Here is a 72,089-nt window from a genome sequence, read left to right on the forward strand (position 1 = left end):
AAGCCAATGGTGCCATGGAGTGAGCTGGCACAAGCTCACCAGAATTGGTGATTCATAGCTCCTCCCACCTTCATTTTCAGTGACATAGTGTAGGTAATTTGAACCCAGCCATATGACAACACTGTTTACATCACAGAAATTATAAAACACTATAAATCATTTTTTTACCCTAGGGAAAATGTTTACAACTTGGTAAATATTTACCAGCATATCACTAACTACCACTTGACTTGACAGCCCTTCTCTGAGGAGCCATTAAAAAAGGGAAACATTTTTTAGATGTCTGGTTAAATATATATATACTTTATAATTATTATTTTACTGAATTTTGTTTGGCTAAATAGTCACCTAAAATAACCAGATGTGTTCTGGAGAATTCATAACTGCATTTCCCTCTCAGGCTTTGCAGATGCTCCTGTTGCAAATATCAGCACTACGGACAGCGACAGTGAATCTATTAATATAAAGTGGTCAAGATTAGGAGAACCAAAAATATCTCAAAGTTAAAGGGCTGGACTTGGCAGTGGGTTGGAAATAAGAAGGCAGTGAGGAATCGAGGGTGAAGGAAGAAGTAAACGAATATCTACCCATACTCAAGGCCTTTGCTAAGTGATGGGCGCAGGATTCAATTGTCAGGGTAAAAGCAGAGACCAGAAACCATAGATATAAGCAAAAGAGAAATAATCAACCTTATACAACAATTCATTAAGGAAATTAGTAAGAAATAAGGTGAAAATTGAAGGTTTAATGGTGTGATATATGGCCAAAATATAAAATAGGTGGTCAGGAAATAGCTGAATCATGGGAAGTGGGAGGATCAATTTGAGAAGGTATAATAAATAGGCAATGGTAGCAGACAGGTCTATATATCATGACTGTGCTGTGATGGACAAAGCATGAGATGGGTCTTTCCCTGACTCTGCCACTAACATGCTGAATGACCTTGGTCAGATCAACTGACCTCTATAAGCTCCAGTTTTCCTGTCTGTGAAGTGAGGACATTGAAGTATTTGATCTCTAAAGTTCCCACTAGATCTATGACTTTGTGAAGAATTTTTTCCAAGCCTGCAAGTTTTTTACATACCCTGTAGAAATTGGAATAGAATCTTATTAGTGGAATCCTTTGCTGGAATAGAAATTAAAGAGGTCAATTGAAATTTTGGCTTTTATATTTCATAGAAATAATAAACTGGGGTAAACTTTTGGGGAGAAAAAGAAAAAACACTGTCATCTCAAAGATACTCAGAATTTTGACTCATGGCTATTCATCTAATTAATTAAAGCTGAGATGCAATGTGGTTTTACTTTCTACTCCTTAATGCATTGTCATCATCCATAAATCAGCTCTCTCTTTACAACTATTTGGGATGAGCACCACTTAAGTGCCAATTTTAAACTCTAAAGTCAATCTAGATACACGGAGGAATAAAGGGGATTCTTAAATACCACATGCACCCCACAACGCACACACACACACCCTAGTTAGAAATTCAGAAAATGTCTAAAGAGAAATATAATCAGAGCTGACAATAGAGATTAATGAATCATGAGTCAAGAAATTGGTCAATTATTTATCAGAATTAATGAAAAAAATGAAGCTGAACTTTAGACATCTCCACCTGAGTTTATGTTATTGATGTTCATAAAAAGCATTTAGGTAAGATATGAACCTATACAGAGAGTTCACCTCATTCTTTTAAGAATTGTCACACTGCCTGTGAGTGATAGGTCATAATCAAACACCACATTTTGTCATGTTTGGAATACAGGGACGGGTGCTCTGTCATGAGAAGATCAGGCCTTGGTTTATGGTTTCACTGCTGCTCTGAAACACAGCAGACATTCAAGGAATTCCCGTGAGGGCACCATCCACAGAACAGAGGTCTACAGAAAGGTTGGTTTCAATCCAACTGTTACAAAGGAAAGAGACGCATGTCTGGAGAATATTACCCCAGGTCACTGATGTTGACTATCTGCTTATAGAAACATAATCTTATACAAAACATAGAGGATTTTCTTGAAATGCTTGTATAATTTAAAGTTGACTGCCTTGGGCATACACAAGTCCATGTGTAACATAAAAATCAATGTCATAGCCTATTGCTGGAACCATTGTTCTCCATTCTCCCCTCTCCCCCCCCCCTCCCCCATTAAGGGCTGGAGTAGCTCAGCACCATAAGGTTATATTGGACCCAACTCTTATTACAAAACCACCAATAAGAAATGTTGCTGTTTCAGCCTGGTCAGTGTGGCTCAGTGGTTGAGCATCAACCTATGAACCAGGAGGTCACGGTTTGATTCCCGGGCAGGGCATATGCTTTGGTTGCAGCTTGTTCCCCAGTGGGGGGCATGCAGGAGGCAGAAAGCAGCCAATAAACGATTCTCTCATCCCTGGTGTTTCTATCTCTTTCTCCCTCTCCCTTCCTTTCTGAAATCAATAAAAACATTTTTAAAAGAAAAGTTACTATTTCAAAGATTTCCTTTTTCTCAACATAATCTGATCTTTAAATCACTATAAAACTTCACTTTCTTAGCGCTTGAGGAAACTTAGAGAGAGTATTTGCTCCAGTTGATGGTAAGGTAAATGTCTTTTGGGAGAAATGAGTTTATCTGAACTAGGTGTAAGGATTTGCATGGTAAAAATAATGAAAAACTGGGGATTCTAGTGATTGCAGAGTATGGCCATTCATCCAGATCCTCAGCAAGGGCTGAGGCTTCTCTGTGCCCTCTCTGTGCTAGGCACCAAGAGTGTAGTGGTCACAGAGCCTGGCATGGTACCCATTCTTGGAGACCTCACAGGTTGATGGAGGCACTGGAAAGTAAACAACTCACTGTCGCTTCAGAGGTTATACTTTCACCTATTCTAATTCTTCTATATACGTCTCAGACACAGTCAAACTTTGAGGAAACTTGGGGGTCCTGGAATTGTCATTGAGAAACATATTTCAAAGTTGTCAGACAGTAATCTGGAATAATCAGAGTTGAAATGAAGAAAAACATGCTAAGGTCTTTCCTCGTTTCCAGGATTTTGTAATTTTTTTTTATTCATTTTCAGACCAGGAAGCTATCACTCCCCATAGCTGCTAGTGGAATGCATTTAAGGGCCCTGCTCAACGCCATCTTCCTGAGACAATCCTGATTGATCCAGTCCAGCCACAGCATGGATTCAGCCTCCCTCCATCACTATGGTAAGTCAAGAATTGCCATTTTTGTTTGTCTCCTTTCACCCATTTCCTAGCACCTCATTATTTCCTCAGCCTCTATCCTGCCTCTTCCACTAGTTTATAAAGGCAAAGAACACATGTCCTAATTTTTCTGAATTACCCTGTGCCACTTAGCAGAGTACTTTGTACCCAGGAGATGTTTGATCGATGCGCCTTTCATCCTTAGAGCCGGCACAGCCCAGCACGCACAGCTATTGTAAAATCGGTGCTGGTGATTGTCCCTCTCACTCTTTTTTCTTCAGTATCTTGGGCTCCCTGATCAAACCCAAATGTCCTTCACCTGCAATTCTTCCATTAACCCTTTTGGAGTTAGTTGACTCGTTAACCAAGGTTCAGGTGTCAGTAAGTTACTTTAAAAACTTCTTAAAACTTTGGGAAAGTTCATCTGGTTGGCATGGTTACAAAAAGGAGCTGACAATAAATAGCATGTGACGGGAAGTAATGAATTGTCCGTGACCATGAAATGTGACTTTCTCAAAGGGCTATACTCAGAAGCTGCAGGAGGAGGGGGATGTGGGGAGAGAAAAATTAACAAGACATTGTTGGTGCCAAAGAATAAGCCACTGCATATGGTGACACCATGTTGTTACCATGTCAATGGGGCAGGGGTTTTCAAGACTTGTCTGTTAAAGAGAGAGTCATGAGTCATGGAGAGAAGACCCAATGCTGGGCCAGTAGCACACTCATCACTGCTTTAACAGGCTGCAAGCAACCTGGCCAGGTAGTGGATTCATTGGTGTGAGTCCAGCTGTCATATTCCAGAACAAATAAATTGACTTGTGTTTGTGTTCTAATTTGGTTTCTAATGTGGGTGGAAAATAAACAGGGATGCTTGCCCATTTCTTCTTTCTGAAGGCAGAGCCACTACATTCCAGTTTTCTGGTTACTCTCCAGCACTTCGTGTGAAATGCAGCTGTGCATTGTGGCTGGGGCTAAGATAAAACCCGTGAGGTCAGATAGCCCCAGAAGTCGGTTTCCATTCTGGCTTAAGCAATCTGAGGCCTGTTGCTAAATATTTTACAGCCGGCTCCTTGGGACAAAAGAAAAGCCCAAGTAGTAGCGTTTCCTGATTCCCATAGAGTAAAGACTCTCATCAGTGCAGATTTCAAACTACTAACATGATGCCACTGAACGTGGAGTTGGGAAGCTGTGCACAGTCGACTCTCATGGGCTGGTGCCAGTGGCTCCAGCTCGGCACAGCCAGGACTCCCACTGTGCACCTGTGGCTGGATGTCCTGGTAAAGGGAGGCCGATTCCCTGGTCACCGTGGTGAGAAAGCATGTAGCTGTATACAAGTGTTTTGTGTTTCTTCAGAGACAGGTCTTACATTGCTAGGCAACATGTTGGGGCCAGTGTGGCCCCTTTAAGTAGGCTGACCTTATACTTTATTGTCTTGACAGGGACACTTTTGAGATAAAAGGATGTGATTTTTTAAATTTTTATTTATTTACTTTTTGTTGTTGTTAATCCTCACCTGAGGATATTTCCTCTACTGCTTTTCAGAGAGCCAAAGGGAGGGGAGGAAGAGAGGGAGAGAGACACATCTATTGGTTGCCTCCCACCTGAGCCCTGACTGGGGCCAGGGAGCAAATCCACAACCCAGGCACGTGACCTTGACCAGGAATCAAACCCGAGACCCTTTGGTGCAGGGCCAACACTCTAACCACTGACCTACACTGACTAGGCAAAAGGAATGCTATTTTATTTTTATTTTTTTTTTGGGGGGGGGCGGATGTTATTAATAGCTACAATTATCTATATATATATAAAAGGATAATATGCAAAGTGTCCCCTTGGGAGTTTGACCAATTGCTATAACATGTGCTGACCACCAGGGGGTGACTGAAGGAAGGCCCTGGCCAGCAGCTGGAAAGCCCCAATTGGCAGTGATCACCAGCCAGGCCTAGGGATCCTACTCGTGCACAAATTTAGTGCACTGGGCCTCTAGTTACTAATAATTACCAGGGTAATGGGCACAATGGAAGCATGCAGGGTAATGTGATCACTCTCCTTTAAAGCAAAGCGTGAACTTAGTAAAGAGCACCTAGCCAAGCCTCCTCTCTACTCTCCATTGCCAGGCATGGTGCTCTGCCCGTCTGGAAGAATGGTGCTCACATCCCCACTCAGCCCAGGCTGTAGCCTGCCTGGCAGGGCAGGGCAGGGATGCTTAGCTCACAGCCTGTGTATTCCAGGCTCACAGCTCCCTTCGAGGCATATTTTCAACCACTGCAAATGTTGCTTCCTGTCCAAGCAATCGTACCAGCAGCTAAGTGTTTCTCTAGTTGGTCTAAGTCCAAACTTCCTGTTCTTCTCATTAAAAAAAAAAAAAAAAAAAAAAAAAAAAAAAAGGAAAGTATGTAAGAGTCTATGGGAGTAATGAAAAATGAGTAATCCTCTGCTTTCACTACACTAACTTTACTTCTGGACCTTGCTTACGGTGTGCTGATGTGAATATTGATGGCGCCATAATCAGTGTGTGCAAACTACTGAGTGTTCTGCTTGTTTTTATTTCACACACTCATTTCCATATATTGACACATTCCACATGCTTATCATTTTTTATGGCAACATAGTACTCCATCATGTTGACACACTCTAGTTTTACATCCTGTTCTCCAAAGATAAATGTCCCAGCTTCATGCAAACTGGTTGTCGGGCCGCAGGCTGGCAGGGAGAGCACTGGCTCCCACTGTGGGAGGAACAGGGAGCACGTGGCAGGAATCAGAATTTATCAATAACGGGTGCTTTCAGTTTGGCAATCGAATCTCTAACTGGGCACTTGAGACAATGGTACACTTTTTTTCACGGTAAAGTTAATTTGTGTATGTTTTCCACTTTTATACCCCCAGCTTCTGTAAGGCTCAGACATTTAACCAAGATGCAGCTGACGTCAATGTAGGCATTGGGCAACTTCTAAGTCAGCCCTAAGAATATAGGCAATTTAATTATTAGCAGCAGAATAAAGGCTGGCAACTCTTTGGGGGCTTTCTGAGGGACACCTAGCCGCCCAGTGGTTCCTCCAAGGCCACAGCAGCTGAAGGCAGGGGATTCTTCCCGGGAGGAATAAGCCCTTGGGATGAGGGCTTAGCCGAGGGCCCTGGGTCAAAAGACCCACTTCCTCTGCATTCAGAGCCCAGCCCAGACTGGGCTATTGCTTTGAATGACTGTTGCTTGGATCCTAGGGAGGATCCATAAACAGTATAAGGGAAGACAGTGATTTTTAAGTGCAACCTGTAGCCTTGACCCTTAAAAGTGAGTTAAGTTTGATGATCTTGTTGGGGTTAAAATCTCATCTTCCGTGTAATGAACTTGCTCATTGGAGGGGTCTAGAGGGGAAATCTGACTTAACTCCCATAGTGGGGACAACGTGCCAGCCTCTGGTTTAAGCACCTTAAGTGCCTTAACTCACAAAATCCTCACTGTTGTGTGAGGTATGTACCATGATGATCCCCATTTTGTCAATGGGGAAACTGACAATGGGGAAACTGTGCTAAAATCACCGAGTTAGCATGTAGCAGATCTGGGATTTGAACCCAAGTGGTTTGGCTCCCAGGTGTATGCCTGAAATGGCCACGCCCTTCTGATGAAGTTCCAGGCCTTTCACCCAGGGGTGAGCCTGGCCCTCCTCTGCGCCTGGCCCCCTTCTGCCCCAGCCAGGCCAGGCCAGGCCAGGCCACCTTCGGCCTCAGAGGAAGCACCCCAGACAGGATGGGCAGATTCCATCCATCTAAGTCCTGTGGGCTGGACAATAGAAAACACAGCTAAAACGATTAACCCCAATTTTGCCTCTAATTTCCTTCCTAAATAGATTTCCCCCCCTGCTGATGAGATCTGTCTCAATTTGGGGCTAAGTGGGTAGGTAGGGGATTCTGGGCTTATTTAGTATCAGAAGGTCTCACATGTCTGCAGGGAAAAATATGCAGAGGGCTTATCCTCTTCAAACATGGCAGAGAAACCACAGCCTCAATTATGGTTTATCCATCCATCCATTTTTCTATCTATCTATCTATCTATCTATCTATCTATCTATCTATCATTTTTCTATCCGCCATCATTTTTGCAGAAGTTGGTAACAGCCGTGCGGAGGCCACCGATCAGGATGCAGGGTGTCACCCGCCACAGCCCTTTATGACCGTCATAAAATGCCTCTGGACAGCCCAACAGCTGATTTTCCAGGGTCTTTTTCTACTGTCTGAAGGATCAGAAAAAAATCTATCAGCTGGAGAAATTAAGCCATTTTTCTTCAGGGGAGAGAAATGGACTAGCAGGCTTTCCACATTAAAATGCTACAGTGGATTCCCGATGAATGAAAAATGGGCCTGCATAGTAATGAGACTCGAGAGAGGTTTGGGAGGTTTGTAAGTGGCTCCTGGCAGAGGTGGGGGGATAGCACATCAGCCCGGGGTCAGTCCAACCGAACTCCGGGGCTTCCACTCGGAGGCTGGTGCCAGGACCTCACCCCCTCTTTGTTCCCCTGATGGCTATTACCCCAAAAGGCTAGTCGTCCAGGCAGTTTTATTCGCAAGGTGCAATCGCTCGGCTCCTCTCTGGATTACTGTCCTTTGTTCCCTCTGGTGCCCTGAACCAGGTGTCTGATAACATCCACACTGACCTCACAACTCCCACAGTCAAGCCTATCAGAAAGAGGGGTTCGGCCTTCAGAGGGTGTGGGGCCGTCACAGAGGGGGACGTTAACCCGACTACAGGCAATTAACCCAAATCTGATCCAGGTATAATGTTCTGACTGGCCGGAAACCTAATCATGGCCCATCTAGGGACCTTAACAAATAGGAGCAGCCATTGCGATGACAGTAAGCAGGTTAATGAGAATTCACTCCAGGATGCCCGTCCAGACCCCGCCCTAGCTGGGGATCGGCTTCTAGGAGGCTTCCTATGCCACCCCCTGGTTTGCTCTGGAGTTCCTGGCTCAAAGGGACCATTTCTCACCTGCGGGTTCTTGGGGCTACTTCATCTTGTCACTGCCTTTTCCGGATGAGTCTTCTGCCTCCACTTCCTAGTGGGGCCCCATCGTGGTTAGGGGAGAACAGACCTAGCCCCGTGAATGCAAATCTCAGCTGCGGGGTGGATGGTTCGTGGCATAATGGCTCTGAGGGTCAGTTTCGTCATTGATAAGGTGGGGTGGCCATTCCCACCTGCAGAGTGCTGTGCCACCTGGCAGGTGCCCAGCAGATGGTAGCTGCTATTTCATTATGTGTCTGCCTGGCATGAGTGCAGGGGCCCGAATCCCTGCTATTGCCAAGCACTGCCTGATCTACAATGTCCACAGTCTCACCATTTTAGTTACTTATGTCTAATTTGATTTCGGAGAGCTGTACCTGCTCTTCGCCCTGAGGCCCTCTTAAAAGGCAAGTATTGCCGAAATCGGTTTGACTCAGTGGATAGAGCGTCAGTCTGCGGACTGAAAGGTCCCGGTTCGATTCCGGTCAAGGGCATGTACATTGGCTGCGGGCATATCCCCGGTGGGGGGTGTGCAGGAGGCAGCTGGTCAATGTCTCTCTCTCATCGATGTTTCTAGCTCTCTGTCCCCCTCTCTTCCTCTCTGTAAAAAATCAATAAAATATATATATATATTAAAAAAAAAAAAAAGGTAAGTATTCCTGGGAAAGGAAACACATCAGACCTGCCGTTTTCACGTCTCTCCAACAAGGCACCTGATGTTGGGGGACCCAGCAGGTTTATGGTGCTGGGTGTGTGGATCCAGCCATACAGTATTGCAAGTGTGGCATTTCTTGGAATCTTTTTCCATAGAAGTTCATGCAGAATTTTTTAAAATATATTTTTGTTGATTTCAGAGAAGAAGGGAAAGGGAGAGAGACAGAAACAGAATCATTAATCGGCTGTCTCCTGCACACCCCTTACTGGGGATCAAGCCCGCAAGCCAGGCATGTGCCCTTGAACCGGAATCGAACCTGGGACCCTTCAGTCCGCAGGCCAATGCTCTACCCACTGAGCAAAACTGGCTAGGGCTGTGCAGACTTTGAAGTCTGCTCTGTCACATCAGCATACTCCAAGTAATTTACTTAGAAAAAATACAAATTGGATGCAGCAGGAAGAGGAGCAATGATCGCCCTCCGGTGTGCTTCCCAACACTGCTCCCTAGACCTGCGGCATCAGAACCACGAGAGATCTTGGAACCTACCGCTGCCAGGCCCGGGCTGGACCTGCCGGTGCCACCCAGCCCGGTCCCCTGGAGACCAGGTCCAGTGTAGAGCGATCACAAAAGCTGCCATAGGTCAGAAGGCACTGCAGAGGCTGGGTCTTGCTTCTCTTTGGGGAGGAGGGAGAGGGCTCAGAATCCACTGCCTCTCAGAAGACAGGCTCAGGAAGGTTCTCTAGATCCGAGTCCAGGACAGAGCTTCCTGGTGATCTTAGCCAGGGCTCTCCGGAGGTGCTCCCTCACGTCTGAGGCCCCCGCAGCCCTGTGTGCTTGCTGCCCCTCCCAGGGTCAGACCCAGGGAGACAGCTTCGCGGCTGGCCGAAGCTTCCCACTTCAGGTTTTCCAGTTCACCGCCCCAGCAGCCCCAGGCCGGGTTTCTGCTGAGGCAGGTGAACCCCTGGGACTTGCCCTCTGCCCTCTGTCCCTCCGCAGGGCCAGTTGTCAAGGAGATGACAGGATTGAATTCCGAGTTGAGGGAACCAATCTTGTCTGTCTAATTTTATCTTCACTCTCTCTTCCTTCTGCTCTCCCTTCCTCCCTCTCATCCTGCCTTTTTTTTTAAAAAAAAAAAATCCCATGTAGCCATTAAAAGAATGGAGGTCGTTTGCTAAATGGTGACCAAATCATTATTTTACTAACGCAAAACCTCCTGCTGGCTTTTAGATCTCTCCCGCAGGGTTTATTTTGCATGTAACACACACAGTGCAGCCTTACACTATCGAGAGCTTCCAAGCACCTTGACAAACTCACCTGAAATCACCACCACACCCCGGGAAGACCTCTAGTTACTTGAAGGGAAAAATAGAAATGAAAAGGCAAGCTCCATAGCTAACCAGTGACTGAGCTGGGCCTGCACCCCAGGTCTCTGGCAGTTCAGAGCCGGCTGGGTCTGAGGACGGGATTCTAACCATCCTGAGGCCCCCGAGGTCGGCACCTCTGGGGACAAGGTAATTGTACGGGGTCAGCTGCAGGCACTGGGCTGCAGCTCATTTCCATGCCTGGCTCAGATGATGCTGAAGCCGAGGCAGATGACTCTGAGAGCTCATTTCCATGCCTGGCTCAGATGATGCTGAAGCCGAGGCAGATGACTCTGAGCTGGCGGGATGTGATGTCGCTGTACACTTTGTCAAAGGCTGGCCCCTCTAAGGACAGCTCTGGAACTGGTTCTTGTTTCTCCTTTCCACAGCCAGTGCTTCTGCTCACTTCAGGACAACAGAACATGGGACACATCTACAGCTCCATTCATCCGGGGATCTTAGACGTTAACTCAGATGCTTGCAAAGGAATGAAAAAAATGACATGGGCTGGGCCTACTCTGCCTCTTGGAGGGTGATGAGGGGTCAAGTTCACACAAACAGGGTCCTTTTCCATTCACCTGATACCTACAAAAAGTCTTCTGGCATCAACCCTTTTTATCCGTTATCCTTCCACAACCCAAGGGGTCTTTGCTTGTTCTTATTTTAATTTTTAGTAAAGGACTATTAGGTGGATAGAGCCCTGTGATGCCAGGACTTCGTTCAGCCCTTGCCTGGATGACAGGCCCACCTGGGGGGATGCTGACTTCCTTCTGCTGGGAACTCCCCTCTCTGGCTGCATCCCGGCTGTCTATCCCTGACGACCCTCTCCTGCTGCAGAGATGCTCAGGATCCTCACCCACATGTGAATGGCAACTATGGCTTCCTCCCACCCACGGAGACTTTCCAACTGTATCACCAGTTATTTCCAAAGGCACAAATTCTTTATAGTGTGACCTTCTGTCCCGGCTTGCCCGTGACTATCACAGTCTGATTTCCTCCCATTGATTCTGAGAGAGAGAGAGAGAGAGAGAGAGAGAGAGAGAGAGAGAGAGAGAGAGAGAGATTGGTTGCCTCCCAAACCGGGGCCGGGGAAGAAACTCACAACCTACCCTGTTTCCCCAAAAATAAAACAGTGTCTTATATTAATTTTTTCTCCCAAAGTTGTGCTAAGTCTTATTTTCAGGGGATGTCTTATCTTTCCATGCGCTAGGTCTTATTTTCGGAGGATGCCTTATTTTCGGGGAAACACGGTAGGTACATGCCCTTGATCAGGAATAGAACTTGCTTCCCTTTGGTGGGCAGGTGGAGGCGCTAACCACTGAGAACACCGGCCATGGCAAATGATTTTGACAGCATGTTGAATTGAATGTTCAATAAATTATCCCATTTGGACACTTAATGACTTGATCTCCTAATTATTGGGCTCTTGAGACAGGGCACCTTATTCATGTTACCTAAATGTGAGTGCTCCCCCCCCTCCCCACCCCCCCCACCTTCCCCAGGTACAAAGTCACCGCAGCCATGCAGGGGGAGAGAGCTGTTGTGGGGAGGCCTCTCAGAGGGCTGCCTTACTCAGGAATAGCTTCCTTTGTCTTGGTTCCCTAGAACTCGTCACAGGGCCTGGCACACATCAGAGCAGCGATTCTCAAACTTTTGGTCTCAGAACCTTTCTACAGTCTTAAAAATGTTTGAGGTCTCCAAAGAGCTTTTGTTTATGTATGGCATATCTAACATATTTAACACATTAGAAGTTAAAACTAAGGAAAACTAAAATGCATATTAATTTATTTAAAACAATAATTAGAAACGGAATAAATGTGTGGGAGTGTATAGAGAGGACATCTGCTTTGCCACTTGTGACTGTCTTCCCAGGAATTCCGCAGCTCGGACTCTGGCACATGGGGAATTTACACTCAGACTTCACCCTAGTGTTGGGAGCCTAGTTTCTCAGGGGAGACACTGCTTCCTCGGGTGCCCCAGGCAGGGGACGCAGACTTTTGCCGCATCCCTGAGCCATCGGGAGAGATTTCTCCAGTCCTCCCTTCATGAGGATGCTTCTCTTCCCTGTTTAGAGCAGCGCCTCGGGTCTGTGACGTGGGTGTCGCAAGCACCGCTGTGCAGGAGCCATGTCCGCCTGGGTCTCCAGGGCTTGTTGCCTCAATTTTATAGCCTTTTTAGGTCTCTGGTTTCGGGAGAGTTTCCTTTCTTTTCAACGTGGCTATCAATTTAAAACCATTTTCCATTCTATTTTATTCAGGACTCCTGTGAGTGTGGAGCAGGAAAGGGTCCAGGGCAGCCCCGGTGGCTATGCTGTCAGGAGTTTAAACCTTCTCTTCATGCCTGGCTGTCTCAGCACCTTAATCCTCCCTCTGATTCTGGGAGCACCAGGCTCTCTGGGTTCAAATTCTGGGTCCACCGCTGATTAACTGCGGACCTAGGGAAGGTAACTCACCTGTTTCTCATCTGTACAGTGAGGACAATCATAACACTGACCTCCCTGGCTGATAGAAAGGTTGAACAGTTTGTTCTGGTAAAATCTTAGAATGGTTCTGAAACTGTTACCTGCCCTGTGAGTAGCTGGCTTGAAGTCATTATTGCTAGCTTTCTCCTAATAAAAGATTCAACTCTTAGAAAATATGGCCCATTGAGTTTCCACCATGGACCCGCCCCCCGTGTGTTTAGTTTACTCAATTCTTACCTCGCTGTCATATTGGAGAAGAAGTGCCAGACCTGGAGTCCGAACAGATCAGTTTTGACGGCCCGCTGTCTTGGGAGGATGGTCTGCTGGAAGAAATCTATCTTCCAGCACGAGGGACCATATTTCTTTGATAAAAATTTAAACATTAACAAAGAAAAGGAGGCATTTTTGATTTGGCTTTCTTCTGTGATTTTTATGAGAGTTTTTGTCTGGGTCACTTTTGCATTCATTTTTTACTAAAGAGAATATTACTTCCTGGCAGACTCTCCTAGGAAACATTTTTAAGTATTTCTGAGGGATGCTAAGTAGCTGATGAGTTTCTCCTCCTGACAGAGTGAGGTAAGTGCCCTGTCACCCAGCCTAGACTTCCTGGGCTCCCTGGCACCCGCCGCCTGTGCCAGGCTGCGGAGACATTTGCCACAGATGGGCATCACTCTTAGAGCGTGGGCCCTGGGGCAACTTCAGGGAGTAAGGATCATTGGACACATGAACTTCTATTTCATGCTTGGTGGAAAGCGATTGGGGGTCAGTGAGGATGTTATCCCTCTATCAGGTACTCGTTCAGCACCTACTATGTGCCAGACATCAGCACCCAGAAGGCAATCACTGTTTCCAATTTCCTAGACATTCTCTCAAAGTATTTATACCAGCACACACACACATACACACACACACACACACACACACACACACTGTTGTATACCTGGATTTTTCACTTAACATCATATATCATAGTTCATTTCATATCAGTATATCTGCTGCAGTATAGTTGCCTCATTCTTTGAATAACTGCATAATATTCCACCACATGGACAAACCATATTTTATGTGAAAAGTCCCCTAATGGTTTGGAGTTAGGTTCTTTCCAATTAATAAAAAATGCTGCAGTGTATAGCCTTGTCCACAAGTCTCACAGATGTGGGAATATATCAGGTCCTGTGAGAAGTAGAATCATTGGGGAACCATTTAAAAAAAGTAACTCACCTTTCCTAAAGGTGACAGCATGCCATTAAATGAACTGATGGGAAGTGGGGAAACTGTGTCAGACAGCATGGCCCTGGTGCTTTATTTTAGTCAGATAATTTGCCGGCCGACCTTGGGCAAATCCTTTAACTTCTTTGAAACGTAGTTTCTTCATTTGCAAAATGGATCATTGGGTCATTCAAGGCGGTGAAACCTCTGTGCACCTGTACACCTCTAAAGCAGGTGCTGTCCTGCGATGCAGTGTGGCACCTCCCCTCAACTCCAGGGCTGCTCCTGTTGAGCCCTGTGAGGTGCTGGCTTTAGTTCTGAGAGCTACCAAGGGGGTCAGCACACTCTGTTGCCAGCCTCCATCCTGCAGGTGAAGGTGGTGCCGGGTAAATGGCCCTGAAGAGTCGAGCAACCCACCTGGACCCTACCTAATCCCAGCTGTGTCACAGCGGGACGTCCTCTCCTCCTGTAGAACCTCACTCCATGGTTGCCTAGATGAACCCAGAGTGAGGTTTCAGGATCCCAGAGGGCACCCTTTGCAGGATACACGTGTCTTTACTATGTTTAATTTCCCAACGGGTTTCCTGCCTTCCTGTGGTCAATATTTTCTCAGGAGTGTGGGCCGACTGGGAGCCCTGGGGAGAGAGGGAGGAGAGAGAACTGCCTGTGGGAAAGATTAGGCTAATCCCCATGAGCCAGCATGGCCACTGCTGAATTGCTTCTTAGGATCAGTCTGTGGTGCTCTAGTGAGAGGTAATTATTTATTGCCCTGAGCTTCCCCAAGGGTCTGGTTATTCAGGAAACACTGAAAGAGTGTGGGCGCTAGTGCAAGATCCAAGCAACCTGGAGCGAGTCCACGGACCGAGGCTTTCAATCTCTCCATGATCAGCAGCAGGGACTAGTGGCCAAACAAGACTTGGTTCATGAAAGTCTAGTGCTGGTTGGTTATGTACACATCACCTTAAGTAATAAGCTTTGCTCATAGTTTTTAGCTCAAGTTCAGGGGAGAGGAGGGGACAGGGGAAACAGAGAAAGAGACAGGGTCTTAGCAAGGAGATTTGACTGGCAGAGATTGTGCAGAGTTCAGAAACATGAATGAGTAGAATTAGCTTTTGTATCTGAGCTTCTTACCTCACTAAGAAAAAGTCTCACCTTTCACCTGAGCAGATTGGTCACCATGGCCATGCCCCAATTTTCATTCATCTTCAGATAAAGGGAACTCTCCACACTCACACAATTCTAGCGTGGGGAAGGAATCCCCCATGTCCCCTTCCCAACCCCTCCCAAAACAGGCCTCCCGCCCTCAGCCTTCAGTGGCAGAGGCTTCCTGGAGCTCTGTCCTGGGTGCCTAGTCTGTCTCTTAGCACATACTTGAAATCCCTGGAAAGTTCCTTTACGGAAAGTTGTTCTTCACGTCAGACATTTCCCCTATAGTCACCAAGTGGAACTCAGCTCTTCTCTCTTCCAGAGCTTTCTTCCTTGGCTCTGCCCATTCTTTGCACAGTCTTTGCACATCTTCTCACCTCCTTCTTTGTGACCTGGATTTTCTATGCTCATGGACTCCGTGGCCTCTGGCCCTTGTCCAGATGCCCGACCTGCAGGCTAAACCTTTGGAAGAAGAACCATCAAGGCTCTCCCAAGGGGCTAAGATGTGGACTCTCAAAGGAAGCCTCTGCTGAGCTACAGGTTCCTTGGCACCACAGCCTCCCCTCTGCTGTGCTTGGTAGCTTTCTTCTCCTTGGTTCTTTTCTAGCTCCTGGGACCCTAACCCCATGGCTCCCTCCCTTGGCTCGGCAGTGTCACCTTCTTAGTTGACTTCACTGGTCAGTCGGCAGCATGAATGAGTGGTCTCACTCTGTTTAGCTGGTGTCTAACTTTACAGCTTAGTTCTTCTCACATTGGCTGACCTCCCAGAGGACCCAGCCTGCTCCATAGTCTGCGTGGGAGGGTGGGGAATCTTTACTCCTCTGACCCTGCCTCCCCCCCCCCTGCCCCCCCCCTCCCGGTTTCTCTGTGGTGGAGCAGTTGGCCTCCCTAAACCTGCCTTCTCTCCGCCCACTGCAGCATGCTCCCTCTTCCACTGCTCCAAGCCAAACTTCTTAAAGCCCTCCGTTTGGTCTAATACTTTGATCCTCTTAAGGCAAATTGGGTCTCCTTGCCAACAGGTCAGACCTGGAAGGGAGGATGAGCTAAAGGATGGGATCTCCTCCCTCCTGGCAAGCAGCAAAGTTAAGGTGCCATGGCCTTTTGTCTGCTCTGCTGATGACCTCAGAGTTTTCTTTGTTTAACTCCTCAGTCTGACATCTTCCTGGCTGCAGTCAACAGGAAAATTGTTTCTTTCTGATTTCTAAATCCTGTCTCCTTCCCAGAGAAGCCTCCTGCCCTGCTTCAGGCCCAGGTAGTGGACATCAGAACTGCTCATCTTTCGCAATAACACAAGGGTGACCCTTTCCTCCCTTCCACGTGCCTGTCGTCGCAGGGCACAAAGCACCAGCAAGCCTGGGCCCTCCGGTCATGATAGCCATGCAATGTCATCTTGTCCTGCTGAGCATGCTGTCTGGTGCCTCCTAGGTATGCCGTGCACTTGCAGGAGCAGGTAAATCAACCCGAGAAGTCTTTGACTGCCAGGGTCATCGGGCCACTGCCTGCCCTGGCTTTTCCACTGTTTTTCTGCAGACACAAAGCAGGTGTCCCCAGAGGAAGCTGTCAACCACAGCAGCCTCCACAAAAACCCAGGCTCTGGTTTTCCAGAAGAGATTCGCCTTGCTCGGCCCTGCAGTGGCTCTTCGGAACCAGACTATGCCTTCCTCTTTGTCCCTCTTTCCAGCCCCATCTGTCCACCTTTTCCTGACTTTGCTCTTTTGTTAGAAAGGTCCCGAGTGGATGAGTGGGGGCTGTCATGTGCAAGGGATGTCATTTTGACCCTCTCTGCTCCTAAAAAAATCAATACTCCTTTTGAGTCTCTGTGAAGAGTGTTTATAGGCTCCCTTCTGAACAGCCCCATCTGTAAAAGCTGATGTTATCTGATGACCCTTCTCATACTTACACATTCTTTTTTTCAAAATATTTCCAGAGCCCCACCTTTCTCTATCTCTGAGACTTTGCCACACGTATTTGTGACAGTCCATGTTGTCTGTCCAGTTTGGAAGGAAAAGCTCCTCATTTGCATACCTGGAGTCACTGGGGATGACAAAGGTCATCAGTTGACAGGGCGGCCTTCAGCGGGATGGGAGTGTGAGGGAGGGTGGGCACCTTAACACTAAAGGAAGAGCTGGGCCATGGGCTTGCCACCAATGTAGAGGGATATGGTCACCTGGAGAACTCCTGCCACCTGTCACCTGTGACCAGGCCCTGTCCTCCCATCGTGCCTCAAGACAGAGGCAATTAGGCTTTATTTTTCCTACTCCTCACTTCACAAGGGAGACACAAACAACCTCCACTTATTTGCCCATTTCCAAGCTATAGGGAGCTTCAAATATCACATTGCAAACTGGTGGCCAGAGCTGAATTGTTGTCAATATTGACAAATCAGGAGATCTCAAATAAAAATAAAATTGAGAGATTTTCTTGAAAAATTGTAAGCTTTGACAACTCAAGGTCCCATTCTTGAATGGGAACAAGTGAGAGGGGCTGCCCCTTGTACTTTCAGAGGCCACAGTCCCCACCCAGTTGCCTCGCTCACTCCTGGTGAATCCAGATGCTGACAGTGAGGCTGCTTTCACTTAAAGCTTTCCAGAATCGGTGCTGGGCCTTACTTTGGGGCATCCTGGAACCACCCAAGAAAACCTGTTTCTTTCCTTTGTTATGTCAACACTTCTACCCAAACTATACTTCTCACCTTCCTGAGTTATAATTCTTCATTCTGAATCTATCAACACGAAGGACATCATAATTCTCTGAATCTGTAAAGTGCTCTGTGCATTTACATTGTTATTATCTGGCCAAATAGCCATGGTCAAACTCACCCTCAGGGTTGAAAAGTTGCCACCCTTGAGAATGATCCAGAAGAATATTCAGCAGCAGTGAAAGAAATGCCAGAAGAGATATCAATACATTTTGAACAATGGGGATGTCATTAGAATAAGAAAGTACTTTCAGGGAAAGTCTTTTCATTTAAATGAATGGAAAAACAAATCAATTTTGTTGCTGTATAATGGTAGTTATCCTGTGCCTGAAGGATTGTGGGGGAAAATGGAGAGGGCCAAGGAAGCAACAACACAGTGTTTGAAAATAGTAAGTAAGCCCCAAGGTGACTACTCTTCCCTCATTCTCCCACATCACTGAATCCAGATTTCCTTTACTTGGGGTGGTCTTGCTTTCACTCCAAAATAATTGATGCAAATGCTTCCTCCTACTCGACTCTTCTCAGGGGCTATGGGAAAGGTCATACAGACAAAGCTGAGGTAACAAATATTGCAAATAGGACCCAAGAATGATCTGGCAGTCCAGTTGAAGTGAGGCAGGAGAGAAAAGCATGAGCAGCATTAGGGAGGTGCTCAGGGAGAGAGGTTAATTTCCATTGATGTGTCTCGGGAAGGAGCCATGGAAGGCATGGTGTTTCTGCTGGGCTGTGCCATCCTGGGAGCACCAGGCATGTGGGAAAGGAACAGGGGAGGAGGGGAAGGAGGTCACCAGGATGAGGGAGCAGGCCAATTATTTATTAATTAAATCATTCAACTAAAATATGCACAATAAAGATGTGACTGTGGATTGGTCACTTACCTTGCTTCTCATATTTTCTTCCATGGTGGAAAGATCATGGGGAGTTCTAATCACTGTTAACTATTTTCCATGTAACCTTAGTGTGCCATTAGGTGACTATGTACCTCAGTTTCCACACCTGTTAAAGAGGGGAGGAATATATGACTTTTGTATCTCACTAGGTTGTCCTGAAGATGAAATGATGCAAAAAAGTATTTGTTCATTCATTCATTCAACCATCCATCCATCCATCCATCCATCCAAAGAACCACATATTGAGCCCTTATGGCTTCCATCGAAAGCAGAGCATCACTGGTGTGGATATGCACTCCCATCAGGTCAGTGATTCAACCAGTTCTATCAGGAGAGAGAACTAGACAATAATGACTAGAGAAATTTGCACATTGGCATTGGAAATGCTCTCTTGGCCCCTAAACTGTTGGCAGTCATATCTTTTCTTTCTTTTCATTAACTGTTAAAAAGATAAAATCTTGACACCGACAAAAGCATCTCTGGTGAGAAAGTCTGTCATGATCAGGGGTGCCCACGCCAAAGCTGGCCTTTGCATAATAATGTCCAGGCAGGTCAGCCCTCCTCCTTCCCTGTAAGAGGTCCTGTCTACACTGCCCCTTCCTTATGCAAACCCAGCCCTCTGTTTGAAGCTGGAGGTATGTGGTTTTCACTTCTCTGGGTAAAATGGAAGAACAAAAGCCACAAGCATGTGGGGTGGGGGTACACTTTTTCTTGCATTATGTCATTTCAGCTTCCCTCTTCTTGGTTGACATTGGTCAAAAGACTAATTGCTTTGTCTGAGTTCACACCCCTCTGCTTATTACCTGGTTCTTGGGGCAGGACAGTTGCTAGGAGCCCCTGAAGGAAGATTAGGAAGAGGTGAAAGGTAAGGTCTGGGCAGTATTTACTCTCCCATGGCAGCCTGTGTGACCAGGAAAATGAATGAGGAGACTACAGATAAGGTTAATCAACACGACATGCCAGTTGCTTCATAGAGACATGGTTCCATTTCATTAAACCCTGAGAATGTGTTTTGATAAGGGAAAATCATGTGGTATTTTCACTGCTGAATTCCCTCAGAAAACCGGGCTCTTCCAGAAGATGGCTTGATGTTCTCTGTAAACATAATCAGTCTGGAGTCTCTGCCTCACTGTAGTCAAGATGCCTTCACAAAAGCAGGGACAAGATGAAACGATTGCATTAGTAAAACAAATGTGTGTATGATAAAGTTTTATGAGCTCTTCTTTCAAGAAAGGGGCTTTGCAAAGTCAGTATTTCATTATTCTTATTCCAAGGCACAGGGAGATGGATCCTCCCTTATTCAACTTGGTCTTTTGTGTTCATTTTCATCCATAAATGGATTATCCTTTTTTTTTCATTATTCAAGAAAATTCAGACCAAACATCATCATGTTATTAGTCTTCAATCTTCAAATATTTTGTTTTAGACCATATATTTCTTCTCCTCTAGGTGGTATGCTCAAAAGTTCTCTCATGGTATAGCAAACCTTTTTGTAGCAAAGTGAACACTGCAATATTAATACAATGTGACTTCTTGCTGAGATTATGGGACTTCCATCTTTGTGGGGTTTTTCGGTCATTTCACTGACTCTCAGGAAACTGGATGAAGGCTGATGGGTGGTCTAAATAATGCTCTGGGATTAGCTATCTTCTCCATAAGCACAGTCCATCAGTAAAACAAGAGCTTCTGTCCAGGACAGAGAGACACGCAGACAGACTGACAGACAGATAGACAGAAAGCAGTGTCAGGTAACATCATGCTGTTCTCATTATATAGCTAACTTAATGTAATGCAAGCAAATTTTTTACACCACATAAAAGGATAAGTGTACCGACATCCAGAGGGTGAACATGAAATTGTAGAAATCATACCAATCACCACTGGTCTTCCAGGTAATTGAGGAAAACATCTAGAAGGAAATATTTTTGTTGTTTTATTTTGTTGGATGACAAAACAGTGTTTGAAGGGTTGGGAAGGGGATGATTCTAGGTCTTCCAGACTTTTGTACCTATAATTGGGAGGGAAGCATAACCAGGAGAATGCCATTGCTCTTGACTTCTAAAAGATGTAAACTATTTCCTGAAAGCTCATTGAATTGAAGTATCATGGAAATTCTGATTAACTGTAGTAGTTATTGCTCCATAAGAAATAATCCTCAGTGGCTTAAAACAACAATTACCATTTCTCCTCTCAAACAGTTACTATAGGTCAGAAATCCTGGGATAGCTTTGCTGAGTGGCTCTGGCTTGTAGTTTCTCATGAAGTCAAATGTCAGTTGGGATTGCAGTCACCTGAAGGCTTAACTGGGGCTGGAGGATCTGCCTTCAAGATGGCATATCCTTATAACTAGAGAGCCACCTCAGTTCTTCACCACTTGGACTTTGGCTGTTCCCAGAGCATGGCAGCTAGCTCTCCCCAGAGTCAATGGTTTAAGGCAGAAGCTACAATGTTTTTTATGACCTAACCTCAGAAGTCACATGCCATCATTTTTGCAAAATCTTCTTGACTACACAGGTGCAGTCCACTATGAATATCAAGAAGTGAGAATCTGCCGAGACTGGTTTGGCTCAATGGATAGAGCATTGGCTTGGGGACTGAAGGGACCCAGGTTCGATTCCGGTCAAGGGCATGTACCTTAGTTGCGGGTATATTTCCAGTAGGGGGTGTGCAAGAGGCAGCTGATCGATGACTCTCTCTCATCAATGTTTCTAGCTTTCTATCTCTCTCCCTTCCTCTCTGTACAAAATCAATAAAATATATTAAAAAAAAAAAAAAGAAGTGAGAATCTCTGGGGCTCATCTTGGAGGTATTCAGATATTAATTTATCTGAATCTTCACCCTGCCTTCTACCCACTGTAGCAGTGGTTTTCCTCAAGATGGTTACTAGGCATTTGGCAAAAACCACTACCTACCCCAGCTTCATCCCCCACCACATATACACTAGTATACAACCACCACTACCAACAACAACCTTCCACAATGAAAACATACATGTCAAGCTAATTTTAAAGATTCATAATCCAGTTGGCATCATAAAAGCTCTGAAGAGCATTCTAGTAAGGAGAGTGTTCTATGTTGACCCATCATTTTTTAGATTCACAAGAATGGTGCAGCCTGAGTGTTGGCTTGCATAGTTAAAAGAAATGCCTCAGAGGAGACAGTCTGCAGCCTCATGTTTCAGTTAAAGGAACTGAGAACTGGAGAGGGTAAGCATGCTGCCAAGATTCCATGAGTTGTCAGACCTGAATCCAGGCTCCTGGTGCTGACCTTGGGCTGGTTTCCCATATGTGAATTTCAATAATCTATTAAGACAAAATTTTCCCAATAACACAGGGTCCAGAGCATGCTCTTGAATTGATGTGACTGCACTATACTTTCAGATCCATATTTTAATAAATATCATGGGCCAACTATGTCATAATAATGGGTTATTAGGACAGATTTACAGAGTATGGGGTTAGAACCTGAAAGTTGCCAAAATATGAGAGAAACCTGGTTCTATGTGTTGTTATTATGGCATTTATTTTTTTCTTAAATCAACCATATGGATGTAATTTAGATACAATAAAATACAGATTTTAATTAGACAACTTGATGAGTATAGAAGGTGTAGATCTAGGTAACCACCACTTCAGTCAATAATTGGAACATTTCCATCACCCCACAAAGTTGCCTTGTGTGTCTTTGCAGTAAATCACCACCATATACCCACATTCCAGCAAATAGGCATTTTGGTTAGACATTAAGGCTTAAGTCAGCTTACATGGGGATAATTCTCACTCACTGCTCCTGGGCCCTGGGGGGAAAGATCGAATGTGGGGCCTCAGTGGTCTGCTCTGGAGACAGACCTGGAAGACAGTCGAGTTGCAGTGGCCCCTCACATTCAATTCAGGCCTGAATGTCAACAGGGTGAGGTGATTTTATTTAATTAATTAATTAATTTATTTATTTAAAATCTATTTTATTGATTTTTTTTTTTTTTTTACAGAGAGGAAGAGAGAGGGACAGAGTGTCAGAAACATCGATGAAAGAGAATCATTGATCAGCTGCCTCTTGCACACCCCCTACTGGGAATGTGCCCACAACCAAGGTACATGCCCTTGACCAGAATTGAACCTGGGACCTGTCAGTCCGCAAGCCGACGCTCTATCCACTGAGCCAAACCGGTTTTGGCTGGGTGAGGTGATTTTATAAGTCTGGAGATGACTATTGCCAATATGGTCTGGAAGTGTGTGGGTCTGAGAGTCTGTGGAAGATGGCAGGGGAGGGGAGGAAGACAGCAGCCTAGCAGGTGACAGGGTGGCAGGGGGCTGACTCCGGTGTCTGCTGCCTTTTCATGGACAAGGAGGGGACGCAGGATTTCTGCTGAGCAGCTGTGGAAGACAAGTCTGGTGTAGCAGGATCAGGCTGTTTCCCTAATTATTGCACAATAGAGCATATGTTGCATTAACATACATTATTTACTAAATAAATGCAGGTTTTAAAAAATGTCGGACTGTGATCCTGCTGCCCCTTTGCTTTTGAAAATGGCCTTGGTGCCTCTCAGCCCTCGGCCAGCTCTCTTGGGCTTTGGGAAGCCCAGAGTGTGAGTGTTTGCCAAGCCTCTAATGACAGGGGCCCATTAGAGCGCATGGCTGCATTCCTGGAACCACCCGTGAGATTAAGAAATGGAGCTGGAGAATTAGCTTGATGCACATGCTGCCAATGAGGGACTCAGGTCCCCAGTGGTGGTGGCTCCTTGGGAGCCAAAGCAGATGGGGAGGATGTGCCTGGGTCATCATGACAGTGCCGCCATCAGGGGCAGTCTCTGAGCACCCCTCCACAGTTCAGGAATCCCTGTTATTATCAGGGCTTGTGCGGTCAGAGCAAGGGCATTACAAAATAAAGACAAGGAGGAGTGAAGACAGGCACATGAGACAGGGACAAAATGGAGTGCCTACTGATGGCAGGCAGTGGGACTAGAGGGAAGAAACGGACCCTGCCCTTGCCCTCGTTGAGGGGAAGGAAGGAGGTGGGCCAGCTAATACCTTACAAAAGGTGTGATGTGATAAGGGCCAGCAGGTCCTCTGTTGAAGACCTAGCCTCTGTGCCTCAATTGGACCTTATTTGGAGAGAGTCTTTACGTAAGTAGTCAAGTTCAATTAAGGTTCTTAGGACATGTGTGAATGCAATAGGAGTGTGTGCTTATAAGAATGGGAAATTTGGACACACAGACACAGAGGGAAGACAATGTAAAGACACAGGGAGGAGATGGCCATCTACAGGGCCTTTAGAAGGCCTTGACCCTGCCAAGCCCTAGATTTCAGACTTCTGGCCTTCAGAATGGTGAGGCAGTAAATTTCTGTTGTTTAAGCTGCCCAGCCATGCAGCACTAGGAAATTTAATGGAGGGTCCCCTTGAGCAGAATGAGAGGCCAAAGAAAGTGCCTGCACCAAGGAAGGTCTAGGCTGAGATCTAAATGGCAGAGAGGAGCCATCCAGTGGAAAGGAGAGGGATGTGAGGAGAGAGGAAGGGACACTGGGCAAAGACATCACATCAATGGGCAGCCAGAGGGAGCCTCTGGGAATTTTAAGTCTCTGAGACTGGGTGCCCTGAGGGGGCGCTCAGAAAGAACCCAAAGAAGACATTAATTGCTGAGCTAAGGAAGCAAGTGTGAGGGAGAGAATGGCCAATGTAAGGCAGATCAATCCCATGGGTCTCTGGAAATTATATTCTCTAAACATCTCTGATACTGGCAACTACCTCTCCAGATTCACACCTCAGCTACAAGGTTGTAAGGTCACTGGCCTTGTCTACACAGTTACCACTGTAGATCAGGGTCTTTTTACCCCTGGCTGTAGTGATTGATTTATGTGGGTTTCTTGTATCAGGTTAATTGTCAACAATAACGTGAGCTTCCACCGCAAGACCCGGCACGGAGTTATCAGCACATTGTGTCACCCACAGTTCTCTGGACCGATAGCTGTGGATGATGCAATCTTGTGTGGACTTATGTCTGGCCCTGGGCTCACCTGCCCACAGACAAGGCGTGATGACTGATTGCCTGTCATCAGTCATCAGCTTGACATGGAGCCAGCAAACTTCCAAAGTCAGGTTAGGGGGTGAAGAAATGGGCTGCGGACTTTGGATTTTAGTTTATTATTGTCCAAACAACAGGAAGGCTCTCTGAATGGAAACAAGCCAAAACATTTGGCCTTGAAACTCCTTTCCGGAAGCATATTAGCATGGGGGTTCATTGGGGCATTGATTGGTTAAACAAGGCGAGCATCTTGGATGCTGGAAACTCTTGCTTTGCCAGTGGGTAGAAGAAGACTGAAAACTAAGAGTCTGGCCTGCAGTTTTGTTTCTTAGGAAGGTCTCACGAGGATGAGCAATGAACTTTCTCAGGGCCAATTCCTGCACGGTGGACCCTGTTTTATCATCCAGAGAAAGGCAAAGTCCATTCTCCAGCATTTTGTAGGCTGTCGAGACGGGGGATAAATCTGAGATGGCCTTTAAATACTGGGTTTCAATTGCTTTCTTTCTTCCCTGGACAGATATACGGGCCTGTGGTATGATTTAGTGCCCGAGCCCAAGGGACTAGTATGCTTCTGCAGGATGGAGACAGGGCTTTCCAATTATTCTTGTGTTTTCTGCCGAGGACAAGGTTCAGTTCCCAGGAGAGGGACATTCAGGGCTGATGATCCTTCTTGGGAGGGAAAGCGAGAGACCAGGGCTACTGCTGCCCAGGCTCTCTTACTGCTTTTGGGTTTGGGGAGAGGGCTGGTGTAATATTAATGGTAATGATGACAATAATATAGTAATATTAATAATAAGAATTGCTATTGTGAAGGGGGTCTGTTAATCATTATACTTCCTCCCCTCTTGGTTATAACTAATTATGGATATAATTGGGATCAAAGAGTCAGTGATACCACCAGAAGCACCAGGCTCCCAGGACAGCAGGCTCTTCCACTTGACCCGCAGTCTGAACTTCCACACACAGCCACAGGCCCCCTGAAGAGGGACAGATTTCCCTTGTGGAAGAGAGCAGCAAGCTCCAGGTGAAGTCAGGCAGGTCTAAGTGAGAACTAGTAAGACACAACCATGTTCCACTCGGAGACCTGGCTTCTGGCAGATGTGGCCCAATGGGTTGGATCTCACAGAGCAGAGAATCATTTTTTCTGGCTGGAGCAGCACATGGCAGGGTCAGGAAAGGGACTCAAAATGTTTGCTTCAATATTTCTTTCTTCTGGGCCTGGGGTGAGGGATAGAAATATAGAGAGTGGGGTAATAAGCATATCTCTTTAATATATATTATAATTGAGAGCTACTCCTAGGTGCCAGGTATTCTGATCAGGATGTTATCTATATGATTAAGATGGTTTTTGCTTTCTGGGCTGGGTAGTTTTTCTAAACAGTTGCCAAGCTTCAGGCTAGTACAGTGCTGTCACCCTGAGAAGGACTGGACACAGGCTAGGTCCGCTCTGGGTATTAGGGAGCTTGGGAAGAAAAGGAATTCCCTAGAGTTTCATGTTCTAAGGCCCCAACCAATGGGGTTGGTTCAAGGATGGAGAATGGCTCAGATTAGACCAGAAGACAGAATCTTGGGACTAGGGCTGGACCTTTACTTTCTCAGAAGCAGCTGGTCCTTGGTCAAAGGAAGCTGCTCACTATATGGGTGGTCTAAGCCTGGGGGTGGGGGACCTTGTGGAGAGATCCAGCCTAGAAGACAGCCAGTCCAGAGACCAAGTTTTTGTTCAAGCATGTGGCTGTCTTGCTACAGTCTGAGCTCAATATACTCCTGGCTCCCCGGTCAAGTGAGGCTGTATGTCTAACGTCCTTTAAACACACACACACACACACACACACACACACACACACACACACACATATATATATATATGTTATTGATTTTAGAGAGAAAGGGAGAAGGAGAGAGAGATAGAAACATCAATGATGGGAGAGTATCATTGATCACCTGCTTCCTGCACACTGGGGATCAAGCCCACAATCCAGGCATGTGCCCTGACATGGGAATTGAACTGTTCAACCACCGAGCAACACCAGCTGGGCTGTCTACATCCTTTTTAGAGTCAGAGCCCCTGAGCTGCCACGTATTTACTCTCTGAAGCAAACAGCAATGGGTGGGCCGCTGAGAGTTGATCAGTCCGACTTTGTTGGGGGTGGGAGGGTGGGGCTCTGAAAGGAGATGTGCTGAAGGCATTTTGTTATATGGGGGCTAGGAAAAGGGTAGGTTCTATGGGGGAGAGTATTAGGACTAGGTGAAAGGGGCACTGAAGATGTAGGAAGAACTGAAAGTGGAAAATATCAAAGGCTTTGTCTGTGGAGATGTCACACAGGAAGTAGAGTGAAGACAGAAGACAAAGTCTTCCTCTGGGCTTTGCATTGGGATGCCCCGGCCCGTAGGCATATTGGACTAGCTGCCATGGAATACATCAGGAAAATCAATGTTGATAAAGAGCACGGGTGCAATCAGTGATTGTGGGTGAGGCTGCAGGGGTGGGCCGAAGATGAGCGTGGTCAGTGAGGGGCAGTCCTGTGTGATTGTGGATTTCAGAGAGTGCACCTGGGGAAATGGGTGTGGTCTGAGATAAGCCCTGTGTGTTTGCCTGTGCATGTGTGTGTGTAACTGTGTGTGTGTGTGTGTGTGTGTGTGTGTGTGTAGGTTAGAATCAGGAGTGGGCTTGGCTTGGCCGACAGGCAGCTATCAGCCAAGGGGCACTTCCAGTTGTAATTGAGAAATGGCAGTGCGCTATCTCTCCCGGAGTGGGATGATGGTAATTAATTGTTCATTGATCCCTGCAGGTCAGCTAGAGGTCAGGGAAGTTACTCCAGTGGCCTTCCAGTTGGCCGGGCAGCCGGGAGCAGTGGTTTGAGACCTCAGTGGGAACTGTCCTGTGCCCTAAACCCTGATGAAAGGTGACAGGATAATTATGGTAACCTAGTGTCTATTATTACAAATAATACACAAGTGATCCATTCAGGAGAGCCTGCCAGCACACTAACAGAAACTTGGTGGAAGGAGGAGGAACTGTGTCTGGACATTTTTCCACTCAGAGCAGACCACCGCATCTGATTGTTGTTACTGTCTCTATCAAAGCTTAAGGAAGTGTCTGAGTGTGAGCCTGTGCCTGGACAACCACACAGATCTCACCTCTGGTCCACACAGGCAACTTCTGTCTAACAAGGGAACTCTCACACCATCTGAAGGGCACACACAGTGGATGGATACAGTAAGATCAGGTTGGGTCTCAGCTCTCCAGCAAAGCCCTCTGCCATCTGCCACACTCACCCAGCCTCCAACATTCTCCAACACCTTTCATTCAGCAGAGATTAATGGGACCCCTCCGTTGTGCCATGCACTGTGCTCAACATCAGTTCCATTCATGTTCCTATGGAGCTTGTAGCTTCAATTCATCTTCCGTGTCCATGTCTCCCTTTTCCTACTAGACTGTCAACTTTATGAAGGCTGGAATACTGTTGGGTTTCTTAAACGACAGCCATAGCAAATGTTCATTGAGTGTTCTATTGTACCAGGCAGATGGTAAGCTCCATGGTGCTTATATATAGCCACACAGGTACTAATGCTTAATAAATAATGATTGATTTAAAAATATGGACTCCAGTTGCCTTGAACATGGGGATAGTGAGGGGTGGAGGTGGGGGTGGGGGGGTCATGTGCTGAAATTTTAAAAAATTCACTATTTCCTCTGAGATGAGATTCAGGGATTGTCCTTCCTAGTTATCTGTGTCTTAGAAGCAATGGGGTGAGATTATAGATGGAGCCTGTAATTGTTTGAAGTTTCTTGGTGAAATATAGTAACTCTGAGTTATGCTAGAGCTCATAGACTGCTTCAGAGGCATAGCCATTTTACTCAGGGGAGACAGAATATTGTAATGAAACCGTGCATCTGCTTTTCCTTGGAAATGCTATGTTTTCTATCTGGGCACCTGCACTTCTCTATCAGGCAACCCTTCTGCAGCTTAGAGGCAACACAGCTCTCTTGCTGAAGCAACCCTCCAGGTGAGTGATGTCTGCACCCCAGGACCATCAACCACCACCAGGCCCAAAGGGCACCTTTTGGAACACAGAGTGGCACCTAAAGGATGCCTTTTGGAACACCTTATTGAAACTTGGCTTCTGCAGGCTATGAGCCAGGCTCTGTGGTTTCCTCCCACCCCTCTGGCTGTTTATCTCAGTCCCCTTTCTGGGTTCCCCAGGTGGTCCTCCATCTCATCCAAGTTCACCATTGCAATTATCACTCATATTCCCTAACTTCAGAGAGACAGATGTCTCCCAAGGCTCCAGGTCCCTATTTCTTTGGACTTTCTGGGCAGAGGTTCCCACCTGAATGTCCTATATGCACCTCAAACTCAATATATAAAAATGGAATGCATAACCCACAGCTCTCTATCTCCCCAAACCTGTTATCCACTTGGTAAATGGCACCTTCATCCATGTTACCCAACCCAAAAACCTGAGAATCATCCTGAGCCTCTCCTTTCCCCTCACCCTTCACTCCCACGTGGTCCCCAAGCCTGTGATGAGCCTATCTCAGGAGTATCTTTTGCATCACTATTATCTTTTTCACCTGACAGGCCACCTACATAATTCAGTCCTCACCATCTCGTTAGTCACTCCTATCCCTTCCTTCACTCTTGCCTACTTCCCATTCATTTTTCACCCCACTACTAAGAGCTTTTAAGAAATACAGATTTTATCTCTGCCCTCTTTAAATTCCACCTGAGTTTTCTGAGGCCTCTAGAATACTTGTCATAGTTTGTGGCACCCATGATAATTGAGAGCCTGGTGCTTCTGCTGCCCCAAAGACTGTCATTGCCATGTGACAGGCAAGGCACCTGACTATCACAGTCCTGCACACACTACGCTCTCTCCATCCCAAGGAAGGGAATGCCCTCAATTACTTGAGAAAGTCCTACTCTCCTTTAAGATCCAGGCTCTGGGGAACCCCCCATCATGCTCCCCCATCTCTGCAACCTGGCAGAGTGACAGTCTCCTTGCCCTGTGCTCCCATAGGTCCCAAAAGGTATGTCAACACTTATAAGAAGAGCTACTATGTATGAAGCACGTGGGATGTGGCAGGCACAGTACCAAGTAGTTTACTTCACATATGGAGCTCATCCTCACAGTCTCATGAAGCAATCCCACCTTTATTCCTATTGTACAAACGCAGAAACTAATGCTCAGAGACCCCCACGTGGCAGGTGTGGGTCTGAGCCCTTATCTAAGCTCAGAGCCCACACTGAGTGCCGCCTCCCAAGGCACTGCCTTTGCTTAGAGGTCTGTCCTTCCCAATTAAGTCGAGCTTCCTCTAGGATAGAGATTTGCTTTGTTCAATTTTTTTTTTCTTAACCCCAGTACCTATCACATCACAATGCCTCAACAATTTATTTTAAAAAAACAAACAAAGAAACAAACAAACAAACAAACAAAACAAACACTAGTTCTGGGTCTGTCTTTTCCAGATGTATTCAGTTTCTCCGATTGTGCCTTTTAGAGTAAAAAATGTGAAGAAATATTTATTTTGCATTGAGTATTTTCACATCCAAGCAAGACAGAGCTTTCTCACCCGACTACTTATCTATTTACCTATGTACAGTGGTTTTTCAGAATGCAGAGTCGCAGTGGCAGCGGCTGGACAGAAATCACGTCGTCCCGAAAAACGTCCCCATCTCCCAGGTATCAGGCTTTTTTTTTAAAATTAGCTTCTCAGTCCAAACAGCCCAGCTCTTTAAAGTTTAATGTCCCGGCCATTTTAATTGTTTCTTTCAGAGCACAAAAGAGCAGCTGGGCCACATCGGCACTAATCACTTGCCAACTTTCCTTTTTACAAAAACAGCTAAGCTCTTTCTGAGACTTAAAACCACTCCATCTGAGACCCCCGCTTGGCACCTACCTCCGCACGCACATAAAAGGAACCGGATTTCTGCTTTTAAGACGTGTGTTGGGAAGCAGTGTTCAGTTTTGTTCTTCTTTTTAAAATAACATAATGAAGTGTGACATATTTTTAAAGTTTTTCTACTTTTTCCCTGTACCAGTGTCTCTTTGTCCCTCTCTACTGGCATGGTCCTTGGTGTCAGCAGGTGAAATAAGGATCCTCCATAACTGAATATCAGACAAACAACTAATACTCTCAGTATACATTCCATGCAATAGTTGAGGCATAATTACATTAAAGAATTATTTGTTGTTTACTTGAAAATTTAAATTTACTGGTGCCCTGTTTTGTTGTTTTGTTTTGTTTTGTTTTTTGGTGCTCTGTGCTTTTATTTGCTAAATCTGGGAACACTAGCCTACAAGCTTCCTGTTTCCATCACATGGAAAATGTTAATTTAAATGATGAGCAATAGTCTGAAAATAAATAGGCAAAGAAATGAATAAAACTACCATTGTGTCTTGAGCTCGTGCGAGGGCCACACAGCATACCCCACCGGTTGGTCCCTGATAAACAGCCCCTTCCTTGCAATCCAGAAGGACACAGGGATGCAAATTCTAGAGCCTAACGGTCTTTATCAATGAACTACAAGCATTTATTGAAAACGTATATTTTTAGGGGACCTGGGATCTCAAGGGCAAGGTGGCACAGTCCCTGTCCTGGGGTCACATTCTAGCTTTCATGAAGCAAGAAAGAAAATAATTTATCTTCAATGTGGCCTTGAGAAGTGGAGAGGGTTTTAGAAAAGGGCTAGGGCTATCGCAGCCAGCGAGGCAGGAGGAGGGGGAGAGATAAACAGAAAATGTTCATTTCCTTTGTACACTGAAGGCTGCCCCCCCCCCACCCCCCCCAACCGGCTTCCTCCCTCCTCCACTCCCAGATCGGCTGGGTGGGCCGGCCTGGGTGGAGCCAGAGCCTGTCACAGGCACGCCCCCTGGGGCACTATTTGGCCCTGGGTCTGAAATTGATTCTTTCTGGGTTTCAGGGCAGCAGCAGCAGGCAAGGGCTCCTGCTGTCACTCCCCAGACTTTTATAGACTCTGACAGCCAGGAAAGCTCCCTGTCTTTTGTCTTTTGTATTCTGTTTGTGTTCAGCCTCTAATCCACGTGGGGGATAGCGTGGCGGGCTGAAGGGGAGGCCTGCTCCCTGGCTGTGCCCAGCAGGGCAATCTTGCGGGGGAGGGGAGACGACTGTGAGGTCTCCCTGCCCCCAGGCTATCCCCTGAGTTAGCGCAGCCGCTGGGATCTCCTTGGGAGGACAAGTCTCTGGGCCCACCATCTGAGATCATCCAGGGTCCACAGAGGGAATTCCAGGGCAAGGCTGCTGCCCCCAGCCCCAGGCACTTCAAGCCTGCTTGGGGAACAGCCCCTAAAACAGACAGGCAGGACTATAGAAGGAAGGCACAGATGTTAGCACATGTGGCTTCAGAGGAGGCCTTTCCCAGGGTTGATGGCCCTAGGGACTTTGGAGGAAGACAGGCTGGAGTAGGATTTTGAAAGAAAGCTGAGAACAGATAAGAGAAGTCACTCTCATTTGAATGCCGCCCCCCCCCCTCCCCTGCAGGAACCGGGTGGAGCTAGAGCTGATAGAGCTGAGGGCTTCTCAGACTTGAGTGAACATCGCATCACCAGGAGGGCCAGGCCGCCCCCAGAGTGTCTGGCGAGGGGCCTGGGCTCTGGCTGAGCACCTGCATTGCTCACTAGGTTCCAGGGCTGCTGGGCTGCGGGTCTGGGAGCTGCACTCTGAGAACCACCGTGTGGCTGACACTGTCTGGGAGGACTGAACAGCTTCCCTTCCTAATCCATTCTATCCCCACTTCCTGAAAACGGCTATTTTCTGACTGCTATTAAGCGCCAAGGGTGACATTGGTAGATGCCTATTTCTGTTTTGTTTTGTCTGGCAGGCAGGGTGGAGGAGGAAGAGAGCTCTCCTGCTTTATTTTTCCATCTGCTCAGTCCTTGGAATGTCAGCTATCATTTCTTGGGTGCTACACCCACCGCCACCCCAATTCGCCCCCCCCCCCCCAATTCACAGATAATTACTAGTCTGCAGCAGATCTAAATCCCTGGTGCTAGCCTTTCCTCTTCTTTGTCCTGCAGGGAAGGTGCTGCTGGCAGGTGGGGACGCCAGCCTTGGGCAATGTTCCTAAAGAAGGCTGTGCCCACAGCTCCCCGGAGACTGAATCCACATGGGGAGCAGCACGTAGGCTAGAAGAGACCCCAAAGAGGAAAGCAGTGTTATTGGTAGCAGTGATAGACGCAGGTGGAAAGGAAGCTCTCTGAGGTGTCAGCCGTGCTGTTGGTCATGGTGGCCAGGCTACCTGGAAGAGTCTAGGTGTGGGGTCAGTTAACCCAACTCTCAGGCCACATTCACAGTCTTCCCAAGGCAAGACAGGAGAGTTGATTCCACGCCCTGACCCCATCCAGCTCTGGAGGAAAAACATCCTAACACTATGAGGTCCAGTTGCTGCTTATATCTGCCCACCTCCAGCTCCCACCAAGAGTTTCTCTAGCTTGTCCCACTTCTTCTTTGTTCCTCCCCACCCCATCCTGCCCCCTCTCCCCTGCCTGGAAGCCAGGCAGCTTCCTGTGGTCTGTGAAGTTAGCAGCAGGGCAAAGTGGGTTCACAAGAGCGCTACTGCTTTGGGACTAATGCTGACTGTTTCTGGGTGTCAGGTCTTGCTGTAATTGCTGAGTCTCTTGGCATTGTCTTCATGGTTTGTGGCTGGAACATGGACTGAATGCAAATGACAGGAGTCACTGCCATTCTCCAAGTGGAAGGAGCCCTGGAAGGGGTTGAGACTTGAGCTCTGGACATGGCATCACCCAACCCTGTGCCACCTTAGGCAGCTCACCTGCCGCCCTGGGCCTCAGTTTCCTCATCTTCCTGAGACATCCACCCATCACCACACCAATGATGAAAACCATCTCAGGAGCCACCACTGAAGTCTTCCTGATGTGGCCTAGACAGATAGTTAGCCCCAGACTCTCAGGAGCACATGCTGACTTCTTAAGTTGTCTCACTGTTCCAAAACAGAAGAAATGAGAATGTTGAAACCAATGGATGAGTTTAAAAGGTTGAGTTTTAAACCCGAGATTTTAATGGTTGGGTTTTAAACTCACTGTCTGGGCTTGAATGGCGGGACATCTTCTGGGACACCTGCAGACGAGGCCTATGGTAGGGCCAGGACGCACTGAGGCTGCAGTGGGAAGTAAGGGCTGACTAGCCAGTGCCTTTTCACTTGCCTCTCCTCCCCGTGGCTCCCACAGAACTCTCCATGTGAGAGATGCTGTCTACCCCACAAAATGCATTGATTCAAGAGTATTTTGTTTCTAGTTTTTCTTAGTCAGCACACAAAATTGATAACTGGGCGTCTAGACAACCACACTGAGTGGATAAATAATTCCAGGCAACACACACACACACACACACACACACACACACAATATATTGTGTGTGTGTGTGTGTGTGTGTGTGTGTGTGAGAGAGAGAGAGAGAGAGAGAGAGAGAGAGAGAGAGAGAGAGAGAGAGAGATTTGGTTAGTCCATATAGCTTATTGTAAATAAATACATGACTTCCTTTTTCAAAGATTGAAAAAGATCATGAACTCTGGCCTCTGAGCACATCCAGGGAAGCTCGTGGGGGGAGGGTGAATTACTAGATCAGAAGCAGGCAGAGGCTTGGGAACGGTGTGCAGACTCCCTTTGGGCTGCACAGGGCCATGTCCATAGCCTCGCTCACCGAGGAGCTTCATGTCCCACAGCCAGAGGCCTGTGCACCACCGCCAGGGACCCAGGGCAGCCAGCCTGCAGGCAGCCCTGCTCACTGAGGCGCTTCCTACCTCGGCCTGTGTCTGGGCACGCAGCTCATCTCCCCAGATCCCTGACACAGGCTAATTGCTTGTAACAAAACCTGGCCGTAGAAATGTCAGGCATAATGGGAAGGAGGAGGAGGAAGGGAATCAAAAGTAACAAGAGGAATTTGGCAGAAGCCACCGCGGAGGGTGCGGCCTCCGGGGTCCCCGGCTGGCCAGGTTCATTAATTGCTCCGGATTCAGAAGGTCACCACCTTGCACAGTAGTTGCTCCAGCCCGAGGCCCCCAGTAGCAGCTGTCATGAGAACACCTTGGAAAGGGCAGGGACACGTCAGCGGGGCCCACTGCACTGCGGAGGGCTCTGAGGCCTGGCCGGGTTTGCCCTCCTCCAAATGCCAAAGTAAAAACATTTATTAAGCCAGTTCCTTCCAGTCCACCCGGCCGTTGCTGACAGGAGGTGGGCTGCTTTGGAGGCCTGGCCTTGACTCCAGGAGGCCACAGGGCACCCTCTGGGTTGAGTGGAGCTGGAAACTAAGAAATGGGAAACATGACCTTCGGTTCCCTGCCTGCCCCTTCCTCCACCCCCCCCCCCCGCTATCCCCCCCAGAAATCCTATTTTCTGTACTTTACAGATTTATGTTTCAAAAGCGAGTAACAGTGGGGCTTGATGAGAGTAATATTTGCAGTTCTCAGTGGAAAGGTCTGGCTAAAGTGATGCTGTGCTTCCTGTCCACTGTGGGGGCCCCTGATTTTCTGCTCCTCCTGCAGCAGCCCCTCTCCCCCACCCCTCAGCCTCAGCCCAGTTCAGCCCCATGGGTTGTATGGGTCCCCAAGCTGCATCACTGTGTAGGGTCTGGTCCTCCCTGTCCGAATGCCAAGATCAATCATTTATGGGGTCAGCTCCTTGCCTCTCTGCTGGGGTTACCTTGTGTGATCAGAACTTGTATTCTGGGTCCCACCAGACAGTGTGTGGGTTAAAGGTCAGACAGCTTAGGGTGCCTTTCTACCTCTGCACCTTCTAGCTGTGTGGCCTTGGGCAAGTCACCTCACCACTCTATACCTCACCTACAGAGTAGAGAGTATTGTACCTACCTCCCTGGGTTGTTGTAAAGAATAAATGAATACATATAAAGAAAGCACTTAGTACTGTGCCTAGTACATGGTGACCTTGAGATGAGTTTATTGGCATTATACTTGGTTCATTTGCTGTGCTGTTTGAAATCTTTGCACTCCTGCTATGGAGGGCAGATCTCCTCTCCCTAAAAGCCCACCATTAAGAGGAGATCTGGTTGGACAGCATCATCCAGTGGGGATTACTAATCGCCTACTGCATGGTGTTAGGTGCCATGTGCACAAAATGAACAAGTCAGGTGCCAGTCGGGAGCCCACATTTGCGCCTCCCCACGGAAGCTGTTTTTCACACTAAGGATATCGCAAGCTTGGGCCTCGATTTCCCTGTTTGTGAAGTGGGGATAATAATACCCCCTACTCAAAAAGTTTTTTGGTGAGAATTAAATGAGTCAAGTTCTCAGAAAAGCACCTGGGACAAATGAGGACTCAAGTTACACTCACAGTTATTCCATTCACTGCTGCCCATCACCCTGCGGTTTCCCACTGACTGACTCTGGCAAGTGGTGGGGTGCGGAGTCATTGCGTTGAGGAAGGAGGGAGCAGAAGGATCAGTCATTAGCTCACCACCCATGACACTGCGCTACCCCATTTGTCTATATGCCTGCCGCTCCTTATCCTCTGGAAGCTCCTGAGGACAGGGCACTGTTCTAGTTTGTCTCTAACTCCCTCAGACCTATAATAATGTCTGACACAGTGGGTGCTCCGTGGATGCTTTCCAGTGGATGAGAAGAAGAAGGAATGAATAAGTGAATGAATTAGAGAGACCATCCCTACCTAATACTTTGGCGATTGTGTTTATTACTATTTACACTTCACAAAGCATCCAGAATCACTACATGACTCAAGGAAAATGGAGTCTAAATATGCAAGGACAGGGTATCTCGTTATTTCCAAACTCAAAGTCAGTCTTAGCAATAAAAATAGGTATAACTAGATCACATCAGGGTATGATAGGTATTTGTTTCAGTTGCTCAAATCAATTCAAACCCAGTTAATACTTAATTTAATTCACTGAGTTTTTTTCCCTAGAACATTAACAGATATGTTATTAAGCTGTGGGGTCGTCCGTAATTGGTCATCTCTTCGTGAATTAAATTTTAAAAAGGAAAAGTAAGATCAAAGAATAATCAGATTTCCTATTTATACAGGGCAACTGAGTTAAATTATATTTACTTCCTAAAAATAGATTATTTTCTAAAGAATCAAACATTTATTTTTATCTCAAGCAATCTCAATACATCTTATGTAGAGTTAACAAATAAATTCCAGGTAATAATATTACATATTTAATAAATGTAACATGTATTGAATGATGCTTGAGTACAAAGCATCCAGCAAGTTCTGGAGGCAAACAGAGATGGATTGAACACGGCCTCTTCCCTCAGAAGGAGCTTGTGAACAATGGAAGAGTCTGAATGAAGGTGACTGAGGAACATATATTTCAACATGCCAATGTGAAGCCTGAGGCATTATGAAGTCTTGGCCTAGGGACATGGTTAATATCAGAGAGGCCTGTTGGGTCTGAAGATAAGGAGTTTGTAGGGCAAAAGTCCACTTTAAACCCCGTTTCCCTTACTAATTCCCCGAAGTGATGGGCACCTAGAATGGGCCCCTAGTACCAGTTGCCATGCGCAGCACTATGTTGAGTATTCTTGTACATGTTGCCCTATGAGGCTTCTCTGGAATATGTACCCAGGATTGCTGGGTCATCAGACTGGTTGTCTGTCCTGAGAGCACCTAAGATTTTAGTATAAACCAATGGTTCTTAACTTAATTTTGCTCCCTGTGGGACATTTGACAATGTCTTAAGACATTCTGATTATCATGACTGGGGAAGGCATGTGATTGGCATTTTATGGGCAGAGGCCAAGGATACTGTGCACCCTGCAATGCACAGGACAACTCCCAAACAAAGAATTATTTGGCCCCAAATGTCAATATGCTGGAGTTGAGAAACCCAAGTCTAGGCATCTTAATCTGTGGTCCATATTCCTTTTCAATGAAACATTGATGGGACTAATGATTTCACGAATGTCTTGAAAATATATGCCAAATTTTATGTGTGTGGGGTATGCTGTATTTAATAGTATTCTTCTCCCCCTCCCCACTCTGCAATTCATGTTCACCCAGAATGTGGTCTTATTTTGAAATAAGGTCTTTGCAGCTATAAGATTAGTTAAGGACCTTAAGGTGGAAAAATCATCATAAATGCAATAACTGGTATCCTTATTAGAAGAGGAGAGGACACACGGAGAGACAGGGAAGAGGCCATGTGAAGATGGAGGAGGCAGATATTTGAGTCATGTTGCCACAAGCCCGTGATTGCCAGGGGCCAGAAGAGCTGGAAGAGAAAAGAAAGACTGCTCCCAGAGAGCCTTCGGAGGAGTGCAGCCCTGAACCTTGATTTCAGACTTTTGGCCTCCAGAACTAGGAGAGAATGAATTTCAGTTGTTTTTAGCCACCAAGTTTGTGGAAATTTGTTATGGCAGCCCTAGGAAACAAATAAAAAATGTGTATTTTTATTGAGCAAAGAGGTAGCTTTTACCTACTTGCCATTTTTTTTCTTTTTTTCTTTTTTTGGTAACAGCACCCCAATTTCCTTCCTGCTTGCTCAGTCTCAGTGGTTCAGAATGGGGTTGACCCCACCCCTAGTCATGTGACCCAGGCCCAACCAATCAACCAAGTGATTGCTCAGGATTGGGCACATTATTCTAGTCAAGTTCCACAAATTTCTATGGAATCCTTTCAGCTCAAGTTGTCATGCTGGTATATAAGGCTGCCTCTGCCAGTGACTGCATTTGCCACTCTGTAGAGAAAGCCTGCTGAGAATAAAGTAAACAAAGAGGACAACACAGCCTCTTCTTGCAAAACAGAGGCAATGTCCTGATGACTTCATTGGAGATCCTGAGTCATTTGGCTCTTGAAGATTATCTCTTGAACTTTTTTGTCATGTAACCACTGAGTTTCCATCACAGCCTCACTTTTTTTTTTTTTTTTTTTTTTTTTGTGTGTGTGTGTGTGTGTGTAAACCAGGATGAGTTAGTTATTTGCCAACTCAAACTAACTGAAGAAGTCTGACAAATAGAATTATGAGTTTTCATTGAAAATACAATAGAATGTAATCCTCCTAAATGTTGAGGAACCTCTAACCTTTTATATTATTTTTAGAAAGATTTACAGTTCTGTGCTCAAAAGGACCATTGTACTATCATAGTTACATTCCCAAGCCTAGGAATAATGTCTCTTTGGTTTATTGAATTTGGGGTTTTAAAAAGTTGTAGAATCATGGAATATTAGAAATAAAAGTGATATCAGAGAATATCCTAATATTTTTACAGATAAAAGGATGGAAGAAGAAAATATGTGTTGGGAATCCAGATAATCTACACTAATAAAAGAATAAGATGCAAATTGACTGTACCTTTGCAGCGCCCACCAGCCAATCAAGAGTGAGTATGTAAATTAACCCAACAAAAATGGTGGGTTAATTTGCATATGTAGGTGTTGAATGGCTGGGTGAGGGGTAGGATGTCTGTGTCATCACCATGGTGATGACACAAGTGTTTCATACTGCCCTGGCCACTCTGGGCCTCTGGAGCAGTGTGGGAAGGTGGAAAGGTGGCTCTGGGCTGGAGTAAAGGCAGTGCTGGCAGCTAGGGGAAGGTAGGCCCATTCTTGCACGAATCTTCATGCACCGGGCCTCTAGTTAGATATATAATTTATCTAAAGGTCCTCTAAATAAGCACTTCTATTGTACATCTAAAATGAAGTCTATTCTCAATATTGCCCCTAGGCCAATGGAAGCTAAAGAGAAAATAAAAAATTGGGACTACATCAAAATAAAAAGTTTTTGCACAGCAAAACAAGTGATCAACAAAACAACAAGAAAGCTCACTCTGTGGGAGAACATATTTGTAAATGTTTTCACTGATGAAGGTTTAAATCTCTAACATCTACAGGGAACTAAAACAACTTAATAAAAGGAAGATAAATGATTCAATTAAAAAAAAGGGGGGGGGGGCAATGGACCCAAATAGAATCTTTTTGAAAGAAGATAGAAGGAAGGCCAAGAGACATATGAAAACATGCTCAAAGTTACTAATTATCCGAGAGATGCAAATTAAAATGACAATTCGGTAACAACTCACACCAGAAAGAATGGCTATCATCAACAAATCAACAAACAAGTGCTAGTGAGGATGCAGAGAAAAAAGAACCCTCATACATTGCTGGTGGGAATGCAGACTGGTTCATCCACTGTGGATAACAGTATGGAGTTTCATCAAAAAACTAAAAATAGAACTCCCATTTGACCCAGTAATCCCACTTCTAGGAATACATCCAAAGAAACTAGAAACACCAATCAGAAAGTATATATGCACCCCTATATTCATAACAGCACAATTCACCATAGCTAAGATTTGGAAACAGTCTAAATGCCCATCAGCAGATAAGTGGATTAAAAAACTATAGTATATCTACATAATGGAATACTACGCTGCTATTAAAAAGAAGGAATTCTTACCATTTGCAGCAGCATGAATGGAACTGGAGAGCATTATGTAAGTGAAATAAAGCAGGCAATGAAAGAAAAATACTACATGATCTCATTCATTTATGAAAAATAAAGAACACTATAACCTGATGATAAAAAAAGATAGATACAGAGGCAGTAAAGCATCGAACAGATGGTCAAATTACAGCGGGAAGACTGGGGAGTATTGGGGAGGGAGGAAAGAAATCAAGCGAAGGACTTCTATGCATGCATCTAAGCACAATCAATGGGCACAAGACATTGCCGGGGGGGGGGGGGTGAGGGCATGCGACAGCGGGTAGTGGAGGCTGGGTGAAAGTCAATGGGGGGAAAAGAAGATATATGTACTACTATGTGTAATACTTTAAACAAAAAATAAATAAATACATAAAATTAAGTCTATTCAGAAAAATATTTCTACTTAAAGCTTCTTTGGAATGTACCTAGCACATAAAGCAAGTTGAGCTTGCAAATGATACAATCATATGTTCAAATAAGAACTGAAGAGAAATATTAAAAACCAAGTTGATTGGGTCAATGTCTCCTTTCTGAGATGTCTGACTGACTTCTCCTTGGTCTGTAATTCCTCCCATGCACTCAGAAATACCTCAGTAAACAAGGTCAACACTTCTCCACTGCTTTCCCTTCATGTCTGCCCTGTTCACCACTCTCTGAAGAGGTGCACTGCAAATATCCATTAAGAAATGAAAATGATGATGTTTTTATCATACTTATGCATAGAACTAGTCATGTGGATTTGGGGAATCCCATTTCCAAGTTGATCCACTTGTTCTTGGTGCTACAGGAGGCACTTCATTCTCACGCGTCACCACACACCTACATGAGGCTGTGGCAAGAGTCCCTCATCTTGTGTGTGTGGCATGATGGAGTAATGGTCTTCCTGACCCCTTTAGTCCTGTGAGGCAGAAGTAGCAGCATCTTTCTCATCTGCTGGAATGAGGAAACAAGATGCATTGGCCAAGTCCCTCCAACCCTCTTCCTCATCCTTCCTTCACATGGGGGTTTTTATGCACTCTTGATCAAATTGTGGAGAAGAAATGACAGTAACACCAAAGCAGCTATTCTCCCTCACCCCCAAATTCTCCTGGGGAAATAAAAAGATCTTTGAATTCTGAGCAACTTATTATGTGATTTTGTCCTCATGGTGGGCAGGCCTGAGGGTGGGGGGATGGCAATGTAACTAGGCCTGTATCTCAATAGTTGTGTTAACTTCCTTAGCCCCCTTAGGAACTCAGGGGGATTTCAGAAATTGACTTAAAGCTGCAACCAAGCTAAATGAACCCCACAAGGACATGGATTTTAGATAGTGTGACAGAATCTTAATGCATTACTAACCATTGAAGAACAAAGGCAAGTCTTACAGAGGACTTTCCTTCCACCCACATGCTCTACCTCTCCTAATGCTAATGTGGAGATGTAAAATCAGAGGTCCTTAGCGATATCACTCAACCTCTTCATCTTTTATGCCATGAACCTAAGACTGGAAAGGTAAAAGGAATCCTCCAATATGACAAAACTAATTGCAAAGGAGGGTCCAAGGCAGGAATCTTGACTAGTGGTTTAAGCCAATCAGGGAGAGACAAGTAGCATATGATTTAACTTATATGTGGAATCTAATGAACAAAATAAACTAACAAACAAAATAGAAACAGGCTTATAGATACAAAGAACAGACTGACAGTTGTCACAGGGGAGGAGGCTGGGGGCTGGGTTAAAAAAGGTGAAGGGATTAGGCAAAGAAAAAAAACTCCTCATAGACACAGACAACAGTATAGTGATTGCAAGAGGGAAAGGTGATTGGAAGGAGGTAGAAGAGGGTAAAGGGGAGATAAATGGTGATGAAAGGAGATTTGACTTGAGGTGATGCACACACAATGCATAGAATTATAGCCCTGAAATCTATATAATTTTATTAACCAAAGTCACCCCAATAAATTCAATAAAAAAAACATGGCCTCCAAATTCTTCAACAATCCTCCCATGAAGAGGGAGTCTACATTCCTTCTCCTTGAATCTGGGTTCTGTGATTGACTGACAGATAGATTATGGTAGAACTGGGGCTGTAGCAGTTTTCTAACCCAGGACTTCAAGAAACTGGCAGCTTCTCCTTCTGTCACTTGGAACTCCCATTCTTGGAATCCAGCCACCATGTTGTGAGGAAGCCCAAGCAGCCTCTGGTGAGGCCCACATGGAGAGGAACCAAGGTCCCTGTCTCAGCCCCAGCTGAGGTCCCACCTGACAGCCAGTACCAACACATCAGCCTTGTGAGTTGGCCAACCCAAAAGTGGATCCTTCAGCCCCACTCCAGCCACAGTTGGTGCTACATGGAGCAGAAATGGGCCTTTCCTGCTAAGCTCTGCTCAAATTGCAGGTTGGTGGGCTAAATACATGTTTGTTTTTAGACATTTAGTGGTTTTAAGCCACTAAGTTTTGGGATGATTGTTACATAGCAATAAATGACTAGAATACTCCCTGTTTAATAATTTCTATTTCTCCATCAACCAACATCTCTTTAGGAATGGGATATGGGGCTAATGGGGAAAGCGCTACATCAGTGGTTCTCACACTTAGCCAGATAGCAGAACAACATGGGTACCTTATTAAAAATGCAAATTGCCTGACTATTTCACTACTTCTAGTGTGGCTTTGAGTTCCTGCATCTTTATTTTATTTTTATTTTTTAAATGTATATTTTATTGATTTTTTTACAGAGAGGAAGGGAGAGAGATAGAGTGTTAGAAATATCGATGAGAGAGAAACATTGACCAGCTACCTCCTGCACACCTCCCACTGGGGATGCCCACAACCAACGTATATGCCCTTGACCAGAATCGAACCTGGGACCTTTCAGTCCACAGGCTGATGCTCTATTCACTGAGCCAAACAGGTTAGGACTGAGTTCCTGCATTTTTAACACATGCCCCAGTTGTCCAAGAATTATGTACAATCATCAATTAATTATATTATAGATACTCTAATGAAAGCAAACTCACTGGCCAAAAATGCTTTGGGAAAATTACAGCTGTCCTTCCGATCTTACTTCTCTCCCACTTTCATTATTTTTTAGCTTGAATAAGAGTGGTAGTTGGTATTCCAAAAGGAGGGACAAAGTATTACTGTAATTCATTAAATCCATGAAGTATAGCTTCATGGATCTGAATTATTTCATTCAAATTTTGTATATTCAGAGCTCTGTTGTCTACCCAGCTGCCCAACACTTACTTGGAGCAGTGCATCCTAGTGGCGAGAACACATGCCCTTGAATCAGAAAAGCTTAATTTCAAACCTGGAGGACTCTTATAAGGTGTGTGAATTTTAATCACCTACATCCTCTTTCTAGGTCTCAGTTTACTCATCTGTAAAATGATAATAATCATGTTGCCTCTCTCATAGGATTAATCAACTAAATGAACTCTTAGTGCTCAGTACAATGCTTTGCACATAATAAGTGCTCAATAAATATTTTGTAATATGGCTTGTCCAACACAAGGTAAAGGGAGGGGACACTATCTACTGGTCAGGGCCTGGATTTATACCTGGAGATAGAGAAATGGACAAAAGCCTGATGTGAACCAGGGTCAAATTCCTATGGCACATTTTAAAACACAGATTCCCAGGCTCCAAACTCAAAGGTTCTGATTTAGTAGATGTGCACGGGTTCTAGGATCTGTGCAAGTAATTCTAGGGAGCCATCCAGTTTGGGATCCAGTAACACAGTCAGGGTTCTTGCTCTGGAACATGATGAGTACCTTTGCAATGTGCTGTTCTGTTCTGGCATATATTTGTTCATTTTATGCACCAAACCTGTGACAATGAGGCTACCATGAACTTGGATGACACAGATCGTCACAGGCCACTCCTGTGTTTCTCCTCCAGCGTGGCCAGGACACAGCCTCAGGGTGCAGGATGTCCTTGGGCCCCTAAGCTTCCCTAACCTCCCAAAGCTCCACATGAGCCCCCTCCACACCTGACCCCGCTCTCTGCCCACTGGATGGAAGCAGATATCACTCCTGGAGATTTTAATTAATCGCCTTCCTATTTTTTTTTCCTTTTGGGTCAGACTCTTAAGTGTCTATCATGTTGATAGCACTCTAGGGAGTCTTTTGTTCTGAATAGGTGAAAAATTGTACCCACAAAAAGAGCTCCCCCTCTGATCAATTCTCTCTAACAACTTTATTGATTAGCTGCAGGAACATTTTTCATTTATTAATTATGAAGACCATGTTTCAGAGATTTCTTAAACTTAACTATTGTAATTTTTTAATACTTATTTAGCCTTGACCAACTTGCCTCAAACTGCTTGCCAGGGCACAGAGTCCTAAAGCAGGTACTTGGGGTCTGGGGAAGGAAGCTATTAAGGTGCCTAGGCAGTGAGCCTAGGCAGTGCTCTGGGTCTCCATTTGGGGCTGGTTAATTGATTACTTGGGGGAGGGGGACATGGCTTGCCTTGTCCTTTTCAATAATGTGTTAGCATCAAAATATCATCCCATTATGATGTCCAGGCTAGTGATGGTTAATTAATTAATTGCCGCCAGTTAAAAACAATGTTCGACCCAGGTAAATCTTTCACTTATTAAAATCAATTTTGATAATGACTTTGCACAGGGATTGGGGGTAGAGTCAGGAATCTGGACTGGCTCCTCCTCCCTCCCTGCTCCTTCCCTCTCTCTCCCCTCCTCCCCTCAGCTCCTCTTTCCCCAGCCCTCTGCCTTCCCCCTTCTTCCTCCACAGCCCAGTTCCCGCTGAGCTGTCTGCAGCACGAGTCTGTCAGAGCCCCATTCAGCAGAGGGGCAGCTGTGGAGCAGTGGCTCCCTGGGCTGCGGATGCTCTGAAGGTTGAAGGCGGGCTTTCTCTCCTCCTGAGCTACTCAGCAGAAAGCCATCTGATGCGGACATCCTTGCCAGCTTGCTTCCTGAGGCTTCCTGAGGAGGAAGGCTGGGCTGCTTGGAAGTGAGGGAACTTGTGCCAGGAAATCAGATTCTTGCTCCCCAGCACCCAGTGGCATCCCCAGCCCTTCCCCTGACCCCATGGGCCATAGGCTCACAGCAAGTAACTTAACCCTAGAACAAGAAGGAAGGCATCCAGTTATCCAACGTCATTGCATGAACATGGGGAGATGGGGCTAGAAGAACCAGGCACTGTGCTGGGTACAAACTGGAATGGGCCACCCCTGCTTGCGGGATGACTGCAGTCTACAGAAGCAGCCCGAAACCTTCTTCCAGGTCTAGCAGAACTAAGGAACACTCCCAAGGAAAGCTGGTGGTGGGTGCGCGAGAGCAAAGACAAGAGGAGATGCCTGCCTCTCCTAAGTACTTTAGAGGAGAAGTGGGTATGATCCCAAGGTAAACGGTTGCAAAAGGAATAGGAGAGGGTACAGATGAATTGGATTATTGACTGTGAATGGTCCTGTGAAAACAAAAAGGGAAGGAGAGGCTAAACAAAAAGCAAAATGCTGCAAACTGCTCAGATGTTGGGAAGTCCTGGGGCACGGTGGGGTGGGTGCAGGCCAAGTCCAAGGAGCCTGGGCTCCCAAAGGGCTGCACAGAATACCAGAATCTCTAAACCATGTGTTTGGTGTAAGAACTTTAAAGAGGAAAGGGGGGTCTGGATTTGAGACGGTTGATGAGGGATTATAGGGCCATGGGGCCCATCCAGATTCTCCAGCAAGAACAGTCTTGCTAGTGGGGGGTAGGGGGCTTAGCAGCAGGAGATGGTGAAGGACCTGGGAGCAGAAACCAGCTGAAAGGGGTTGATGTCTCTAGAGAGATTATTTTCCAGACTCCAAAAAGAACTTGCCAATATGACCTTGATATTACTTTCTGTTAAGGAATTAGGGAATGAGTATATGATAATAGGCATTGGGAAAAGTCCTTAGTTTCAGATAAAAAGAAAGGGTAGACTCTAGAAACCTTTCATGTGAATCCCCCTCCCCCTGATGTGGTAAAATAGCTCCCTGGTAAAATTCCAGAAAGGATTATTAAAAGGAAGAGTGGGGGCTGTTAGAAGTGAATCCAGATGTTCTCGGTGGTTCACACAATTTGTGAATAGCAAGCCAAACTAGCCACCTTTCCTTTCTGTCAGGCATATTTGCTTGTGTGTCACAAGAATGATGATTTTGAGGGTCATCTTAATTCTAACGAAGCAACTGATCTGATCTTGCCTGACGTTCTTACAGGCAAATTTGTAAATTCTGGGTTCAACTCATGCACTTAGGTTGAGCTACTATGAATAAGGATTCTTACAAAAAATATCTTGGTTATCTTGATTATTAATTCAAAGGGGGCATTTCATTTAGAATTCTGTTCCTAACCCTACCTTGTTCAACATTTTCCTAAAGGAAGTGAATGAAGGCACAAAAGACATGTTTATCAGATTTACAAATATGACTCATGTCTGGGAGGAATAGTTAACACAGCAAAAGAACAAATCAATATTCAAAGTTATTCTTTTAGGTAGGTATATGGAAATAAACCATGAGGATAACAGAAATGAATAAAAGCCCGACTTTAGATTAAAAATGTCAATAGCAAAGGCATGGCATTAGGTAACTGTGGTTTGGCAGCAGCTGACATAAAAGAAAAAAGGTTGGAAGTTCATCTGACTGGAAAATCAGGATAAACCAACAGCACAATGTGGCTGCTAAGGAGGCTGATACAGTATTATGCTCTGTCTTAGTTTGGACCCCCCCCCCCCCCCAGAAGCATAATCCAAGGTAAGGATTCCATATAATTATTAATTTGGGGCATGACCCCACAACACCTCTTCTTGCAAGGGTGGGGGAGCCAATGAAGGTGAATACAAGCCCGTGGCCCTGTGGATGGCAGGAGCTTGATGCTGCTGGGGACCGAGAAGGGCAGAAAACATGCATCTCAGGGTCACCCCAGCTGAGCGGTGAGAGCTGTGGCACTGTCATCCTAACTCCTCTGGGGCGTGTTCATTCATTGGCACTCATGACTGGGCACAATTCAAGTGGGCTTTGGGGTCAGAGAGAGTCCTTGGGAAAGATGTCCAAATGCTGGTGGTAAGAGGTCAGGTTGGCATGCACTAAATGGCAAGGCTTTGGGGGCTAAGAGCTGGGCACCAGTAATCTCTGAAATTTCTAAGAATTATACAACAAGCAAAGGTCTTTCTGGTGGGTCAATCGTCATCTGAAATACTATGTTTAGTGGTGGGTGCCACATTAAAGAGGAATTTTGACCAAAGGTGTATTTCTCAGAGTAGGGACCCAACATAATAAGGAGGGTGAGATAGAACTAGGAGTCCCACTTTGGACTTATAGATGGAAGATGTATGCTTGACATCTCATCTTGGCTCTCTAATGGACATCTTTAACTTAGCATGTTCAAATGGGATTCAACCCCTCCGCCCCAAAAAACTAGAATTCAATGTTTGAAATAACTGTGCATAAATACAGAAAATACAATATGACCATTACCTCCCACTAAAAAAATTGGTGATACTCTTATTCTACAGGGATAGTGGGACAGAGGAACTGGATGAGCATGGAAGACCAAAAATCAAATGCCAATCTCAGTGAGTATGTGCATGTGTGTGCATATATGTGTCTGTGTTTGTATATGTATGCACGTGTATCTGTGTGTACATGTGTGTGTGCCTATGTATGTATGTGTCTGTGCCTATCTGTCTGTGTGTCAGTGTTTGTGTGTGCCTATGTCTATCTGTGTATGCCTCTATGTTGTTGCATGTATGTGTCCATGTGTGTCTATGACTATGTGTGTGTGTATGGCTGCATGTGTCTGTATGTGGGGGTGTCTGTGTGTGCCATGTGTGTCTGTATCTGTGTGTGTGTCTATGTATGTAGAAGTAACTCTAAAGATGCACTGAAATTTTATATTAAAGCAATTGATTAAAAGAATATTTGAAATTTGGACAAATTTTTAATCTGAGACTCTAAAAAGAACAGGGGATGCATTTTTAAAAACTAAAAGAAACACCATCGAACAAATAAAAGAGTATTTACTGCCTATGTGTGTGTGTGTGTATGGGTGCATGTGTCTGTGTGTATGTCTCTGTGTGTTCAATTAACATAGAAACTACCATAGTGTAATACCTGACTATAATTTTCTGTGTGTGTATACATGTGTGCATGAATAGTCAACAATTAAATAATCTTTATCTCTGTGATGTACTTACATAAAGATTATTTAATTGTTGACTATTCACGCACACATGTATACAAACACAGAAAATTATAGCCAGGTATTACACTATGGTAGTTTCTATGTTAATTGCTAAAAAGTAAATTGTGACACACACAGAAATGGAATATTCAGCTGAAGAAATCTGCATGTATTGATATGGAATAATCTTCAAGATACTGTTTCTTAAGCAGGTCTCCCCCTTGCCATGCACACTGGCCCTGTGTTTTGCTTGGTTTCAATGCTAAATGGTTCCTGCTCTTCCTTTCATTGCTCCTGGATCCTGGACAGGCTACTTACTAACCTTGTGGCCTTGAAAAAAAAAATGTTTAACGTGTCAGGATTCTAGTTTCCCCAAAAAGCCTTTGTCTCAGGCTCGCTGGGGCAAAAAAGTGGGAATAGGAATAAACGGTTGGGATTTAGAATTTGATTTTCCTTTGAGTTGGCCCAGAGAAAAGAAGCCAAATGTCCCTACCGCTGGTGAAAAAAGCGTCTGTCCTCTTCATTTACTGTTACTCTGGGTGTGGGACAAAACACTTTTCCATATTCCTGCTTCTCTGAGGACGTCATCAGGGATGCAGTGACCTGGACCAGTCGTAAAGGATGAGGACAAACAGAACAAAAGCAGAAGAGCACCTCAGAGGAACAAAGAAAGCACCGCCCCCCCCCCCCCAAGGCCCCTGGGTCTGCACCGATCAGGTCAGAAGCTGCGGCAGGAGTGCCCTGGGAATCCCAAGGCAGCATCCAGCAGGGAAGCTGTCAGCTCTCATCAACCTGTCCCGAGACCTCCCGTGACAGGCAGGTTCCACAGCAAATTGAATAGCAGAGAGGCACATGTGACTAGCAGACTTGGTGGATATATTCCAAAAGCAGGGAGAGCAGGTAGGATGCAGAAGGGACACTTAAAAATCTAGCATTCCTAAAAATGAATTCAGGTAAACCATCTACCTAAAACATAGGAGAATTCGTTACTCTAAAAATTTAAGAAATTGAAGTTAATACTTGATTTTCAAACAATTAGAGTGGATCCTGATGATGTAAAGATTTTTAACAAGGGTTTCCTTTCAGTACTTTTTAGGTACCAACAGGGCAGAGGAATTTTACCTTCCTTGCTGGCCAGGAGGCTACCTTGCAAGGGGCTGGCATTCTGGCAGCTCAGCATGCTGGGGTTAGGGGATGCTGGGGAGAGTGCACTATCTTGTACCTGGACAAGTGTTCACTGATTACCAAGTATTTTCATGCCAATTATCTTAGTTGACATATCAGAAACGTACAGTGAGAAAACTTGGATTCTGCAAACTGAGGACCAGTTAGAAATGGTGACCCAGAACCAGTTTTTCAGGCGTATTCTTTCTGCCAGGCCATGGGCCATGAGCCATGCTATCTCTAGGAGCCAGCCCTCCTTTCCTCTCACCCTTCACCTGTCTTGATACAGGAATTTCCATCCCTGGAGTGCCATTCTCTCAGCAAATATGTCTCAGGAAGTCCCATGCTGTCCTATCGTTGTTGCCCTGACCTCAAAGGAATGTAAGGACCTTGCCAAGACTTGGAGGATTTATCATGACAGGAAGAGTCAGAATGAACTGACTGCCTTCTCCAGCGTCAACCCATCAGAGGGGCTATAGCAAGCAGTGGGTCTGACATGCAGTTTTCTGCAAGCATCCTAATTCTGTGATGGCTAGAGCCACTTAGGTGTCTGTCCCGGTGAACATTTAGTGCCTAATCACCCTCAACATATACCATTTTAGTCTTGTAGTGGATTGTCCAGAGTGTACGTATGGAGGTGCACTAAAGGGGAACAGCCTGGTCTGGACTCTGGAGGACTTGGCGCTCTCTGTCATATGTAACTGGGCTCCTAATCAGACCCCTTTTCTAGGATTACAGATGGAAGCTTGAGACATTCATCTGAGTTTTCCCCTTAGCATTCGCAATGCCATTAGTGCCTATGGAAGCACTTTTAATGGGTCTGAGCTCAGGGAGTCCTTCCAACTTCTCATTACCCCTGGCTGACGGAGGTCCTACCGAGAACTTGAAGTCTAAAGGGTTTGACAAGCTTGTCTTGTCCCCCTTTTTTAGGCAGGGCTAAATTTTACCCAGAAGTTAGGCTGTAAGCACAAGTTTGGAACTTTCAGGAGAGACTTTGTGCCAAGTGTGGTAGTTTGGTTGAAAATGTGCTTTCCCCCTAGTTTTATTAAGAAATAATTTATACACACACACACACACACACACACATATATATACACACACACATAGGGTATCCCCAAAAATGTATACATACATTTTGAATAATTATAAAGCAGTGTTTATTAAAATACATTTCATTTTCAATATTGAGCTATCAGTCATTAAAGTGTGTATACATTTTTAGAACACCCTGTATATGCATATCACTGTATAAGTTTAAGGTGTAGAGCATGATTTGATTTATATACATAGTAAAATGATTACCATAATAGGTTCTGTTAACATCCATCTTCTCATATAGATACAATTAAAAAAAGAAAAAAGGAAAAAAAATTCTGCTTATGAGTAAATCATAGGATTTACTCTTTTAATGATTTCCTATAGCCATGTTAGCTATAGTTATCATGTTGTATGTTACATCCGTAGTTCTTATAACTGCAAGATTGTACCTTTTGACCATCTTCCTCCAATTTCTGCCCTCTCCTCCCCCTCCTCTTCCCCCCTTTCCACTTTTGGTAACCATAAGACTGATCTTTCTTTCTATGATGTTGGTTTTTTTTTGTTGTTGTTGTTGTTGTTTTTTTGTGTGTGTAATATTCCACATATAAGTGAGATCATACAGTATTTGTCTTTCTCTGTCTGACCAATTTCACTTAGCATAATGCCTTCAAGGTCCATCCACCTTGTTGTAAATGGTAGGATTTCCTCATTTGTTTAAATGGCTGAATAACATTCTATCATAAATATACTACAACTTCTTTTTTGAGTCAGAAAAAAACTCAGATGAGCGGTAGAAAAAGAGTAAGAAAGAGAGAGAGACACCAAGATGGCTGGCTTTACTGAGAATATCTCCATAGAGAACCCAGAGTCACCAACATAAATGGGCTTCATAAGCATTCCCAGTTCACATGAGAAGTGTCTACTGGAAATATGGGCATTGACCTCATGGCACACTTGGAAAGTACCTGCTAAAGGCAGTGGACCAGAAGTTAGCAATTTCTGTTCAATCCCTGCTTCTGTGAATTAGTTTTGTGATTTCAGGCAGGCCCCTTATTTCTCTGGAAGTGAAATTGTTGGAGCAGGTCGAAGTGAGTGAATACACTGCACATAATTCCATTTATGCACCACTGACCACCGATTACTACACTCTATGACCATTCCACACAGCAGCCTGGGCACCTGTACCAGTAGAGCCCACCAGCTGGTGGAGCTGGCCCTCAGAGCACCATCTTGGAACAAGATGGTCCAGAGGATGCTCTCCAGTGCCCACACTCTGTGAGGTTTGGGTTGGACTCATTCACTCTTTCCACATGAACCTGCGAGTATTTAGCCTGAGGGAGAAGTGGAAGCTAAGATGGAAAGGGCTATTATGCAGGACACTGCTACTGTTCTTATCTCCTCAAAGTTAAGCTGTTTTGGCCCACATACTCTGATAGGGCACCAAACCTTGCAAAAGGAGGAACCAAGCATACTCTCAGGGGCTAGCTTCCCCATGGGTTCCTGTCACATCCCAGGGGAACATGTGTTTGTTCTCCCTGCTTTTGAGGGACTGCAGAAACCACAGAGGTGAATAAATGGTTGTCTCTTGGTCAATGACATGGACCCATGACCAGGTCCCAGTCTTGGGAGGTGGCTGGATTCCCCCTGTCTAGGGGTCTCCAAGTGGATGACCTCATAAATGGCTTCAGGAGGAAAGGACACAGCCTCTCCTGGTGCCTGAGCTCCGTACTCTCTTTAGTTGGCCCCTTCAGCTTTCTGGCTCAGGTGTCTCTGAGGAGGAAGCAGGAGACAGAGAACAGAGGGTCTCTCTCAACACTGCCACTGGGATCAGAGACTCCATCACATACTGGGTCAAACGGAACCGAGAAGCCCAACAACTGGTAACAAAGAGGAAGCAATGCCAGGAGAAGGAAGCAAAGGGAACCATCCGAGGAAAAGGTAGAGCATGGATTCTAGGTCACAGCGACCAGCATGACTAGCTCTCTGGTCAGATGGTAGAACAAAGCAGAGTTCTGACGTTGACCATGGGCTGAGGACAGCTCTTTCTCTCAGTGCATCTAAAGGTGCTGGCAAGAGTCAGACCAGACAGCCAGGCCAGGAGAGTCAAGGTGGGGTGCAAGGGGAGCAGGCTGGATGCAGGCCCAGGGAGGAGAGGTCTTGGAGACAGGGCTGGTGGTCAGGGTGGGAGATGAGCAGGAAGAGAAACCAGGGCAGCAGGAGTTGAGGTGAGTCCAGGAGTCAGAAAGCAGCAGAGGGCAGGGGGCAGCATCAGCAACAACGACAGCTCTGCAGAGGGGCAGCTTCCACTCAGACAGAAAACTCACTGCCTGCTTCCTCCTGGGATGGGACCAGCTCCTGGCAGAGAGAGCCCAGAGCCTGCAGGAGGCAGGGGCAGGGGAGATAAGTGCTTACCTTGCCTCCACGGAGGAACTGGGCTGGAGACAAGGGAAGATTCTGCTGGAGTGATTAAAGTGAGGGATCTCAAATATTCTGTTGTAGCTTATTTTTCAAACCTCTTCATTGGAGTGCACTCCATTGCAGTCAAAGTGTATGGCATTTTTTGTGACAATACTGCCTCTTTGGTGCCTGTCATGTGGAACTTGAGTGGCTCTAGCACCACGGGGTACAACTGGGTATGACTTATTGAGAGAAATAGGCAAGAAGCATAGTGTGGTATCAGGTGGTGCCAAAGAAAGGAGTGCTCACTGGAGCAAGTAAGAACTTGGCCTTGAGAGTGTAAGAGAGCTCAGTTGGGGCCCAGGCATTCCAACCAGTGGGAGATGGCAACTCAATCGTGTGTGCAGTCACTTTTACCTACACACAAATGACCAGGGCCAGCTGCGCTGCACTAATTGCCAGCCGGTCGGTGTTATTTTGAATCTTGAATCACTTCAAGTGTGCTGCCAAAAATCTCAGGGTTCAAGAGTGTAACATGAACACAGAGAGATTGACAACCACCGCAATGAGGCCACAGAGCCACTGCACTGAGGTGAGGGGAAGACAGAGACTCAACAGGGTCTCAGCCCCATCTGAGTTGGGCTGCCTGAAAGTACAGACCAACCATCTCCGTGGCTCTCAACCTTGGCTGCACATTTCAGTCACCTGAGCAGTTTTATACCTTTTGTTGTGCGGGTCCCTGCCCTCTGAGGTTCTGATTTAATTGGTCTGGGCAGAAGTTTGAAAAGCTCCCCGGGTGATTTTAATGTACAGCCAAAGTTGAGAGCCACTGAGCCAGCTGGAGGCACTAACTCACATGGGAGTGGGAAGAGGTGAACAGAATTCAGTCTTACCTTCATTCTCTTTGCAAAGGACACGGATTGAGGAGCCCCATGGAGAACCCTGCTGTGTACGGAGGAGCTGTAATTGGCATAGTGGTTGATGAAGCTCAGCTGAGTAAGGAATAGGTTCCCATGTAGCTGCCTCTGCAAGGGCTCCTCCTCCCAGGAGAGGAGCAGGAAGACACTGAAGAAGAAATACAGAGAAGTTGTGTGTCTGAGGGTTAGGGTGGAGGGAGAACAGTGAAAAGAAATAAAGCTGGAAAGAGTTTTAGGCTTTGGGTGGAGTTTCTTGGTTCCTTCATGATATAATAACTAAACCATTTACTTTAGTGAGTGTGAAGCATACAATTAACTGCACATGCAGGGTCTCATGGGAGAACTGAGATCTGCAAAGAAATTCAAGGTTGGCATTTTGGGGGTGATGGGGTGTGTGTGTGTGTGTGTGTGTGTGTGTGTGTGTGAAAGAAAAAGAGAGAGAGAGAGAGAGAGAGAGAGAGAGAGAGAGAGAGAGAGAGAGAAGAAAATACCTTTACTAAGATATTTGCAGACTAAATCAGGACAAGAATTGACAAATTCTAACGGTACATTAGGAGATATTTACTTTTTCTTGATTTGTTTCCTTAGAGGACAAGAATTAGAGATTTGGAGGGTGCAAAACTTTATGATCCTAAGTGGAAGTTGGTCATGAAGAAAAAAGGAAAAAAGATTCAGAGAGAACCTTTAAAAAGCAGGTCTCTACAAAATGAAGGAATTCATAAGAAGTTTCTTACTACCTAAAGGAGGGAAAAATAGATAAGGAAATATGGGGGGTGGAGGGGGGAGAGAAGCAAGTGTCCTTTAAAAGATAAACTCAGGAGGCTCAGGACATACACTGGATCAGAGAAAGCAGAGATGGAGACTCGTGCAGGGGCCTCTCAGTGGGAGAGGTGGAGCCTATGAGGTAGGGAGAGGAGAGGAGAGGTAGGGAGAGGAGAGGAGAGCAGGGAGGGAAGAACAAAGAAATGGCCCGACTCAGAAGGCACGAGGGCAGAAAGGGCAGACAGGCTTTTATGAAATTTTACCAGAAATATTCTTCGTTTACATTACACAAAGAAAAGCCCATTCCCAGTGGACAAAGAGGGCAAGCAGTAATGGGAGGATTCAAAATAGCAGAGGTTTTAATGTGGATTTTTACATTTGTCTTTACCAAAAGTTGTTACATTTTGTTGTCGGGTCTGGGGGTTACTCTCAGAAAGCAGCCACAAGCAGACGTCTTGTCTGATCTCCTTTCAGCACCGCCGTGGCTGGTGAATATAGGTTTCCTTTGCATCTTTCTTTGTCTTTAACTCTTGATTTGTTTTTAGGCATGGAGTCCCAGCCCGTGTGACATTGCTGGGGCCAGTAGACTTGAAATTTAGCAGATTGTCCTTTGCAAAAAGCTGCCTGAAACAAAATCCACAGGGACTCAGGACACTCGATTGAAAGAACGTGGGCAATTGGCAGTGACCACTAGGGAGGGACCAGCAATTATTCTGAGCATTTCCCAGAGAAGGGGCGTTACCTCAGGACTGTCACAAAGAACAAACATGATACCCATCTCTAAAGAAGCAGAAAAAGACGACCATATTCCTTATAGCCCGATAAGCTTAACCTGACTTCTAGGGAAGATGCTAGAACAAATCATCAAGCAATCAATGTGCAGTCAGGCAGAAGGGGGCAAGGCCTGGGGAGCTTATGGACACAGACGTGTAAAGAGTAAATCAAGTCAGACCAATTTAATTTCCTTCTATGATAGAGTGACAGGCCATGTAGATAAGGTGGAAGCAATAGATGTAATCGACCTGAGACCTCAGCAAGGCGTTTGCCTCTGCCCCACGTGACGGGCTCAGTGACAAGTCTGCTTGCTACGGTTCAGGCCAGGGGTCAACAACCAGAGCTCTGACACAAGATGGCAGGAGCCCAGTTTCCACCATGCTCCTCTCCTTTTTGCTCCATCACCTCAGTGAGCTGATGTTCAATGTCACACAATTTTATTTGACAAGCATCTGTTTTGTGCCTCCTACATTTGTGCACCATGGCACTTAATAAATGTTTGTTAATGAATGAATGAATGAATGAATGAATGAATGAATGCTACCCATATGTGCTGCAACTTTTGGAGACTGGCACAAAGAGGCTGGCTTAACCCAAATCCACTTACTGTACTGCAAACCAGCAACCAGGAAATATTAAGCTATTAGCTCTCCGATTCAAAATCATTTGCAACACCTCTACTTCAAAATAAGGTTTACCACTTCAACATAGGAGTTTTTGAGAGACACAGTTTACCTCCGAACTGTCTCTATTTCATATTGTCTCTTATATCTCATTCATGTTCCTTCTATCTGGGTGTATTCCCTTATTGTGGAAGAGCACATTCCAATAGCTTCTTTCCAAAAGATGAACGAAAGAATAGCCCATATTTTGTGTGTCTGAAATTCCTCTAAATTGGGCACATGTTATTGATAATTTGGCCAGATAGAAAATTCTAAACTGAAAATCACTCTCTCTCAGAATTTTGATGGTGTTCCAGTGCCTCCCAGCTTCTTGTGCTACTGTGGAGAATCTGGTGTCATTCTGATGGCTAGTGCTTTCTGTATGAGCACTGATACCACAAGGATCTTCTCCTTATTCCAGGTGTTCTGAGATGGGTGTGTTTCATTGCGTTAATCACATTGTGTTCTTTCCCCCCCATCAATATCTTTTCTTCTACCCCTGAGAATGTTAACTATGGGTTCTTTTTAAAATAGTTATCTCCTGTTCTATATATAGTCTATGTTTACTGAATTCTTTTTTTTCCTATTATTTTGTCTTTCCTATTGGACACTTTCCCAAAAGTATAGGTTTTACTAGTATAAGTTAGATTTCTGTCTAAGCTGCTATAACAGTTTCCCCAAATCCTAGCTTCAATATAGAATTTTATTTTTTGTCACATGCTTGTCCAGGCATAGGTTGTTCTGGTCATGTGACTCTGCGAGCTTCAATATATGACTTTCATGTGGGTTTTGTAATCAACCCCATAATAAATCTTTGTTGTTTTAACATGAAAATATTCTCTGCTGAATCTTTGGGTAAAATAATGCTCCAGAAAGCTGTTCCATGCTTTATTTGTATTTTAAAAACTACCCTCTGATACATGGCCACAGATTCCCCCAGAGATATGTATCCTCCAGTTTGAGAAATACAGGCCTGGATCATTTCTCTATTTTTCTCTTCTGAGTAGGTAGGTAAAAATGAAAAACAACAAAAGAAAGGAAGAGAAGCTTGAGGAAGAATGACCTGCCTTCTATTTTAAAAATAAATCATAGCAGGACAAAGCTGGAATGGAAAATTCAGAACAGTGATCAATACGTGGAGAAAAGAAACCAAAAGGCCATGTTTTATTGCATGATCCATGCACTGTGTACAAAAAAGGCAGCTCACTGTGAACACAGGCTTCCAGGGCTAGGAGGAGGTGGAAACAAACCCACTGTTCAATGGAAGGCACCAGGAAGAGCCTGCTGGAAGTAAATTCGGTGCTTCTGGAAAATGCTTCCAGCCTCAGGAAGCTCCCGGCCTGCATTTTGGCGGCCAGGGCACCAGACACAGAAAAGCATGCATTGTTTCCTTCCAACCCTGGGACTGGCTTATGGCAACATATGCAAGGCACCACCCACCACCATGTTTGGTTGTCAGGCTGGGTAAAATCCATTGGTATAAACTGGGTGAGAGAAAATGAAACTAAGAGCAGAGTGCAATGAAGTGAAAAGGGAAAGATGTGTAGTAACTCCTTTGGGGAGAAGAGGACAGCAAGGTGAGTGAGCAGGAGCTTGGATTTGTGTTCCTCTGTGGGTGGAGGGCCTGGATCTCCTTTGATGCTCTTGGCTCTGTCTGATAGCCTCCTCTTGTAAACGAGTGAACAAAATCTGAGCAAGGTTCACAGATTTGCTCAGCGTTGCCAAGATAGCAAATAATAGACCCAGATTGAAATGCAGAGCTGTGGGATTACCAGATGGACAGTCTTTTAACTAGACTCCTATATCTGAAAGTGGGGAGCCAGGAAGCTGGGAGAACTGTACATTTTGATTGTTTATTTGCTTATCATCTCTCTGCCCACCCAAGAGTATGAGCTCCATGAAGGCAGGCAGTCTTGTCATTTTGCTCACTGTTCTGTTACCAGTGCATATAGATAGCAGTGCCTGACTCCAAAGAATATGCTTACATGCATCCTCTATCAGCTCTTAGCAGAGATGCTAATAGTCCAGGGCATGGTTCTTCTTCCAGAGTTCCCCCTCTCCCCACAGCAGCCCAGAGTGGTAGAAAACTTAGAAACAGCCCCAAATCCACATTGGGGGTGGGCAGGGAAGGGGTTGTGAGAAGGGTGAAGAAGAAAAGTGGCTTCCTTGGCAGCAAACACGTAAGTCTGAGACTGAGAGTGGAGGGGACTGCATGACTCACATGCCTACAGGTGACAGGTGGCACTCCTTGCCCCCTTTTCCACTAGTTAATTAGTGGGAAAGGCTGTCCGACAGCAGCTACCCCTTCCTGCTCTTCCCAGTCCCCCACACCATTTGAGCTCTGCTCCCTTTCTACTCCTCTCATCATCTCTCGGGCACTGTCCCTTCTCCAGAGTTAATGAAAAGATGTGGAAAGAAGAACTGAAACCAGCCCCCATTCCAGGTCCCTTGTTTCCCATACTCTACAGGGCATGTCTCTTGTGAACCTCCAAGCCTGGAGTGACAGTCCCAGCAGGCCCCGGGACCCCAGCATTCCCCCACTCCTATCTGAATGGAGTCATCTTTCCGCTCCTCTAGCCCAGCACACCTCTGGCTCCCCCTGCTCACATCAGTGATCAATGGCTCCAGTGCAAAGCAGTGAACTCCTCATTGCAACATTTTCACTCTCCAAGGTCTAGACCAAGACCCACTTCTCACCAAGTCCAGACCTCAGAGCTGGACCCCTTCTTAGAAAGGGCAAAAGCCATGTGATCACGGCTCTGATGTCTTCCTGTGTGCTTCCTCCCCTCTCCATCCAGAATCTAATGCCTTCTGCACACTCCCCACTTCCTCCCACCATCACCTGGCCCAGATGTGGGACACGGTGTGTGATCAACACATAAGGTTTCATTGCTTCATGGACCTCATCTGGGGAAAGCCATTTCCTCCCAGATCCACACAATTAGATAATAGAATGAAAGGCACAATAATACCAGTACTTTAGCCAAGCCTCCTGGCCATCTGTACTCCTTTTAATCATGTTTGTTTTTAAGAATTTGGAACATACATAAAATAATTTTTTAAGAGTCACATGTATTCTGGTGTATTTCCTGCCAGTGCAAATATGCACACATTTTTCAAGGAAATTGGAATCATAACACAGCTTTTTAAATTGGAATAATATGAGTATATTTCTTTATTAAGATGCTTACAAAAGTAACAGTATTTTTATCCTTCTTTTCCCTATGTTATGTTATGTTATGTTATATTATGTTATGTTATGTTATGTTATGTTATGTTATGTTATGTGGAAAATGTTCACATTAAATAGTTTTCAAGTTATTAAATACCTTTCAAAAACGTAATTTTTCACAGCTGCAGAATAGGCCACCACATGCCTGTGCCTTGCTGTGCTGTCCTGTTACTGTGCATTCCAGGCATTTCCTGCTCCCCATCACCTCCAGGCCTGTGCTCCACCATTCAGCCCCATGCTATATCTACACTAACATTCGCAGGCCCTGCCTTACTGTGACTGGCCCCTCCACCAAGCTCTCAAGCTCTCTGTTCCTCATTTTAGTCTCAGTCTTCCAAAAGAAGCAGCTAATCCTTAGGACTTTCTCTGCCACCACTCAGCCCTGCCATAGGCTCCCACCATGGCCAGACTCACCCACGATGCTCTAAGCCAGGGGTGGGGAACCTTATTCCTGCCAAGGGCTATTGGATATTTATAACATCATTTGAGGACTATAGAAAATGATCATATTTGGTCAAACATTTGGTCAAACATTTAATTAACTCACCCCTAATGTCTTGGTAGGGCCACACCAAATTATTTCAGGGCCTCTGTTAAGCAGTCAGGCTTCCTGAAGGTTCCACGTGCCCTAACACCCAGGGATGTTGCCTGTTTCTCAGTATTAATTCTCTTCCTTGCCTGCTTTGCCTCCATGAGACCTATGATGACACGCTTCTTCCTGAACCCTCTCCTCCCCAAGTCTCTAGGACAGGGGCCTTGCTTCCATCTTTCTTCCTCTGTTCTGCTGCCACCCCTATCTCCACTCCCCAGGTGAGGAGGTACTGCAGGCCTGGTCATCATCCCTCTTTGTTCTTCTTGACCAGCCGGGATCCCACCATCTCTCTGTGTGTGAAAATATATATTATTTTTACAGAGAGGAAGAGAGAGAGAGATAGAGAGTTAGAAATATCTATCAGCTGCCTCCTGCACACTCCCCACCCGAGAAATGGGACTCTATTTTAAAATACATCTTATTAAGGTGTATTTATATACAGTAACTGCACCTATTGTGAGTATATATTTTGATGAGTTTTCACACATTTGTACACATACAAACCCATTGTAAACAAGATAGAGGATATTTTCATCACCCCCCAAAATTAATCTTTGGGGTTTTTTTTTTATTTGTTTGTTTGTTTATTTGTTTCAGAAATTCCTCTTTGCCCCTTCCTAGTTAACTGCCACTCCCCCAACTCCAGTTCCAGGTAACCAATGATCCATTTTCTTTCAATGTATATTAGATTTGTTTTTTTTTCCAGAGTTTAATAAATGTAATCACATAGTCTTTTGCATCTGGCTTTCTTCATTCAGCATAGTCTTTTGAAATTCACCTATCAGTATATATTAATAGTGTGTTCCTTTATAATGCTGAAGAGCATTCCACTGAGTGGACATACAACAATTTCACCTGTTAATTTGAGTTGCTCCTAGTTCTTGGCTGTTATAAATAAAATTGCTATAAACTTTTATGGATAAGTTTATGTATGAACATATATTTTTATTTCTCTTGGACAAATGCCTAAGAGCAAAATTGTTTTATAAAAAGTTGCCAAATCTTTCAAAGTGACATCCCATTTTGCACTCCCACCATTAATATATAGGTGTTATAGGTACTTTGCCAACATTTGGTATTGTCAGTCTTTTTGATTTAGCCATACAGGGTCTGCTTTGATCTTAGATTTTAGATTATGACTACATACCAAGGCTCAGAAGACCCCTCAGGGCATCTCAGTGGGGACCCTGCATTATGCTGCTTGCCCTATGATAGTTTCAGCCTTGTAAAATATGTCTGTGTTCTTTCAGGTCCAGATATGGGGCAGTTTCACCAGAGGTTAGGTTCAGGATGACCCTGGTGACTGACTCCAACTTCACCATCCACAGTGGATACAGCTTTAAGTTTCTTTGCAGGATATCACGGGTCCAGCACCCCACTGCCTCCCTAGGCTCTCCAAGAGGGCTCCTGGCACATTTTAATGACGAGAGGCTGCCTTTGGGTAGCAAGATTCTTTTCTTCCCACTTGTGCCAACCCCTTCCTTTTATGACATGCTTTAATGAGGGAGGATAAAGAGAGAAAATGAGTGCCAGATGTATCTGAAGTGGGTCTGAACAATAATTACTTTCTGCAGTGAAATTACAGAAACTCTCTATTCAATATGCTCTGGAAAGAGCTGGCAGGAGAGAAATATGTGTTCCTGAAAGTACAACTAAAAGATGCAGATTTCAAAGTTCTAGCATAAAAATGAGGTCTAAAACTCAAGAAAGTCCAAGTCTAACATGCTCCCTACCTACACTTATTACAAGGAAACATTGGAATTGAACCTCCGTGAAAGAAGGTGAACTATCAGCCCTATTAGCAATGGATTCCTTCCACCCTGGACTCTAAAACAGAAAGGAGGATGCTGTGGTCCGCCCACCTCCTCAATTTTGTGTCTGGCACACTGGTCAGACACTTCTCCAGAACCCAGAGACTGGAGCACTCTGGCTGCGTAGCTCGCTCCTCTGCCGCCAGTCCACAGCTTGTCTCTGACTAAAGGCAAAGAGCTGGAGTGAATATGGAGAGTGCCTATCAGGAGGGACAGTGCTGCTGACTTTCCCAGGGAGACCTCCCACACCATCAAAGGGTCCAAGGCTCCCCTGAGAAACCAAGGCCTCTGCCTTAAAAGCCAGTATTTCCCCCTAAAAGTCCAGCACATGAGTCCCCATCTGCAAAGGGGTGGGGCCACATCAGCCTTATGTAAGAGCAGCAGAGGACAACTCGATGGGCCATCCACACAGCCCATCTCAAACTGCTAACAGCAGCCATTTTTCTTTCATTTAATTAGTTATTTAACCATCACCACCCCTCCAATGAAAAGAGGTAGTCTATGGAAAACACGCATTTCAGAATATAAAATCACACATCAGATACAGAGACACCATTTTATAATGGAAGGTCAACTGGGAATGTGCCCGCTGTTCACAATTACAGGTCAGATTCACTTTATATTTTTTCTTCTGAAAAAAACTGCAGGTTACCAATGTCAACATCTTGCTATATTGTAGTACAGTTTTGCAAGATGCAAAAACTACTCAGGAAATTAGGTAAAAAGTACATAGGGATCTCTCTATGTTATTTCTTTTGATGGCTTTTGGATCTATAATTTCCTTAAAACCCAAAGTTTAATTTTTTTTTAAATGGAAAGGCATAGATACTAAAGAGTATGATAATGTATGCATTTGATCTGAGTTTTCAGGGAGGCCATAGTGAAAAAGGAAATGATCATATGATTGTAGAGGCTGAGAAGTCCCAAGATCTGCTGTCTAGAGTCTCAAGAACCAAGGGAATCATGGTATAAATTCAATCTGAGTCCGAAGGCAAGAGACCCAGTGTGAAGACGGGCAGAGAGAGAATTTTCTCCCTCTCAGCCTTTGTTCGATTCAGGCTTCCCAACACACCAGATGAAGCCCAGCCACACAGGGAGGGCAATCTGCTTTGCCCAGTCTGACAATTCAAACGTTAACCTCTTCCAGACACACCCAGGATAACATCTCACCAAGTATCTGGGCACCCCCTGGCCCAGTCAAGGTGACATCTGAAATTAAGCATCACAATCTCAGACAAAGTTACTTTACCGCTTTGTGCCTCAGTTTCCTCATCTGTAAAATGGGCGTTATGATAGTACCTTCCTCACCTGGTTGGGGAGATGTTCAAGATAAACAGAATGTACAAAATACTTAGGAGAATGCTTGGAATACAGCAAGCGCCCAGCTCTTGGGAGGGAGAAGTGGGAAAGGAACAGGAGAAATTATAGACAAGGGCTTCCTGGGCTAACCTGACCCCAGGGCCCCTTCTCAACTTCTCCTTTTCCTGCATTTCTGAGACCAACATTTGAAAAGGTCTGACTCCCCAGAGTGACACCTCCTTCGCATCCCCTTTCGGCAGCCTCTCTTCAGTGAGTCTAATTGTCCCACCCAGGATTTCCCATCGCTAGGACGCAGGCAGAGATGAGGCTGGTCTTCTCAGGGGCTTAGCTGTCTGCTGCCCTGGCATTTGATATCGTGGGAACGAAATGGCTACCTCCCACACCTTAATTGCTGTTGACAAAACACGAGAAGCCTGAAGGCACTCCCCCCCACGCTGCCCCAGCTCCTTGTGCTGCTGCTCTTATTCAAAAGGCCACGCAGAAATATCTCCGTGGAGACAGTTAGGCAGTAACATCACAAGCAGGGGATCATGCCTTACAGTACAAGCTCAAGGAGGCAAGAGGAGGTGGCGGCGGAAATGGTTTATGGAAAAGAAGTCTCCCCTTTGCACACAAATATCTAAAAACTATTAATTTTGGGGCAGCAGCAAGGAAGAAATACATGAAAGGAAAATTGATTTCTATTTAAATGGTATGTTTTCATCACCTTTCTTCTGAGCCTGAGCATTCATCTTTGAGTACCTGTGCTAATTGATTTCAAATGCAACTCAACGCAATCGCTGTAGAATAATAAATCTCAGGGCGCAGAGACCAAGGGGAACTTGAACAGAACAGGAAGGGTATCTAACCTGTGACCTTTGAAAGGTGTGTCTGTGCCATCCTGGGGTGAATTTGGCCCCAGTCCCCTGATGGGAGGTAAGCTGTGCCAGGAGAAGGCTGCTCCATTGTTTGTGTACAATGGGTGGTCCCTGAACTTGAAATCCTCCACTGATGCAGGGAGAGTCCATTTCCGCCCATTGTCCAGCCTCTGGGGGCGGGCCCCAGTCCCTAGAGGTGCTCTGGGCCTCTTCTGAAGGCAGACACTCTTGTGGCTGCTCTTCCATTCCTCCTTCAAGTGCCTGTTGCCTTCTTTCCCAAGGGCCTCTCTGAGTCTGGTCTTCCTGGCATGTCTCTTGTGTACAAATCCTCTTCTTCCTGGACTTGTGCCCATTCCTCCCCAACAGGCTGCCACTTTGGGAAGTCAGGGGCTAAGCTGGTCCCTAAAAGAGACCCAGCAGCCTACCATGGCTGGAGATATGAACCTCAAAATGATGTGGGTCCGGGCTCCATGCCTGGCCACAGTGGTAAGTGGACCCACTGGGCTCCATCCAGGAGATCCCGTGTGGGTGCCTGCCCGCTGTGCTAGGGATCTGCCCTTGCTCAGCTTGGGGAGAGGGGAGCGCTGAGGGCCTGGGGCTGGGGTGTGAGACTGTGTAGGGAGAAGAGGGGTCAAAGAGGGCTCTTGCTAACTTAGTGGCCACATGGCAGCTTTCGTGTGTAAAGGCTTTTCCTGAGCAAGAATCTAGCCGGTAAGAAGGAGAACCACTAATCTGTCAGAACTCCCTGTACAAAGAAGCTGAACAATCACAAAAAAAGTGTTGCTGAAAATAATTCATGGGAGACAGGCCCCGTCTCTGAGCACTGGGTCCGCAGGTGGCCGGCTCGGGAGGAAAGAGCAGGTGGCATGACAAATCTGCAGGAGCCCGCGAGGAGCTGGGATTGGAGACCCGCACCCACCAGAGAGCAGCAGGGTCTGGCGGGCTTGTACCGTGGGCAGCGGTTATGTTTGTGCAGGGCGTGACCCAGCCCGCATCAGCGGCGAATGTTTTTAACTCCCCGCTTTGCAGTCCCAGAATTCCGCAGTGGCAGAACTGATCTCGCTCCAAGGGGTTTTCTCCAAGTGACTGAGGTCAGGAGTTCATTTCTGAGAATGGACAGCCCTGCCCACAATGTACCTGCGTAAGCTGAAAGCAGCATCTAGATGAGATCAAAACAGGGAGCCATTTCAGTCAGTCTGGGCACAAAGGTAATGAATCCAAATTTCCAACGCAGACAAATTATCCCGAGACAGGCTAGATCATAAATGGACCTCATGGTCTCATTCTTTATGGGAAGTGTTTCAGTACTGATATAAGTACATTTAAATTTGAAATAGTTGCTTCCGTTTTATATAACAATGAGCTGTATCCACATCTCTCTCCTTTACTTTTCTCATTCATTCATTCATTCATTCATTCATTCACAGTCTCTCCCCTCATGTAGTTTGCTGTTGAGTGGGAAAAGAGAGATACTAAACAGCTGAGCATATCTTCCTGTGTGGTGGGGATATGATAAGAGGGATTTAAAGCAAAAAGCCCTGGCAAATGGCTCAGCGGAGCCAAGCTTTCAAATCCTCAGTTTGCCCATCTCCCACCTGCCCTCCCCCATGGGGCTATTGATTTCTGACACGCTGTGATGTAAACTCACATGTTGTGATATCGTTCAGGATAACGCTGACAAAGGCAAAGGAAGTCCCTCTGGCTCACGTTGTGCATCCCTTCTCTCCCACCCACTGCCCACTGGAGCCAGTTCCTGAATTACATTTACAGCTGGGAGGAGGCGGCAGCAGCAGCAAAGACACCCATGGAGGGAGGGAGATAAATAAAATTTCTACTGGGCCCATTGATCTCCCCTCTGAGCAATTTAACAGTCAGGGAGGTAGGGAAGCAGCAGGAAGAAGAGCTTCCTCGCTGCTGTTTTAACTCACTTCTGAGGGTCAGGGAGGCCCCTAAGTCAATCCACTCACTGAAGCCACAGTTTCTGCTAATAGTCCCTGGGTGACAAACCCTGACTCTGTAACCCCAAAACAGAGAAGGGAAGGCGGGGAGTAATTGGGAATAGGAAGGAACAGGCATTAACAAGCTGGACTTAAAATACCCATTAGGTGATTAAGGGGATTAGGCTGGTATTATTTCTGCTGCGCTCCCTCCCAAAGCCGTGAGGGAGGCTGAGATTCCTCAGCCAAAGTCTCCCCCAAGACGGGAAGAAATGCACAGTGACTCATCGTTCACCTCCAAGAGCCAACAGGCACTGAGGGGATGCTTGTTGGCCTTTCCTCTGCTCTGGGAAGAAGCACAGCTTCTCATCACGAACAAAACCAACCTTTCTCTGCTCAAGGCGAGTTCTAGCACCACATTCTTTTGCTCTGGGTTCTGTACCTTTTCTCGGTGTCTCGGGTGTTCCCAGTTCAAAATTCTAACATGCTCTTCCCCTGGTGGGAAAATCTGCCCCCTTGGAATGGCATCCCATCTTACCTAATTCTTACCTAATAATAAAAGAGAAACATGCAAATTAACCATCACTCCACGACGCCCACAGCAATCAGAGTGCGCAAATTAACCCAACAAAGATGGAGAATAATTTGCATATGTAGGCTGTGGAGCAGAGTGAAGCCTGCTATGAGGGGGAGTGGGCGTTGGAGGGAGCTACTGGAGTGGTGCTCCAGACAGAAGCGAGGACTTGTGTTCCGGGTGGCCCGGGAGCAGGGACATGCCAGTTCCCAGTGGCTGGGAGTGAAGCCAGGGGAAGGAAGGCCTATTCTTGCACGAATACCATGCAACGTACCTCTAATAATATAATAAGTCTGAGAACGAGCTCAGAGGAGTTCTCCATAATTATCTGAGGGCAGGGAGAAACCTAGACCCCATGTCACTGAGTTGAACAGAAGTCACCACACAGGGCCACTCAGAGGAACAGCCAACCATTGTCTCCTGGTTTGAGCAGCATCTGTGAGTGGCCAGGGCTGCACCTCACAGAGGAAAGGGGAGGACTTTGACCTTCCTTCAGAGGGGCCCAGCTCCCCTGGTCTGGGCAATTTCCCTCCCAAATCTCCCCATGGTTTCCCGCCACACCCTGCTGGAGCCTGATCTTGGGTCTCTCACTCATCCTCCACCAGGTGAACATCCAAGGAGGAATTAGCATTTTAACTGCAATCCATGCCCGGAACTGAAGAAAGGGAGCTCTAACCACAGTGGGGCTTTCAAACACGAGGGGACATCTTTGGAGACCTGGGCCTTGTGGTGTTGCTGGAACCACCCATGTAGCTGACCACCTGTGAGCAGCTGGCCTGGAGGATCCTGGTGTGTGTTAGATGTGGCTGTGGCTGAAGTCTGTGAGCTCCCTGTCTCTTGCCTCCAGTGCGGTAAGATGAGAGTGACAGTGCCGGCAGTCAAGGATGTAAACCTTCAGAATGGTGCCAGCTCATTGCAGGAGCTCTCAACCCACAACTTGCGGTGGGTTTAGGAGGCCCTACACTGAACTCTCTTCAGTAGGTAAAGCTAAATATTTGCACACAGCTCTTCTGCCCCTCCAGGCCCCTCCCTTTCCTGGGTCTTCCGCTCATCTTCATGGGTTCCAGATCCTTTTAACTTTGGATCTGGGCCTGGTATGCGGAACTGGAAAAAGTTTAGTCAGAGCTTGGACGATAGATGAAGGGAAAGTGGGAAGAGATGAGGCTGAAGAAATCACAAGGGAACAAGTCACAAAGGGCTTTCCAAGCCCAGCTAAGTGTTTGAGCTTTGTCTCTGAGGACTCCGTGGAAAGTTTTAAGATAACAAAGTGATGGATCAAATCTGTGTTGAGAAAGAGCTTTCTGGCTGCAATCAGGAGAGGAGGTGAGCAGAAGGTGGAGCTGGCAGCAGGGAGAGCAGGTCGAAGGCAACTGCAGAACCAGAGCGGAGATGCCCCCGGGATGGAGCTAAGGAAGGGGACAGTGACTGAGAAGGAGGTGTCCTCTAGGAATGTTCCAATTTATAAATCTCACTAATAGTGCAGCTCTCGCTAAATACAATCCATTTCCTGGAATAAGGGACTCACAGGGAGGAAATCCATCTGGAGGGAGATAGTCTCTCACCTGTCAGCCTAGATGCCAGTGTGCCCATGTGCCCTGGGCAATTACACAGCCCTGAACTCCCTGTCATTGGTTGATGGGTTATGCTCTCCTTGGAGTCCCCAGCATCTGGCACATAATTGGTAGGGAAAAAGCATGCATGAATGAATGCATTAATAAATGAATATAAGACAGAGTATCTAACTTCAAAGTTCTTAGTCTTATTGCAAGACAAGATTATCCTACATCAAACAATTAAAGAACAGCACAAGATAGAACATAATTAAGTTCTAAATCATCTGGGTCAGGCTGTAAGTGCTAGCATTTCAGAGAAGGGAAAGATCAATGTGGGCTGCAGGAGTTAAGGATGGCTTAAATATAATTCCCCGACATTACAGTACCCTGGAAACAGCAGTGCCGGTCTTAAAACTGAAGAGAGATGAAAGCCAACACAGAGAGCCCTATTTACCCAGCATTGTACAGCAGACCACCGTGACACTGAAGACCTGAATTAATAACATTGGCCTTGGGGGTTAATGCTGTTCAAGTGGATTTATTCCTGTACAATTAATAATAGGCTCTGACATAACTCCCACTGCATTCTCTTATTGAAGATTTTTTTTTATTAAGGTGGAATCCACATAACATAAAATTAACCATTTTAACATATACAGTTGAGTGGCATTTAGGACATTCACATTGTTGGATAACTACTCCTCTATCTTAGCATTTTCATCACCCAAAAGAAAACCCTGTTTATTGTATTTTTGAAAGAGCAAAGCATTAATGGTAGCCTGAAAAGTGCCCTGAATACAGAACCTTGAGTTCTCATCTGAAGGCCTCGAGCACGTCGTTCAAATTTGACCCAGAGCAAGTCACCCATGACATCTGGGCCTCAGTTCCATCATTTGTAGACTGGGGAGTTTCATTAAGATGATAGCCAAGGTCTCTTCTAGCTGCACAACACTGTAATTCTAAGGACAGCTGTCCTTAACATTTGGAGACGATTAGCATAAAAATACTGGTTGACTATAATATGCAAAAAATATCATTGTGAGTGTGAGTGTGTGTGCCTGTGTGTGTGCGAGTGCGCGCTTAAGGGGCAGAGCTGGAAGGAGAGGAAGAAGCTAAGGCGAAGTTAGAACCAGAATGAGGTGTCTGTAAAGAGAGGAGTTGTGCAGGATTAGCTAGCTGCTTTCCTGTTTCTTGTTAGATTGTACATTTTTGTGTTTAACCCCTCGGTGGGCTCTGGTTGAATGCAGCAACTGGAAGGACTTGTTCCAGAGTTGCATTATGCACTAGCAATGAGCTGTGTTTGTGTCCTGAATAATTTGTCTAATCCCAATGCTAAAAAATGTCTTTCTCTCTCTTCCTGCCACAATCTTTTACCACTTTCCTTTACCAATGTCTCCTTGCACATCTCTTGGAAAGAACCTGTTTCCTGTTCTCCAAGTAATTTCAAATTTGTACAGGGGCCTGATAGTCCAGGAAAATGCACAGAATCTCAAAAGTCATGGAACAAGAAAGGGATGATCATACATGAGTTGTCCTAGATTCATGGGGACTTCTAGAATGTAGTTGCTATTTGGAAGTAGCCTATGGTCAACATTTTATCTTTTGTGAAATAAACTGTTCAAGTATCTTGTCCATTTTATCTTTGGGTTTTCTGCCCTTTTCTATTATTTTGTGAGAATATATATATTCTAGGTATATATGGTATATATATATATATATATATATATATATATATATATATATACCAGGTGTATATATATATATATATATATATATATATATATATATATATATATTATAGGTATGAGCCTTTGTCATTTATGTGTTGCAAATAATTCAATCATGACTTGCCTAGCCACTCTTACAGCTGTCTCTGATGAGCAGAAGTTCTAAATTTTAATATAGTCCTATTTATTAATCTTTTGTTTTATGACTACTACTCTTTGTATCCTGTTTAAGAAAATGTTTCCTACCTTTAAATCATGAAGATGTTTTTTCTGTGTTATCTTCTGAACATTTTCTGGTTTCACATTTAGGTCATGATCCATTTGGAATTAATTTTTTTGCTTATTGTCAAGGTTCATGTTTTCCTCATATGAATATCCTGCATCAGATATTAAAAAAAAACAAAAACAAAAACAAAACAAAAAAACAAAACAAAACAAAACAAAACAACAACTATCCTTTCCCCTGGTCTGCAGAGATTTCTTTGTCAAAACTGCAGTTCCTTGCCGAAACCGGTTTGGCTCAGTGGATAGAGGGTCAGCCTGTGGACTGAAGGGTCCTGGGTTCAATTCCGGTCAAGGGCATGTACCTTGGTTGTGGGCATATCCCCAGTAGGGAGCGTGCAGGAGGCAGCTGATCGATGATTCTCGTCGATGTTTCTAGCTCTCTATTCCTCTCTCTTCCTCTCTGTGAAAAATCAATAAAATATTAAAAAACAAAAACAACAACAACAACAAAAACCCCCGCAGTTCCTGCATATGGTGAGCTTGTTTCTGAACTTCCTATTCAGTTGCGTTGGCCTGCTTGTCTATCCTTTGCCATGTCACACTGTCTTAATGACTGTAACTTTCTTAGTGGCTATCTAGCAATAGAAGTTTATCTTTCTCATCTTTCTTCTTTGAGTGTTCAGTCCCTACAATGGATGGTTTATATTTGGCTCACAGCTACTTCTGGGAGTTAGCACTTTGGGTCCCCACTCTAACACATGCTAACCTCGCTGTGTCCAGGCTTTATCTTCCAGCCTCATAAGCTCTGTTCAGCTTCGTGGCCTCTGTCTCCTAAAATAAGCAGGTTCTCCTAGGGTCAAACTTGCCCCCCCCCCCCCCCCCCCCCAGTGCCAGGCTCATCTCCCTAAGCTTCCTTTTCAGCTGAATCTGGGCATCATGATTCTTCAGTGTCGTGTAAGTCCTCCAATACCTTCGAATATCTTTTCAGTTATGTGCAGCTTCTCTTATTCTAAGGGAGAAATTTCATCTGAATTATCCAGTCTGCCGTCACTAAAGACAAAGCTTCTTATCCTCTTAAATATTTAAGTATATTTGAAAATGTTAATAATAAAATAATTTATTAATGTGAAAAAGCAAGTGATGTCACATCCACATGACTTTGGGTTGCTGCATAACTTCCGAATCATTAGAGACTAATGGCTGCTTGCTAATGAAGAGCTAACCAAATGTAGGCCGGCAGAGGTCCCCAGATCTGAAATGCCTTAGCTCACAGGTGCTACTGCAACAGAGGCAGGGCTGGAGTCACACCTGATACGGGGGTGGGGGAGGGGAGGAGCGCGCATCTGGGCCAACCCTTCTGATGTTTGACCATCCCAGACACGTTAAGCAACTTATTGTCAAGTACTTAGAACTAAGAAGAGAGAGGGAAATGCTCAACCGTCTATGTTTTTCCACTTTTCAAAGCACTTCTTTGGGCTGTGCCAGAAGCACCTTATCTAGACATACACGTCCCTGTGAGGCCTTTGTGTTCTCATGGGTGGGGTTTGTATGCAGAAAAGACTATCTCAGATTTAGTTTGGGAAATAGACTTTTATGCTAACATTGAATGAGGTCTCATTTTATGGCAGAGACCATCTAAGAGCTAAATCAATCATCTTATTTAATGCTCTCTTAATATTGTGCTATTAATGTCAGCATTCCCATTCCACAACGAGGCTAGTTTACCTGACCAGGGTCACACAGTTACATAGCAGTGCTGGGTTTAAGCCGTGACAGGCTGGCTTCGGCAACCAAGCTCTTAATCATTGGGTTCTACTCTTTCTCCTTAAAGAGCCCAATTTGAAACCTGCTTCTAACTTAGGCTTTTGCATTTAGCTTATAATTCTCATTATTCTATGTACAAGTCTAACAAATTTTAACAACCTCTTTAAGGGAGACTTTGATTCACAGTGATTCCATTTATAGACTTGGTTAATTAAATTCCTTTAAACATTTAAAACTGCAGTTATAAATTTACTGTGTTCTATTTCCTTTTAAAGTACCTTATTTGATGGATTTAACAATCAAGAACCTCCCAGCTATTTACATTCTTATGAATCTAATAAGTTAAACTACGAGTACGGTGAACTCTAAGTTCTCCTAGATGCTTCAACCCTGTGTGTTAATTTCATAAGATTTCCATTGAAGAGCCCAAGTCAAATGAGCCACTCAATTCATATTTTAAACTGAGATCACAAGGCTGAACTGTTCCCTACAGAAGACAGATTCTGTTAAACATCACACTTACGGTGCCAAATACGCATAGAATTCCCTAATACACACACCAATTGTTTGTTTTTTTGT

General features: G+C 45.3%; 1 long non-coding RNA gene across 1 annotated transcript; it reads left to right on the top strand.

Moving 5' to 3' along the window:
• Positions 1-3,136: 3,136 nt before the first annotated feature.
• LOC311624084 lies at positions 3,137-53,756 on the top strand. The gene is made up of 3 exons (XR_014795251.1): positions 3,137-3,188; positions 47,537-47,596; positions 53,716-53,756. It is a non-coding gene; the product is annotated as an uncharacterized lncRNA (long non-coding RNA).
• Positions 53,757-72,089: the final 18,333 nt, after the last annotated feature.

This window comes from Pipistrellus hanaki (genome assembly GCF_964339955.1).
Source record: "Pipistrellus hanaki genome assembly, chromosome: 6".
Taxonomy (NCBI): Eukaryota; Metazoa; Chordata; class Mammalia; order Chiroptera; family Vespertilionidae; genus Pipistrellus; species Pipistrellus hanaki.